Here is a 72,089-nt window from a genome sequence, read left to right on the forward strand (position 1 = left end):
AAACTTAAATACGCTATCCACCCAATGGGTCCAACCCAGTGTAATCCATTTCATCAGATGACCCGACCCAACTAATGGTAAAGTGAACCCATCTTCTACCCGTTACTCAAATGAGTGGTTTTGGTTGGATTATAAGTGGGTGGATCAGACTAGGATATAGTCTATAGCCAACTCACTAAAAGAGATCTTATTTAACCAATTTTATGAGACTTGAACCAATCTGAAAGTCTGAATGGTACCGTAGAATCATTAGGAACAAGGAGTCAAAAAAAATCTTATTTTGATGCAAAGCGCAGCATTAATAGAACATTCAAAGCATTTCATACGCGTATAATTGTTTTAACTTTTATTTCTTCTCAAATTTTACTTGAATGAGTCAAACACTTGAACCTACGGGTGCAAGTTGGGCACCCGATCTGAAAAATTTAAACAGCATCGGGCCCGGGTTTTCGGGCTGGGATAATTGAAATTTTATAAAAATTTTCAAACCCAAGCCCACCCTAGTTGAATATGGCATTCAATCAATTCATGTAACAGATATCATGGTTTTCAAAACTGGATCAGGCTGGATGGTCAGACTGGAAAAATTGGGAACCGGTCTGTTATATCCTAGAACCGTTATTTTGCCAAAAACTGTTGATTTGGTCAGTAAACCGCTGACCCAGGCAGTTAAATCATTTGAACTGTTCAAGGGTTTGACCATTTTTTTATCAGAATGGGCTGTCCGTTCGATTCAAACAGTGGGAACCTTAAACCCAGATACTGAACCCCTGACTGATTCATTGTCCGGTTCGATTTTAAAAACCTTAACAGATATCCAACAAAGAAAGTTTGTGCTAAAGCAACACTAGTGATATATCCAACAAAACCTTCTAACCTTTAAATGAAATACAAAGATCTAGTGTCCTGTGGGTAGGAGATCCGAACTGGTAACTGAGTGTTGCATTGCAGCAAATGTGCTCTCATCCAATTCCAACCTGGTCTAGGAACACGCTGCTGGGCATTTTCCCAATCATCCCAGCAAATTGTTAATGAGTACAACAATCCAAGGAAGGGGAGGGAATGGCCATTACCTCAAATGGGAAATGAGATTCCGATTCCATCCAATTAAACAATTGAAATCAAAATAGCCCATTCAGATTCCAATAAAAGGGGGCCTTAATGATACACATCACATTAATAACCCCCTCTTCAAAGTCAGTGTAACAGGAATCATATATATATATATATTAACAATTGAGTCACTCCTCAGTTGTTAATTAATGACCAAGTCGTTGAGCCTTATGTGCGACTTATCACCATAGGAACTGCAGGCTCTATATGGTGTGGTCAGTGAGACTTGTGTGCATCCTGCTCATCACTGACCAAAACCAAAAGTGTATGGATTGTTTTGGGAGTCAATAAAATCGCTCAGAACTGGCTTAACAGAAAAGCAGTCCGAACTGTGGGTTCCACCAGGGACATTACCTAACCCAAATACACAACTAGTGAAAACAATTAATATTGCACAATTCAAATCCATGAGATTTGTCGTCTGACTCCTTTTCACACATCTTACGTAAGACCCACCATGCTATATAATGTTTGGTCCTGTGGCACCAATCCGAGATCATGAGTCTCCGGTCTCGATCAAAAGTTATTAGTTTGAAGGAGAAACAGACTTGTTGCTAACGGTATTGGTTTGAACTGTGCAAGTGTGGATCGAGTGATCCCCCACCCCCCAGTTTGGGTAGGTGAGATGTGAATGCAAGTAAGTTCATGTCTCAAAATATTGCTAACTTCATCACCCCTCTTGACATTCACTTTCAAAATTAAATTATTTATCCCAGTTTTACTTTTCTGGCAGCCACCATGTTAGAATATGCCGACCATAAAGTCTAATATGAACGTAGGATGATTACCATGTACAGATTTTATTTCCTACGCGACTTGACTTAGAGGGAAGTGACTGGGTTTAGTACGGATTTGTCTTCACCCTAACATGATTTTCGCCTGAATTCAGTTTAGAAAAGTACGTTGCAGTTTAATTGTAAACTTACAAAAATGCTCTGGGCTGAACTGTACATGCTCTGTACGGGCTCAATTCGACACTGGATCGACTCAACCTAATTTTAGGATTATACTTATTATAATGCTTAAATCTCCCTTATACTTTGACCTAGCACAAACTCGGTCCGACATGAAATTACAGTTATGACTTTATTATTGATGAAGGGAAATTTGGCCCGACCTCGCGTTCGCCCGACGCGTGGCAAAGGCAAGCAGCTCGGAACAGTAGAGCACCCAAAGCGAACATCGGAAGCAAGTCAAAACTCACTACCGGACCCCAACTCCAGATCGCTGTGTTTAGTCCGAGCTCCTTGTTAAAAGCGAACTCCCTGTTAAAGGTCCGAGCTCCCTAAAACCCGAGCTCCCTAAGTCCTAGCCCGGTACCAGGAGCCCGAGCTCCCTAAAACCCGAGCTCCCTAAAGAACCCGAGCTAAAGGACCCGAGCTCCCTAAAGAACCCGAGCTAAAGGACCCGAACTCCCTAAAAAACTTGAGCCTCCCAAGTCCAAGCTCCCTACTAGGAGCCCGAGCTCCCTGATAAGAGCGAGCTCCCTCCTGAGAACCCGAGCTCCCTGCGAGGAGCGCGAACTGTACTGGGCCCCAAGCCTCAGGAAGCTGACCCATGGCAGCTCGAAGCATTCCAAACCGAACTCAAGACACCTCGCTCGCCACTCCAACACTTCCAAAACACCAGGCCCGCCAGACGTACCCGATGCCAAGGACGTCCCCATCCAAGGGCGGCGTACCTGACTGATTTGGGATCTGACTCCTGACAGCCGCATCTCAAACGGCTTCCTGCCACCGCCACCTGCGACCGTCGTCACCAGCCACAGAGACGGCTCCGACAGAAGGAACAGTGGCGGTTCTGCCCGACCAGAGGAAGTGACACCCGATCTGGCAGGAGTTCAGAAGTAATCATGTCCGACCTGACGGAGGCCTGGAAGTGAGTACACGAGGTGGTTATAAAAGGATTCTACCCCCCCCCCCCCCCAAGGAGGAGGTATGCTAACTCTCGCGCTATCTGGTTATTCTTGCCTCTAAAGGATTCTAACTTGAGCTTCGGAGCCCTTACGCTGGGTTCTCCCCGGAGCTTCTCTTCTCCCATTTCAGGTTCCTGTTACTCACTCCAGAGGCAAAATCGCCAACAGCTAAGACCGGCCAGATTGTGCATCATCAATTATCAATGCCATCTTTAGATTGAATGGATGGATTTAGCTGATAGGGAAGTTTAAGTTCAACCTCCATGTACGCCTTTATTGCTCAGTTGATGTTGATGAAATGAACAATGAGACCCATTTAATAAAGTGAATTACCTTTTGGGTGATTCAGTAAATTCGTCCTAATAAAGTTCTTTCATGGAAAGAAATAATTCGATTAGAAAAGAAAAAAAAACAAACCAACAAACATGTAATATCACGTGCAAATTTTTAAAACCCAATTATACCTTTTTAATGTCAGAACTTTGGTATCTTTAATAGAACCTAAGTGGGTTTGCAACTCTACAGGTACCAAGGGAAAACACTCCTCTGCCCTTAGTTTGGAAACAAATTAGTTGGAATGCTCTAAAATATGGTTATATTAAAAATGCTTCTCGTAATAGTGATGGAAAATGTTCAGTGGTCTGTATAGCCCGGGACTATCTTGATAATTAAGGTTCTAGCGGTCAAAGCATATAAACTTGGCACCTATTCCATCAGCCAAGCTAAAGCTTAGGCTGTATGAGAAGCCCATGTCCAAGCTGCAAACTACAGGGAGTTTCTTATCATCATAGAGGGAGATTGCCTCTTGTCATCTCTTACCTCAAAAAGAAAGATGGATATTCCTTGAAAGTAGAAAGATACTATCTCAAGTTACTTGCGGAGGAGAGATCTTCATTATCAACATATTTTAGAATCAGGTGGCTGACTAGCTGGCTCGGGAGGCTCTTTCTTTTTCTTCTTCTTCTCTAGATTTTAGTATCTCATCTCTTCCCTCTTTTCTTCTTCTTATTTGTTTTGCTAACTTTTGGGGACGTATGTGTAGTACAAATTACTCCTCTTTGCAGTAATTTACATTTTACAACTAGCCGTTTCATCGTTTGCCAAACTAGTGGCAATTGATTTTGCCGTGATAGGGTTAAAGGCACCAAACTAGAGAAATAACCTCTCCTATTTTGCTTAGAAAAGATTTTTAACCAAACTGGTTAACAAAAGTGGAACTTAAGTTTAGGGGCAAAATAGACTTTTTGTCCATTTTGCGGCATCCTGTTAGGAAATCTCGAATTTCAGAAAGTTTAAAAATAACTTAAGTAGGGTTTTAAACTTGAGGGATACTTTTAAGTAACTATCAGATAGTTTAGAGATAGTTTAAGTAATTATCCCTTAATGAACAATGCCGAAAAAGGTATGATAATATAAGAACTTTGTCTAATCAAAACCTGCACTAATTTAATGGATTAATTATAACTTTTATAATACATAATATATCAAGTTTGTTTAGGTATCTTGCCTTTCTAGTATTAGGGGTGATCATTTCAGCCCAACCCGAAAATCTCAGGCTTGGGCCTGGGTTTTGTGTTCAGACCCGGTTCAGGCTAGGGCCCACATCAGGCCCCCAAATTTTAGGGCCGGGTTTGGGCTTAATACTTCAAGCCCAGCCCAGCCTGCATATATTTGAACTTACACATTTTGTGTATAATGTATATATATTTTTACAAGTTATTTTGTATTATATTATATATTTTATATATAAATATTATAATATGACATAATATAAATTATAGATATAATATTTTAACATAAAATATTATATCATTTAACATGCTATGTCATTTAACATAAAATATTATATCATTTAACATGCTATGTCATTTAACATAAAATATTATAGATACAATATTTTATATATATAAAAGACATTGGCCCAGAATCAGGTCCAGCTCAGCTTGAGCCTGTATAGACCTAGGCTAGAGCTTAAGTTTCAGGCCCAGAACCCCATGTCGGGCTGGGCCCGGGCCTAAGCTATTGATGATAAGTGCAAAGCCCAGCCCGGCCCATGATCACCCCTACCCAGTATTATAGTTGGACTATTGAATGGAAGTTTTTATAGAGATCAATTAGGGGAGATTTAAGTATTGTTACAAAACACAAGGTGGAAAAGGTAATTTCTCCCTAAGATGCAAGTAATTTGTCAAATTCATGGGATGTGCGACTATATGAAGTAAGCTTTACGTGGCTGAGATTTATCGTAGCATTTGCCATTATATACACGTTGTCTTTTTAACAATATTAAATACTTTCATTGGGTCAGTAGTCACTACTTAACGTCGGCAGTTTCGTGTTAAGATTTTTATATTTCAAATTAGCTAGTAAATTACAGATTTCTTTTGCGATAAAGACCTCATAAAGATCTATCTTGTTCAATTTAATTCTGAGCTTTTATATTTGTTTTAATTCTGCGTTTTTATAGATTTTTTTTTCTTATTTTTTCATTACAATTTCCATTTTATAGAAATTTCTCAATAAATATTTTGATATATTAACTTTTTGCAACACTCAACTTAGCAGAAAGGGGGGGGGGGGGGGGGGGGGGGGGGGTCATTATTGGAATATGAAAAATTGAAACTTCACCACTATCCCAAAGTGATTATAATCATTTAATCAAAGAAAAATGTTTAATTAAATTAAATTAAATTAATTAAATTAAATCAAAGAAAAATGATAGGCTACCCCAATCCAGCACAGATCACTATATTAGACCAGTCCGGACAACATATATATTTATTGATTTATATTTTCAAGTGCACTTTGTTTGACTTGATGAACAGATTAAGGCTGTTTAAAGCTGATCATGAGCCTATTTAAGCCTCTTCAAATTGCCGAGAACATCTCAATTCTCAAGCTTGAGTACTCACTCATCAGTCAGTCATCATCTCTCTCACCACATGAGCAGCAACGACATGGAGCTGCTCTTCCTCTCTTTGCTTCTCCTGGTTGTTCTCTTCCTTTCTCTTTCTCTTCGTTACCTGGTCTACAAACACACCTCCCATGCACCCGGCAAAAAGCTCCCGCCGGGCCGGATGGGCCTGCCGTTCGTCGGCGAAAGTATCGAATTCTTTTCTCTGGGGCGGAAAGGTATCCCTGAGAAATTCTTCTTCGACCGGATGGCCAAGTTCTCCAAGGAAATCTTCAAGACTTCGTTGCTTGGCGAGAACACCGCAGTAGTCTGCGGCCCCAACGGGAACAAGTTCTTGTTCTCCAACGAGAACAAGCTTGTCACCGCCTGGTGGCCACGCTCCGTCGACAAGATATTCCCTTCTTCCACCCAGACCTCCTCCAAAGAGGAAGCCAAAAAGATGCGAAAATTGCTTCCCCAGTTCCTCAAACCCGAAGCACTGCATAGGTACATCGGGATCATGGACACAATCGCACAGAGACACTTCAAGGCCAGCTGGGATGACCGGGACGAGGTGACTGTGTTCCCGCTGGCCAAGCGCTTCACCTTCTGGTTGGCTTGCCGACTTTTCTTGAGCATCGAAGATCCCGATCACGTCGCTAAGTTCGCCGACCCGTTCAACGCCTTGGCGTCTGGTATCATTTCCATACCCATCAATCTTCCCGGGACACCATTCAACAAAGGAATCAAAGCTTCCAACGAGATCAGGAAGGAGCTTCTGGCTATCATCAAGCAACGAAAGATCGATCTGGCCGAGAACAGGGCCTCGCCCACGCAAGATATACTGTCTCACATGCTCCTCTACACCGACGAGGACGGCCAATTCATGAACGAAAGAGACATCGCCGATAAGATCTTGGGTTTACTCATCGGCGGCCACGACACGGCCAGCGCTGCCATTACTTTCGTCATGAAGTATCTCGCAGAGCTTCCTGAAATCTACAATGAAGTCTACAAAGGTAAGATCTATTCAGAATTCACTGAACTCAGACTCCAGTTCTCCACCCGTAAAAAATTTATTTCTTTTAATGAACCTTCAATCGTACGTCCGCTTCTTTCTGCTACGACTTAAAATGGTAAAAGCTCTGATGACGGATTCGGAGATCTCTTCAGTCAATTAATTATTTAGGCCTCGTTTGTTAACGGGTTTTAAATTTGGGTAAATTGCTGAAACCTCCTTTCAAGTTTTTTACTGTTGCTAGAAACTTTCAACAAGAGGCATACAAATGTCCCAAATACCCATACAGTTACTATTGAGGTTGGATTTTACAGAAAAAATCAATACAAACTTTATAAATAGTAAAAGAATAAGAGAATTTAAAGTTATATAGTTTTACCTTTGAATGGTTGATATAAAAGGTAAAGTTGGAAAAGAAATTGAAAGGTTTGAGGTACTGATTAATATGAAGAGAAAATTTAGAAAATAAGCATTTTGGTCTGCATGGATGTTTTGGACATTTTCTATCTCTTGTTAGAGCATTCTAATAGAGAGGGGGTCTACTTGCAATTGTATTAAAAAGTTCAAGGGAGATGATTGCAATTATCAAACTTCAGGGAGGTTGAAGTAATTTACCCTTTAAATTTTCATTTGCAATCTGATCTCATATAAAATTTGCATTTTTTTTTTGTTTCATTTATATCCATTGATAGTGCAAAACTTTGTATTTTACTAAACCTGTATTTGCACAGTACATATTTGTATTTGTATTCTTTCTAAACTGAGCCTTAGATGTATTTATATTGTGCGTATTTTGTATTTGTACTCTTTCCAAATCAAAAGGAGTACAAATACAAATATGTAGACATTGTATTTTGTATTATTTTGTATGTATTTACACTACGTATTCGTATTTGTACTCCTTCCAAACTGAGCCTAAAAACTGATTTAACTACCTTAATTTCTTTGCATATAAAGTTGAAATTATATCAATTTGCTTCCTATTTCCAAAAGAAATAACCTTCCTCTTCTTATCTCTTCCATATGACCATATCATTTTACATTCTATATTTCCCTTTGTTTTGGTAAATAGCCTTTTATTTTATCTATTAAAAGAAAATAGATCAATTAAGGTCAAATACTATGATTTATACTCTGTTAATTTGCACTCTTATCATTTATACCAATGCATGAAATTCGCTATGCAACCAAATAGAGCCTTAGGCTCAGTTTGGAAGGAGTACAAATATAAAATGTAGAGTGCAAAACGTTGCACTTTATAATATTTTTAATGTATTTGTATTACATATATTTGTATTTACACACTTTCCAAACTGAGCCTTAGGATATTTGAATTGTTAGTTGATACTTTCTCACCTTTTGATTGCAGAAAATTAAAGAGCTTGCCATAATTAGTTAAGTACACAAACAAATTGGGCTTCAGGAAATGTTCAAGTTTTTTTTTTTTTTCCTAAGGCTATGACTGATTTGATGGAAATAAGAGAAAAATAGAAAGTTAAAAGAAAATCCTTTAACAAACTTCTAAATTTCCTTATTTAGTTCCAGTGCAAATTTATTTGCACTAGTACAAATAAATGCATGGGAGTGCAAATGTAAAAGATGCAAATTCTTGTTTAATTTTGTTTTGGATTTTACTTTATTCTATTTCGTGTCTTAATTTACTTCATTTGTACTGCCATTAAATAAAGTAGGCTAAAATTTGAAACAAAAATAGGTCAGAATTTATACTCAAATCATTTGCACTGCCATAATTTTACATCAGTGCAAATTTATTTGCATTGCAACCAAACACAGTCTTAAGAGTTTTTTCTCAAATTGTTGTTTCTCCTTTATTTATTGAAAATAGACAAGCCTTTACTGAACTGGGAATTGAATTTGATTGATAGATTCTGTCATTAAATCAATGGATTAGTTAAAGTAATCGCAAGGAGGCCCTTTACGCAGCATTTCCCATCCCCATGAAAGTTAAATGGAATGGTTAATGATTTGAAAAATGAGTTCATGAGTTGTAAAGTCTAAATCAGTTTGTTCTTTATTGGGTCGCAGAGCAAATGGAGATCTCAAAGTCTAAACCCCCCGGCGAGAGGTTGAATTGGGATGACTTGCAGAAGATGAGGTACTCATGGAATGTGGCAAGTGAAGTGATGAGACTTGCACCACCCCTTCAGGGAGCTTTCAGAGAGGCCCTTATGGATTTCACCTTTCAAGGTTTCTCCGTTCCAAAGGGATGGAAGGTAAATAAACTAATAAGCTTGCATTCTGATTTATTATTTCTGAATGAATTACTCTATGGCTGTCAATGGTCGGGTCTGGTTTGGAATAGGGTGCACCAGTTTCGAACCTCGTTCCATAATATTAGGCCCAGAACTGGAACCAGTTATTAATCGGGATAATTGGGTCGATTATACTGTATTGATAAAACATGTAATTTTAACCAAAATTATCTTATATACTGTCTATAAAATTTATGACTTAAATATAAAAGGAGTGTTCTTTTTTCAGATTTTGAGAGGGTGGAAAGTTGTTTCCCATTGACCAAGAATTTCATGTTTTTTTTTCAGATTTATGTGGGGATTAGGGAAAATTTATTTTCGTAAATAACTTTCCCACCTAGGGGGAAAATTGCTAACACTTAAATGGGACAAAAATGTCATTTTTAATAATAGATTTTTATGATTAAAATGGTCATTACCTTATTTACATGAGAAATAAAAGAACATGGATAAATACACTTACCCGGGTAAGTGTTTCTTAAGAAAAATTTACCTAGGTAATTGCAGATGGGCTACTCCTGTTGTGTAGACCCATGACACAAAAAATGAAAATTGAATAAAAAAGGGGTTTTAATTGATTGAAAACGACAGATCTAATCTTGATCCAATTATTAATCGAGACAAGATCATAAAACCAAAACCGGTATAATTGATTAAATCAGCTCTCTTAGCTAGTAGTGATGATCGTAATGAATTTGGTTGCAGTTATACTGGGCTGCCAATTCCACACACAGGAATCCAGAGTACTTCCCGGAGCCTGAGAAGTTTGACCCATCGAGGTTCGATGGAAGTGGACCAGCTCCTTATACATATGTTCCATTCGGAGGAGGACCCAGAATGTGCCCAGGGAAAGAGTATGCTCGATTAGAAATACTTGTGTTCATGCACAATGTGGTGAAGAGGTTCAAGTGGGACAAAATTCTGCCTAACGAGAAGATCATCGTCGACCCAATGCCAATGCCTGCCCAAGGACTTCCCATCCGCCTTCACGCTCACAAAGCTTAAGTTGGTGAAGAGGATGCCGATCGAGCTTTGTATTTCTTTGTTTTCTTTCTGAAATGTTTGTACTTGTTGCCTATCCTTAATAGGGCAAAGTCTGTATTGTCTAGTTTTTGTTTTCTTTTCTTGTGGGGAATACTGATGAGTGTACAATAAATAAAATGAAATAAAAGATCACATGCAAGTAGTCTAACTCCCTGTTTGTATTTTAATCAAACAGTCAAAGAGAAAACATCCCAAGCTGGTATCTCCGGTTACAACTTATTAAATTCTTTGGTGCGTTGGGCAAGGGGGACTTTGCCTGCAAACACTCTCAAAGAAAGTTAATCTTCAGACACTCTCAAAGTCAAAGAGCAAATAGTAATCTTCAGACACTCTCAAAGCAAGTGAATCCAGCTGCAAATTTGGAACATGTGTGGGAGATATTTCCAATGTTTTGCTAGATGATGTGTGAACAAAGTATTTAATTGTAGGAGATATGACCCTTGCTCACTTAATACGCAATGGGATTTGCTACAAGCAAAAACTCTGCACACCTTGTAAAAGTATATATGTGCGTCCAACTACTACACATTCAGGAAAATCTCCCCATGAATTTAACATACATACATGAGATATTCCCAATATGCAGATGGACGCTATGTGAGTGAAGTTTTTGCTTGCAGGAGGTCTAGGCTCACTTAGTGCCTGTTTGCAACCAATGCCATTTCCCCATGGCCATTATGTTAGAAAATGATGTTGCAATGGTCTATCATTTTCTGAGAAAATGGCATTATTTGTTGTTTGGTTCCATTGCTACCACTTGAGGCATTTTTCAATGCCACATCAACAAATTGTTGCTAGCAATGGTATGAAATGAGAAAACGTGAAAAAACGCTTTCTTAGACCACCACCCAGATCGATGGAGCTGCCCATTACCACCAGCCCCTCCCCCTTGTGCCTGTAGCAAAAGTGAAGTTATTATGATCATGAACAGGCTGGTGGAAGATCGTGTAATCAGCTTGCCACCACCACCACCCAGAGTTGACCCTGAGAAAGAAAGGCACAAGGGGGTGAGGGGGGGGGTGCAACTACGACCAGTCACTGAACCATGATTTAATGGACTGTTTTACCCTCTGACAACTTTTCGTGCAAAAAGTAAAGTTAGATGAATTTGTCAAGAGGAAGCCGATTCAAGTAGAGACCAACCCCCTCCCTGCACATCCCTAAGGGGGTAGTATAAATGTGGTAGGAACGCCAGGGGGTAACCATCCAGACATGCTGATCCAGTGGTTCGAGCAAAGCCCAGATTTGCAACAGTTCCTCAGTGAGCAGGGAGCTAGTGCCACGATGCGATGACTTGCCATCAAGGGAGGCCACTCAAACCTCATTGCATGGACAAGTCCCACATAGAGTTTGCCCTGAACGACATGCTAGCCATAGACCCCCACCAAAACTGGCTTCTGTACATCATGGCCAAAATAGGGGGATATGAGATGTAGTGCTCGTTGATTGATCAGGGAAGCTCCATAAATTTGACTTCCCTCCAGACCCTGTAGCTCATGAACATACAAAAGTAGATCGTTAAAGGGTTGCCCATGGAAGTCACGAACTTTAATGGGAATGCGTCTGTCATAGAGGGGTCAATTGAGTTGCCGGTGGCTTTTGGGCCATTCTACATCAACCAAGAGTTCCAAGTGATTTATGGAAGAATGGCATATCACGCCTTGTTGGGGCAACTTGTGATACATGGCTTGGCACCGGTCCCATCCACATATCACCGATGCATAAATGCCAAGCATAGAGGCCGCATTGTCAAGATCCCAGCCACTTGCGTCCCATTCGACAGAATAGAGACCCACCTTTAGGGCGCAATATATTACATGAAGCTTGCTAAGGAAGGAGAGACTAGAGTGGCCAAGGTGGAAACTGTCCGATTGCCGAACCCAGCAAGTGAGCCTCCAACAGCCCCAGAAAGAAAGAAATGGTCCAGGTGTGTATGGGTGACAGATGAGAACGGGGAAAGCTACTACACAATCGTAGAGTATAAAGACGTCGACATACCGGCCACAAAGAAATCCATCCAAGAGGTATGAATTATTTTATTATTGCATTATGATATAGCTTTCAAAAATTGGTCAATCATTGTAATCTACATGTTTTCACAAAAAGAAAAGAAAATTGCACATACTATAAATCTTATCTCAATCAAAATTACTACACCACTGTGGAATTTCCGTGCAAGGATATTGCGATGATCTCATCACAAGAAGACTCTGAATAGACAAAAGAAAACTCAACAACCTTGAAGTACAATATAAAATACTTAAACATACAAATAGCAATAAGAAAAATACTGAAACTATGTTAGTAACAGGAACACAACAAAGACATTGTGGAATATTATGATGAAAACTACGCAACCCCGAGTCACATGCAAGACTCCAATGGCGCTGTGGAAGAACCCCTAAAAGAAATTAATATGGCCACTGAAGGAGTAGAGAAAAGGTCGTTGTATGTGTCGGCCATATTAGAACCTGAACAAATAAAGAAGTTGTTGTATCTCTTAGGAGGTATAAAGACTTTCTTTTCTCCAATCGCAAAACTAGAATACATGTCAAATACAAATAAACTTTCTTTTTCTCTCATATCGACAAAATTCTAGGATGTGTTTGCCTGGTCGTACGATCAAATGCTTGGATTGGACTTAGCACTAGTCAAGCACTCGCTCTGCATCGATCCTAAGTTCAAACCTAAGAAACAACCACAGAGAGTTTTCAAGCCAGAGATAGCCTTGAAGATCAAAAGGGAGGTTGGACGACTCCTGAAGTGGGTTTCATCAAACCAATTGCTTACATACAATGGTTAGCCAATGTGGTCCCAATCAAAAAGAAAGATGGTCAACTAAGGTTAGTACCCAGATCCTAATAGATTAGCTCATGAATATCAGTAAAGGACTAGTGCACTAACTTTTTCCACCCCTACCTTAGGTGTTGCGTCGACTTTAGGGACCTAAGTGGGGCCTGCCCCAAAGATGAATTCCCATTGCTGAACATGGATATTCTTATTGATGCCAGGAACCAGTTGTTCTCCTCCTTAGATGCATACAATGGTTACAATCAAATATACATGGACCTTGTAGATGCACTGGTGTGTCTGGAAGCGCGTCGTTAAACACCCCAGAACACCAGTTTAAACGTTTATAATTTTTACCGTTTCTCAAACAACTACTAACGTAGTAAATTTGTGAGAACGGGTCGTATCCACAGGGAAGCAAATGAAAAATTAATATATAATTAGATCCAGACAAGATAATGCAATCGGGAATGACAGAAAATACGAAAATAAAATCTATTATTGTTGAAATTAAATGTTCAGAATTTAATGAAGTATGGGAATCAATAAAAGAAATAAAAGAAATAAACAAAGTTGATCTAGAATTCGGATCCGGTGGTGGTAGCTGCAGATTGGCCAGAAAACTTGGAGAAACCCCTTCTGACAAGAATCAGGCGTTTGTCCTTTCTACAACCCTCGAACCACTCGAGACACCTTAGCCTTGAACCAAACGAATTCAAATCTGCAAAGTAGAGAAACGAACAAGAAATAAATAGAAAAGATTGTAGAAATAAAAATAACAAAAAAGAAAATAAAGAAAAGAAAAGAATGGTTGATAAGATCCAGTGGCGGTAGTGGTAGAATGGTTAAACAGCTTGCAGGAACCCCTATTGACAAGAACTGGGCGTCCTCCCTTTCTACAACCCTTGAACTCCTCAATAAACCTTAGCCTTATTAATTGGGTGAATTGACCAACCCCTTCTACAGGGCCTCTGGGGTCCTTTTTATAGAGAAGGGTGGACACAATTGGGAATAGAGAGAAAGAGGGGGGCGGCAACTGGGTTTTAGCAAAAATATGGGTGCCCTAGGGTTTAGAATGAAGGGTTAGTATGGTTCTAGGGTGATCCTAAGGCTGAGAATAAAAGGAGAAGGCACCCAATATTATGTGAAGCTGGGATTTAATGGCTAAAGGCTGAATGGTGAAGATTATAAGCTAGGTGGCTCCTAGGTTTAGAGTGCTAAAAAGAGAGTGCCCTAGAATAATGGTGGAGATTAGAAGTGACGGAAGGTGACGATTTAGCAGCTAAGGGCGGATAAGGTTTGTTAAGAGTGAAAAAAATGGGTTAAAAGGCGCCCTAGGGTTTGCTAAGGCGTGGGGAGCATGCTAATACAGTAGGAGGGGCGCCAAACTGGGTTTAGCAGTTAGGAGGCGCCCTCCTGCTTCCAGTTTTTTACAAAAACATCCCCTCTCTCAACTGAACTTCACACTAGCTTCCCAAAATCTACATTTCAACCATGAAAACTTCCCAGTTTTCCCCAAAATTTGCATAGAGACCCTCAGAGGTCACAATAACGAATTTAGCTGGGAAAAGGGCATACTTTGACTATTTTAAGGCTAAAAATACCCCTGAAATGATGCCCTTAAGGCATTAAAATGTAGAGTTATCACATCCCCAACTTAACCATTGATAGTCCTTTAGCAATGCAGCCTTAAAATTACACTGATCATAGAGATCCTTCCCATCTCAAGATCATCCCTAATAGAATTAGTCTAGCACCCTGATTCTAGAATTCTCAAACTCTATATAGATCAGTATTGGGCTTAAGGGGTAAAACTGTCTTACTTTGAATATTACAGAAACTTGGCTTAAAAATTTTATTTACCCTTCCATTTGCAGACTGTCTTGATAAGCTGAGATTGATTTTTAAAATCAGACATGTATTCTTATTATCACTTTTGAAAGCGGATTTCTACCCCTGAACTTAATATGCATACTTATTTTTTGTTACCTTCCACCATTTTTATGTGAATCTCAATACTTGCCTTAGGTGAAGAGACCCGGTTACTAAGTGTTAGGTGATTGTCTTTGGCATTTCCTTTTCCGTTTGACGCGAATCTCAACACTTGACTTAGGTGAAGAGACCCAATTACTAAGTCTAGGGTGTCCATTGACCTTTTATTCTCTTTTTCTTTTTTATTTTTTTTTGTAATACTGTGTTCAGGGTATTCCACTATTTCTAACAATTTGAAGAATTTTTGTCTAATTTCTCCATCTTTCTCTTCTTATCTTGGCAAGGGCAAACTTGGGAGTATTTTCCAATTTCTAAACGGTTTCGACAATATTCAAATAAGACCAATTTTAAATCCTATCACTTGCTACCAATTTCTACAAAATTCAATATTCTTTTATCAGTTTCTTCAACTTTTTCTATTTGCTAATCTCTTTTAATGGAAAAAAATTTAAAATTTTCAATGAAATTTTAATTTTACATATTTAAAGGCTTAGCTTCTCTTTTTTTCTTTTAAATTTTCTCTCTCTTTCCTCACCCCCAACTTAAATGCCAATGTCCCTAATGGCATGACTAGGCTGATGCAAAAAGGACTTGGGCCAAAGGGAACAATCAATAAGGTTTTCTTGAGGGGTTCAAGGTCTGCCACCTGATCTCGAATCAAGAAAAGAACAAGAACTCAAATCCTAAAAGCGGAAAAACTAAATATTATGTTGGGTTGCCTCCCAACCAGCGCTAAGTTTAACATCTTCAGCTGGACACATTAACGCACTGTTCCCATCTATACTCTCTGACTCACTTTCATCTTTCCACAGACAGGGTTCGGATTTGGCTAACCAAGGGGTAGACAGGTCATCTAAAAAGTCATCCACTACATCTACCATGAATCCATCTCTCCCTAGGTCTAGATACTTAAAAGCACTAAAAAACATTTAACTAGACCTTCTGCTCCCCAAATGAAATGTCAATTTCTCCCGATTTACAATTAGTGTTTGCATTGGCTGTTGCTAGAAACAGACATCTTAAGATTATCAGGATGTGGTTCAGTTCCTCAATTGGGGTCATGTTTGGGATGATAAAATCCACTAGGAAGTGACAACCCTCTACCTTGACAATGACGTCCTCAATAACACTTCGAGGAGTCTTGATTGACCACTCAGCGAGTTACAGAATTATCGGGGTAGGTTCTAACTCACTGATCCTAAACCTATCATGAATGGACAGAAGCATATTTATACTGACCCCGAGATAAAATAAGGTTTGATCGAAGGTGAATCTAGAGATGACATAGCTTATGAGAGGGGCACTAAGGTCTTTCATTTTTCGGGGAAAGTGGTTTAGGAGAGCTACACTAACATCTGCCGAGAGCATTATTCTTTATGGAGTCGATCGTGGCTCTATCATTTGAGTACATAGCTCTTTTAAAAACTTGGCATAGGCTGGGCTATGTTGGACCACGTTAAGGAGAGGGAAGTTAATATGGTCTTCCCTGCTCTCCTCGTTGTGGGTCTCTTTCTTCTTTCACAATGGCCCGACTATGAGTGCAGTTGGAAAGGGGACTACAAGTTTGTTCACTATGGGCTCTTCTTCTAAAGTTTCATTTCCTTATTCTTTTCCCCCAAATTTAGGGTCTTCTTGCTCCTTTTCACTGACTATCTTTTTCTCACATGGGTCCTCTAAAATCCTTCCACTCCTTAAGGTTGTAATAGCCTTGGTACTTTTAGGTTGAGGGTTCTTAGGAAGTGGTTGAATTTGTTGTGGAGGAAAACCTGGGGGCTGATTCCTAGGACTCACAACCGGTTGACTCGGTAATTGCTCTACTCCTCTCCTCTTCTTGGCTTCAGTTAGCTGTCCTATTCGGCTCTCTAATCTCGATGGACTGTTGCTCATTTAGGAACAGCTGTTGAAGCTACATGAATTGATCATCTACTGTACGGGTTTGAGGAGGTTGAGGGTTTGAGAGAGGGGGTGTTTCTATGAAAAACTGAGCATAGGAGGGCGCCTCCTATATGCCAAACCCAGATAGGTGCCCCTCCTACTGAATTAGCATACTCCCCTCTCCTTAGGAAACCCTAGGGCGCCTCCCCACTCATTCTTTTCACCTCTAACCAACCCTAACTGCCCTAGGCTATCAAATCTCCACCCTTCACTCTCTCCTAACATCTAATCTCAACCATCCAAGCCTTAGCAACCTCTCATACCCTTAGATCTCTCCCTAAGTAGCAACCTAACCATACACCTCACGCCTTAAACCTCAACCAATCACCTTAGGGCACCACATCACACCAACCAATCACATTTCTCCAACTCTAGCTGCCCAAATCTGCTCCCTCCATTCTAGGCGCCCAAACCTCCCTCCATTCTCAAACTCTAGGGTGCCTATATTTTTGTATAAACCCAAGAGCTGCCCATCTCTTCCTCTCTAATCCCAGTTTTGTCCACCATTCTCTATAAAAAGGACCCCAAGGGCCCTTGAGAAGGGGTTAGTCAATTCACACAGTTCACAAGACTAAGGTTTCTTGATGAGTTCAAGGGTTGTAGAAGGGAAGAACGCCCAGATCTTTTCAGGAGGGGTTCCTACAAGTAGTCCAACCAACCTGCAACTACTGCCACTGGATTTGATTAACCATCCCTTTCATTTTCTTTATTTTATTTTATGTTATTTTTATTCTAGTAATCTTTTAGATTTAATTTCGGTTGGATTCTGCTCTCAGGTAAGATGGAAGGCTGTTCTTGAGAAGTTCAAGGGTAGAGGAAGAGGAGAACGCCCAGGCAAGAGGAGAGGTTCCTACTTGTAGTTTGCCTAGCCACTACTGCCACCTCTGGATCCGGATCCCAACCAGTTTCCCATAGTTTTAGAATTACTTTTTACGCGTGTTTTTATTTTCTGTTCTTTAATTTTTAGTTTTTATTTTATTTCTACAATTTATTTTTATCAAATTTAAATTTTGTCTTCCTTTCTGAATCTGAAATACGGCTAGGTAAGATGGAAGGCCCAGCTCGAGGAGTTCGAGGGTCAAAGGATAGATCTGGAGACTGCTACCTCTGACCGAGTTGTAGGTTTTTTATTTAGTTTTTTTATTTTTGTTATTTATTTATTTTTCTGCAATTTTTAAATTCAACATTGTTAGAATTTTATTTTAATGGATTCTAGTTCAGTTAATTAAATTTTGTATTTTTGCAATCTCAAATCTGGTTATTTTGTCTGGATTGAAGTACGTAACAATTTTTCCCTCGCTTCCCTGTGGATATGACCCCTTTCTCACCACTAATTGTGTTTTGTAGTTACTTTGAGAATCGTAAAATTTATAAATATTAAAACTAGTGTTCTGAAGTGGTTAACGACACGCTTCCGAACACACCAATACTTCATAGACAAACCCCCACTCTTTGGAAGACTAGTAAAGTGGATGATGCAGTTGAGCGAATACAACATCGAGTATACCCAGCCCAAGGGAATTAGATGTCAGGCGGTCGTAGATCTCCTAGCTGCCTTCCCCATTAATGATGACTTCCCCATCTTTGAAGAAATTCTTGGAGAACTTCCCCTCATCGTAGTAGTAGATGATGCAAAATGGACCCTAATGTTTGATGGTAGTAGTACAAACTCCTCCACAAGAGTCGGAGTCACATTGACTTTGCTTGCTAGAGAAACTTCAGCCTACTCATTCAAACTACAATTCCCCTGCTCGCACAACATTGTAGAATATGAGGCACTAGTGCTAGGCCTAACAATAGAAAGGGATTCTGGGGCAAAGAAGGTAAAAGTAGTAGGGGACTCCAAACTAGTTATTGGACAAATGGAAATCAGCACAACGGTGAAAGAGTTGACAATCCTGCCATATAGAACACTGATCTGAAGGTTGACCAGAGATCTGGAAGTAACCTATGAGCACTAGAATAGGGCAAAAAATAGGTATGTCGTTGCACTAGCCACCCTGGGATCTAAGATACAAACAAGTGAGAGCCCAATCACCATAGCAACTCAGATGTAGTGTGAGCCATTAACAAAAAGATTGGGTTACTAGGTTAAGACAAAGTATAATGTCAAAAAAGAAGATTGGAGATGTAGTATAATACAGAAAATAAGTAACCCAACGGCAGCGATGCAAGATGGCAGGATTCTTTTGAGGTTCCAATTGTTAAATGGGGTGTTATATCACAGAATGGCAGATAGAGTAAGGGTAAGGTGCCTAGGACCCAAGGAAACATCAATGGTCCTGAATGAAACTCGCAAAGCCTATTGCGGAGATGTAATGTCAACACTTTACTGGAGGTTGCAAAGGTTGGGATATTATTGGCCAGAGAAGAAAGCAGACTCGACCAAGATACAAAACAACTATGAGAATGTATACTGAAGGCAGATAAAAATCAATGCCTCATAGTGGGTGATGTGGATTGAAGAGACATGTACATAGATTACATCCAGAATGGTATTACACCAGTCAACCCAGTTTTGCAAAGGAAACTTCTAACCGAAGCCAAAAGGTGTTACTTGCAAAATGGAGTGCTATACAGGAAGTCCTACACAAGGAAGCCTCTGCACTGCCTGGCTAGTGAGGAAATAGAAGAAGCATTGGATGCAGCTCATAGCTCTGGACCAGCCCCATACCAAGGATAAATGGCCTTGCATAACCATATTATGCACTTATGTTTCTACTGGCCAACCATGTAGGAGGATACCCAAAAACATGTACGTAAGTGCCACACATGCCAAGTACATGGCTAATAGATACACCGACCAGCCAATGACCTTCACACCATGGCCTTTCCACACTTGGGAGCGGGGTAGACCTAATAGGCAAAATACATCTGCCCTCTAGAGGTTATTGCTTCATCATTGTGGCCATAGATTACTTTACAAAATGGGCGGAGGCCATACCATTTAGAAGGAGTTGCGTAGAGAATATTGTAGATTTCTTAAGGTAACACATAATCCACTAGTTTGGGGTCCTGATGAGGATACTTATGGATAATGGGTTATCTATCAAGAACCAGGAAGTCCAGGACTTATTGAAATAGTACGGGGCATGACTAGGAACATCAACGACCTACTATCTACAAGGGAATGGGCAAGCAGAGGCAACTAATAAGACTTTGCTGAAGATGCTAAGCAAGAGGGTAGCCGAAAACTAAAAGGACTAGACCGATAAGTTGTCTAAAATGCTCTCGGCTTATTGCATAAAAATTAGGAAAAAGCATACAGACAACTCCATACTCTTTAGTCTACGGCCAAGAAGCAGTCTTATTGGCAGAAATACAAACCTTATCTGCCATAGTAGCTTACGCAATGGGAAAACGTTTTCAGATGGACGAGATGAACTAAATGCTTAGTGATAAATTAGAATGTATAAATGAAACCCAAGAAAAATCACTACAAAAACAAATTAAATACAAACAACTCATGGCTTCCAACTTCAACAAACTGTTAAAGCCTTGGAAATTCAAAGAAGGCGATAAGGTACCAAAGACACACCATGTAAGACAAGGAAAATCAGCTCGGAAGTTTGCTCCTAACTGGGTCAGACCAGCGAGGTGAATGGGGGAATGAGGGAGTTCCAAATAGAATTTTGGCTTGATGAAGGGTTGAACAGGGGAGTTTTGAGATGAAATTTGGTGGGTAGGCACTTTTGGATGTTCCAAATCTGATGTGAGCGATGGGTCTTTGATCAGGGGTGTGGGTTGACAGATTTGGTTCAGGTCAAATCTCAGCTTATGGTTTATCAATTAACGAAAAGGCCCAAAATGGAATCTTGCTTGTTTAACGGTCAAACAGAGGAATTTGGTCATGAAATTTGATGTGATGGGCAATCTTGTGTTTCTGGAGGAAGTGGTAAGGTCTGATCGATTAGACAAAGATTGGGTGATGGAGATTCACGGTTGGTAAGCTTTAATCAATGAGATTTTCCAAAATAGAATCTTAGCTTGATGGAAGGTCTAATAGGGGGTTTTTGAGTTGAAATTTGGTATAGTGACATGGATTTAGATTACGATGCTGTTGGAAGGGTTTGATTGTGTTAGAGACATATAGATCACAGGTTTTAGGCTCGAGATGTGGCGTAACATGAAGTATATTTAAATAGAACCTCTTATAGACGAATGACTAAACTAAGGAATTTAGGGTAGAAATTTGGTGTGATTGGTTTTTTAAAGATTTTGTTTCATGTAATGGAGTTTGACCGGGGATCAAATATGGTGATGTGGCACAACTGTGACCATTGGAAGGGAATTGTAGATTTAGTAGTAGATTTGAGGGTCTTTGGGCTAAAGTTTAGTTTCTTAGGGTTTTGGCACATTCTAAAGAGATTGGTGTAGTTTGATCGAGCATCCAAAATACAAGAGATGGGTTAAAGAAGGGACCGAGCAAAAATCGAGTGCTGAGAGGTACCCCTCTTTGCTAGAGGTAGCAAGCTACTGAACAACAAAGAAAAAGAAGCACATAGGGATTTTTGTGAGGGTCAAGATGTTAGAGGAGGGAATTTTGCTGCTGGAATTTTGGTCAACAATGGAAGTACATTTTAAACATTAGTGATTGGTTTCTTCATATTCTCTGGTGAAAACATTTGGATTACTGAAGTGCCCATAATAAATACAAGAATGTGGAAGGCTTTAAAAGATTAGGTTAAAGACTGAGGCTCCATTTGGAAGGAGTACAAATACAAATACGTAGCGTGCAAATCTTTTATTTTGTATTATTTTGTATGTGTTTGTACTGTACATATTTATATTTGTACTCCTTACAAACTAAGGCTAAAGGAAAAAATAAAGAAGGCTTTCATTTACATTTTAAAGGGAGATATATAAGAATGTGGATGAATTTAACAGCTTAGGTCAAAGATAGTATAGGAGGAAATTAAAAGAAACCTCTTAAAATTTGTCCTTTACATTATATTTGTTAGATTTAACGTTTGAATGGTCAACAAGTATATGTAAGTTGTTTTTAAAACTATCGGTTATATTAAGTGGTTTCCTTAAAACTCAAGGTAAATAAGTAATTATATACCTTTGCCCAGCAATCTTTCTCAGCTAAACATATGAAGATTATATATGGTGGATATCTGTATTTACAACCTCACACATTCACAGAAGGAAAATACAGACATGAATGAAAGGAAAAAACAGTGGAAGCATTCTCATGGATTTATTTGAAGAAGCAGAACTGTGAAAGTTAAGAATTAATTTTGGATGTTCTTGGATGGTTTCAAAACCCGCCTCCGGTATTCTCCAAGTGCCCACACTGGATAGATGTTTCTGTATGCTGCATAGTGTAACATACAGTTCTTCATGAAGACTCCAGTGATTTCCTGTAGTATATGACCGATGAATTAAACATCATAAGAAACAAGGAAATTAGTAAAACAATATTAGATAGAAAATTACTTTCATAGGTTTCACTATACTTTGAATTGATCATTTGTCTAAGTGAATTTTCTTACCTGTTGGGGAAAATCACCATTTTCCATTTGTGAATTAATCAGTAATTTTGCTGCACGGTGCAAGGGTGTTGGATCTCTCTCAGCCTGGTTACAGGGAAAAAAAAAACTAATCTCAATATCATTTTCTCAAAAAGGATCACTTCTGTATGGTTAAAACAATACTGGTATTAGTAGGTAGATATTTGATCTACAACTGCAAACTAACCTGTCCAGCATGAATAAGACCCATCATTGCCCATGCTGTATGCACTAAATTTGATCTACTACCTTCTAGAGGAGTGTATTCCTGTTTCACAAGACACACCCAGAAACATATGAGACAAAACATCAAGATTTTGGGTCTACCATTTTGAGATTTTCATACTACTCTTCACTAAATTTGAAGGTACTTCCCCCACATTTCTGTTTAATTTTGTTTTTGAATGTTTGGAAATACATTGCCTACTAAAATATCTCTTCTAAATGGATAAACCTATAACAAAAATAAACAAGAGATCTTTACAAATATACCTTATTTGGGCATGAAAGATAACTCTCTCCCCAACCACCAGATTCTTGCTGTGTTGTTAACAGAAAATTGACAGCTTTACAAACTGCTGGACTATTGTAATAGGTCTTTCCTGCTGCTGCTAGACCCCCTAGTGCAAACCATGTGCCATAGGTAAAGCAAACTCCCCAATTTCCATACCTGTTGCATATATTCTTGTCAGTCAATAGAATACCTCCTGTTTTTTTCTTAATATTGGGTAGAATATGGTCTGAAATAAAACCAATATTTAACCATATATAACATTTCTGTGGTTCTTGCAAACATAGAATGAAAGTGTACCATGAACCATCAGGCATTTGTGTTTGCTCGAGAAAATGTACTGCTTTTGAGATGAAACTTTCTATTTCTTTCTTTCTATAGCCTGGATATAACTTCATAAATAGTACCAAGGCTTGGATTGCCGACCCAGTGCATTCAACATACCTGGAATCACATTCTTTTTAGCCTTGAGGAAATTCTACACAGTATAAAAGAACAAGTTGAAGAACAAAAAAAAAAAAAAAAAAAAAAAAATTCAGAACACATACTCATGCTCAATAACAATGTCAGCAAAGAATTCTGTAGGATTAAGCAGCTGAGAAAAAAAGAAAAATCTCAATTAGTACATATTAAGGACAGTTTACAATCATAAAACTAGGTGGCAAATCTGTTTCAAGTTAATCTACTTGTTAATTAGTATGGTCTAGACAAGGAGAAATAATTCTATATATATATATATATATATGTCATGACTATTTCAACATATTTATTCCTTTGTCAGATTAGATTTATCTCTTTTCAAGGACACAAATGATTTATGGATCCAAATTACTGTTCAATCTGTAAAATAAAATGCATTCAGGGGAAGACATAGATGCATCTTTGATAGAGCTCAATTATGTAGTCTGTGTACTCTACAATCATCTGAGATAATGAGAAACAAACCCATCAGTAGTTCTTTTATGGATTTGAGTTTTTTTAAGTGGAAACAATTTTCCCTTGCATAATACATGCCAATATTTACAGGAGCCTACCTCCAACCACTTTTCTGCTCCAGCTGGTTCCCAAGCTGCCAAACCACCATTTTTGCTCTGAAAACCAACATGAGAAAGATAGTTTATTAACAACAGCGATATATTGCATTCAATGGATTAAAACAGGGGCGTTTGACTCTTTTAAGTTTTGAAAAATATAGACTAGAAATTCTCTTTAGTAACTAAGATATCTTATTGAATGAGAAAATATGAGCTGCTCTTGTAGACACCCCTACTAGTTTTTCTTTGTATGCCAATGTGAAAATCAGGCATGTATAGTGATTAATATATGTTGATTTTTACTAAAATAGATATAACTGTGGCTTGGTTCATACTTGTAGGGAAAGTAGGAGGTTCACAGAATCAAAGAGGTACTCTGGTGGCATTTTTTCACCAACAATTTCTGGAGGCAATAGTGAAAACATGAGGCAAGCCTGTAAAACAGAGGACACAGTTACAACAAACCTTTAGACAATGCTTAACTATTTGGAGATAATGTTAGATCTGAGCTAGTTACCTTTAGGCCTTCTGCAGTGCAATCTGAGACTTGCCACCCATGATCTTGATCTGAGAATGTCCATGATCCCTTCGAAATGTGACGAAACATGCTTTTAAAGTCACCAGATGGGTTGTCACGAACCTTCAAATTTAAGTAGCACCCACCAATTAGGTTGAAGAAAAGTAGAATACATGGTTACAAGTAGGAATGGTTTTGGACACCAGAATTAAACCTGTGATTTTTTAATGAAGTCATGTCCTTTCTTAAGACAAGGTCCAATTTCGTCGAGAGGAAGGTCACTCGCCCGTATTGCTTGAACTGCAAAACCAGTGTCCCACTCTTGACTACCAAAGCTCTGCAATTAGATGACATGAGAAAATTGAGTACTTGTTCACGATTTAAAGTTCTACAGATTCCAAAACAGAATGTTGAAGTTCTGAGTTTACAAGTTTGTGAAATTCTCTCTGAAATCCTGTTTTACCAGAGAATTAATAAAGCATCTCAAGTACTTCATAGTTGAAGTTGAAGCAACTTAATTTAAGAGTAGACAACACATTTCTAACAGATTTGAATTACTAGAATCAGATCTAAATTGTTTGATAACTAAGGAGTTTGCCCATCTTTAAACTGAAAAAGAACTGAGGCTCAATTAAGCCTGATGTGTGCATACCTGCATTTTCATTCCATCTTCAGCAACCCATATGTAATCTGGGATCCTGGCAAGATGGTGCTTGAAAGCATCTCCATTAGGATCTTCCACCCAACAAGCAAGCATGCATAACACCTACTTCAATTCAAATTAGTAAATACTATTAGATACCAGAAAGATTGAACAGATTTCAGATATATGCAACATTTATTATAAGGTCTGTGGCAATACCTTCTCTACACAACCAATGGTAATGTATCGACTGTTCTCATCTTCATAGTGGATGTGCTCCATTGTTGTCTTCAGCGCCCTCTCTCTGATCAATTTGTTAAAGGGCCAACGCGTGAGAAGAGGCTCAGTAAGAATGTAAAGACTATCCCACAGCAAATCTTGTAAGAAGGGATGAGGGTAGTAGAGATCCTCCTGTAATAACAAGTTGATAAGTTTAATTAATGTAACATAAACATGTTAATTGACATATTGATGAAGGATATATAATATTAATAAGAGAAACAATCAAATAGAACCAACCTTGGCACATATGTGGCGGGTCTTGCTCCATTTTATTTCATGGTAGGGTTGAGTGTGAAGCTCTTCCCTCAATTGTAGAATGAGAGGAGTGATGGGACCCACAAACCTCTTTCCATATAAATAGGACATTGGCATATAAACCATGCGACAGTAGCACCACATCTTTGCTGCATTCAATTTGCATATAAATACCCAACAACATGTTAAGAGAGAGAGAGAGAGAGGAAAATACAGCATTTCTAATCAAAATAAAAAGGCCCCGTTTGTTTGCCGTGCAAATCTGAACCAGATATAAATTCTGCAGCTGTTTCAGTTTTACATCCTTTTGTGACCATCTTTGTGATAGAAGTCATCACTGACTTCTCTAGCTAACCAACTTCCCAAACCACCATCTTATACCGATTTTAACACTGATTTCGCTTGTGGTTATAGGAGGGCCCACGTGGTCCATTTGAACCACTCGGGATTTCTTATCCACTCTCTATCCGTCGTGAATTGGAGCCACACATCTCTATTATGAATTGAGAGATGTGTGGCTGCAATTCACAGCGGGTAGAAAGTGGATAGAAAAAGGGAGTAAGAAATCTGGGCTCCATTTGAGCATCATAAGTTTTGTAAACTGCCCCTTATAAGTGGTTAAACTCAACCATAAATAGGGGCTCTAGTCTATTGTTAGTTCCTATGATGTGTGTTTTGCCTTGTAGTATATTGTTTGTGAAGTAATTATAGTGTCTTTGCTTGCTTTTGTTTGAATAGTTATTTTGCTCTTCTTGTATGGGGGCCCGCTTGTTTGCTGTGCTTTACACTTTGCATCATCTTATTTGCATTCACTAGCAACGTAAATTTTGCATCCCAAAAACTGATGCCCTCCTACCTTATTAATCCTCTTTCATATAAAGTGGGAACCTCATCGTCTTTCTTCCTACCTCATTCCCAAAGAAATAACCCTCCAACCCCTGTTCTTGTTGATATAAGGTGGGGATTACATCGTATGTCGTAGGGAAAACCTACGATACTGCATGACATAGTATCGAAAGAACTTTGACCAATCAAAGCAATCCCATGAATTTTATAGAGTACAACCTGATTATTAGTCACTTTTGGAGTCATGTTTTTCCAGTTTCATAGTCGAACCCTACACCATATTACTAAGTCAAGTCTAAAGCAAAAGTAAACCAAAATTTGCATTTGCGTGACTTACTAGGTCATGTATTTACACCAGTGTAAATAAAATTCACACTGCAAACAAAGAGGAAAGTATTGGTAGTGGTAGTGCAAACCTGGATGCATGGGAAGAAAGGATGGAAGAATCCAAAACTCTGGAGGCATTGGGTTGCTGCCTTCCCATTCATAGACTCCAAGTATCTACATGAATGCATATCACAAGGATAATGAATTGAACGAGTTAGATCACTTTGATATATATTTGAAAACACCATAGGGCTCGTTTGGTGTGCCTTTCTGCGCAATCTTTCGGCTGTTTACAAGTCAGGAAGATCGATTTTCGATCTATTCCCATTTGGCTTGTGAAAGATCTAGCCACCAAAAGACGGAGCGCCAAAAAGACACGAGACGCCCATTTTAGACTGATTTCAGGAAGCTTCAAATGAAGCTTTCCGCATCTTTTGCGTTTTAATCTCACGTGGAAAGATGTGAAAAGATGCATGGAAAGATGCGTATTTTTCAAACGTGCTTTGGGCTACTCAAAACTTTATGCAAAAGCTCAATACGTCTCTTGAATGTCAAAGCTCTCAGAAGATCTTTCCAAAAAGGCACGCTAAACAGCCTATAATTAAGCAATGTAGAGAGATCAAATGTATTATTAATTCTTAAAATGGTAGGTCCTACCGAAAGCCAAGTCTTTCCCCAAGAGGGCATGGCTGTAACTCCGCCATGGTCAAGAATCCATTTGCGAGCTCTAGGAACAGCCCCATCTCGGCCACCCTCAGGCCCTTCTCCCAGAATCCTCATACAGATGTAGCTCAGTGCAGTACAGAACATGATACTGTGGCCCTCTATGTGTAGCCCCCAACCTCCATCCTCATTCTGCCATATTTATTATTTGATCATCAGTTTCAAACTTCCAAAGTTCTGATTTGAATAATGCTCAGGAGATTGAATGGTCATGTCCTTAATTACCTGGTGATTGTATATGTATCGAAGAATCTCTTTGCGATGTTCTGCTGGAAAGACTGTGTTAAGATGTCCCGTAATGTATAAACACATCACCTGCAGTTATTAATATTCATCACCCCATTTGGCTATTTCAATCTTCAAGCTTCAAAAAATATCAAAAAGAAAAAAAAAACCTAAAACCGAATTAATTATTATACTTAACATCTATAATTATCTATGGTAATCACAACTTGGAGCTCACGACTATAATCTCTGAAAGACATGATACGTACCGAAAAACTTAAAATCAATCCAACTTAAATCATGGTAACCGATCAGGTGGGTTTTCAAACAAACTTTGGTAATTCAAAACTGGAATTATTTTGGCCACTGATTTTTAAGTCAACGTTTTGACTGTCCAGTTTGAATGAACGTTCTATTTCAATTTAAAATAAAAAATAAAAATAAAAAAAAAACAGTCAAAAACCATTGTTTGAATCAAATGGTTCAACGATTCACCGCCCAAGTCAATGGGTCACTGGCCAAATCAACTTCTGGTTAAAACTGGGTTAATGATAAAACGGTACCAGTGACAATTTGACAAATTGACATGATAGAACCGGGTCGTCTCAGCCACTCATTGATGTGTGGTCCTACCTAACCCATTGACAATTTGACATGACATGACATCTAATCAAACTTACCAACGGTGGAAGGAAAAATAGTGGGCCCGCGTTCTCCGCCGGCCAATGGCCGTCACTTGCTTGTATTGCGGAGTGGAACCGGACGGCTCTCCTAAGTGCAGCAGTGGCAGCCTCGTAGGATATCTCCTCATTGTCTCCTATCGTTACTGGGGGTATAGTCTGAACAAACTTATTCTCCTTCAAGAGCTGTACAAATAAAATAATTAAGCACGTGGATCAGTACAGTACCACTTCACCAACAATAAAGAAACATAGTGAAATCTCCACCGTCTGATCAAATTATCAAGGATCTGAGATAATATTAGCAATTTTTGGTTCCTGGGGAAATAAGTGAAAAAGTCGTGGAGAAGTCCTTTCGCATATAAAAATTACAAATAAGCCTCTTTGAAAAAGCACTCCCAAAGAATAGCGACTTGCCTACCAAGCACAAGTTAATAGCAGTCACATCACATCGCCCGTGCCGGTTCGGCTCGTCTACGCAATACTAAGCAAACAAGATTGAAAAATTCAACTTCATACCAAAATTGAAGGGTTGAGTTTTGACTTTTTAAATGATAGATGAATTCTTTTGACTTAGAAAAATCCAACCGTCGTGAGAGGTAGAATCATTTTGGTTGTGTTTGGAAACGATGTAGATATGTAGTGTAAAATTGATAAATTTATTCTTTTATCAAATAGACTTTTAATTATAATAAATACAAACATAAATTTCAATGAAATATATGCTTTTTTTTTTTTTTATCAAAAGCTCATTTGAATGCAAATTTACTTGTTTTTTATTGATGTACTTTTATATTGTTCTTATTATCAATGTAAATATGCATTTGAATGCAAACATAAATATGCTGGATTAGAAACATAATAAAGTGGATTCTTCCACAATTGAACTAAAATTGTAAAGGATTTTAAAAGGAAAAACTTTTTTATTTTTTCTTTACAAATCTGTAATAAATCTAAACCTTCTTAGGCCGTTTTTTTTTTTTTTTTCCAAAGCCCTATTTCTCCTCCCTATTTCATTTTCTTGTTTAACTGCCCCCCACCCCGAAAAAAAAAAAAAAAAAAAAATCCCTAACTCCATTGGGCCGAGGGGAGCCATGGCCCCCTAAGCCTTAAAAATCCCTGCATTCAATGTTTTAAAAATGAATCTAGAACTAGAACCATTTCGGCAATTGGTTTCTGGGTCAGCAGTTTGACCGTCCAATTTAAATAGATTGCTCATTCTAATTTAAAAGTGAAAAAATGAAAACTTAATTAAAATAAAAAAATCACCAAAAAATCATTATCTCGATTGAACATCGGTTAAAAAATCATGACCATATTATTTTTTGCCCCACCTCCTAATCCATATTTATTAACTTTTGTCTCTGGGTGGAGTCTCATCTATCGCTTTTCTTTTGATCAATCAAATGTCTTTTCTTTCATGCGTTTATTTGCTCTAACTTTTGTGGTCCACAAGTCCAAAATAAAAAATAAAAAACAAAAGAAAAGTGTTGAATGAACCAACTAGCTATCATGTAGACAACCTATTTTTGTTGTTTTAGTGGTAGGCTCAATGTCAGAATTATAGAACGGTCTAAATGATTTACCTCTGTGGGAAAGTCCAAGTTCAACAATTAAACATGTGTCAATTGTTCAACCTTCTTATCGTCTTTCTTTAAATAACTAGCTAATTAACCTAATTTCTTATTTGATTTAAGAGATTAAAACAAATTCAATTTATAATTAATGAGATGCACATCTTCAATTGAAACCAATCAATCATAAAAAATGGTATCCAATTAAGTGGTATTCATCAAAATTCATGCAGATTTAATTGGTCAATGCTTTTCTAATATCAATTATCAAATCCTTCTACTTTTATAAATTTAATGGGTATTTTGAACATTTTTATCCCTCTTGTTAAAAGATTTTAACTTGCAATTATTTTTGAAAATTAAAGGATGGTGATCACAATCACCAAGTTTTAGGGGATGTTTTAACAATTTACCCTTTTTTCAAAGAATAGAGTAACTATTCTAGGTTTTTTTGTTAAGAATGTAGTTAATCAAAGTCTGGATCTAATTAGCACAGAATTGTAAGCACATTCGATGAGTGCTTAATAATTTTCCATCTTTTCAAGGGTAGGGTTGGGGTATATTAAGGGACATGTGCCAAATAATTTTCTAAGTCGTACTCATTAAACATGCTCACAATTCTGTGCTAATTGTCTTTTCATTTCCCTACTTTTTTTCCTTTAATCCAAACATAGCCTTAATTAGAGAAAAGGTAAAGAAAAAGGTTTGGTAGATGCTGCATGCATGGCTTACCTGCAAGCGTAGTAAGACATCACCGCTGGGCTTCACATGGTGTCGGTTCTTCCTGAACTCCTCACGAGCCTTCTCAACCTCGGCGAGTTCTTCCGGCGTGTCGTAATCGCCGTCAAACTCCCAAATCTGCCGTCCGATGAAGTTGTTGGTGCTGTATAGATAGGGATCACCACCCTGGGCAATCTTAAGCCTCCACATACTGGTTGAATGAATGAAACTTAGTAGCAGCTCACAAGCTTCTCTCTTCCTTAGCTTGACCCCTACAAACTCTCTGAGATAAACATTGCTAAGACAATTAATCTTCAACCATTAATTTTAATTCAAGTAAACAAGCTAATAATCAACACAAACAATCAGGGGCGGAGCCAGGGGGTGGCGGAGGGGAGCCATGGCCCCCCTTATGCCTTAAAAATTCCCTTTAATTTATTTTAGTTTTACTTGTATTTTAACCCCTCTATCTATGTTTTCTAGGTTTTGATCTCCTCAATAAAAAATCCTAACTCGCCCCCCGCAAAATAAAATACAAAAATAGGTTGCTGTGTGAATCATGTGCATAATTGGATGGGCGACTAACCATTTAAAATCTTTTTTCTTCTTTCTGGGCTACTTTTGACATTCACAAATGTTAGAGAATACCAACCTATTCGGTGGATATCTTCTGTAACTCTTTTAGCTATGTTTCTCAATCCAGTTTAAAAGTTTCCATATTATCATTCATTTTTCTTATCATCATATTATCAGTCGGTTTCCAGATTTTGTCGTCAGAGCTTGCAGACGTGAACAACCAGCAACCAAGCCCACTCATGACGAACAGAAAGCTAGCTCTGAACCCTCTGAAAAAATGGGAACCGTTTTTGCTTGCTAGCAAGCTATTTCCAATATTAGAACTTCTAACAGAAAATTTTAGCTCTGAATTCTTCAAATACCCATTAGAGATAGAGATAGAGAGCAGAAAAATTCCGAGAAATTGAGAATATATAAGATGGATCAGGAAGGAAAAAGGTGAGATGAAATCACAAAACTAGAAATCTCTACGTACCAATTTCTTTGTTTCTTTTTGGAGAGAAACAGATTTCAGCGGAGACTTATTAGTCTATTGGAATTTCCAGAAAATTCGACGGATGCAGAAACTTTACAAACAGTTGAGAAGTAGGCAGGTAAAAAGCTCAGAAGTGAGCACTGCCGGAAAAAGAATATTGAAGAACAAGGATAGGTTTGGCTCTACGGCCAAATCCAGCAACCTCGAAAGGTGTTTGCGTGTTGTGTGTTCGTGTCTGTGAAAGTCTCATGAATCAAAGACACAATCCACCCAATTATATAGAGGGAGAATATCAAACACATCCTAATTAATTAAACCGTTTAAATAATCAAGCCTTCAGTGAGGACTGAAGACTGGGGAGGCAGGATTGAATTGGATTTCACTAAACAACTCACATATAATATTTTACGGTTGACGAAATTCCATAATTCAATTCAGCGAAATTATTTTGTACAAATACCCTTTTAGTTAGAGTTCCTTTATTTAACTTCCAAAAAGATTTTATTTCAGCTATTTAATTCTTTTAACGGTAAAATATAAAAACCTTCCCCTTGACAATCATAAAAGTCTCTCATGTAGTTTCATTTTAACAAATACTTCCTCTGAATTTTTGAGAAACTTAACAAAGACCTCCCTTTCATTATTGTTCCGGACGGAAAACGTTAGATTAATGCATCAGTTTTTTTTTTCAAATATCTATTCTACCCTTTTATAAATTATTTTATATAAAAAATTACTGAAATAATCCCATTTTAATTCAACAAAAAATTCTGACCCTAAGCTGAACCGTCATTCTCATTACAAAGTTAATGGGGTAATGGATGATTGAAATGTTTATTTTATTAAATAAATCTATTCATTATTTAATTTAAATAGATTAATTGATTTCATGTGAATTTGAGTTGTACGTGTCATTTAGTACAGAACTAAACAGGTTAATCATATTAAATATACATGAAATGACAAAATTATTAGAAATAGTAAAACTTCAATTTGAATTCAAACCTTCTAAAACATTTCACTTTGATACTTCCTGATCAAACGCGGGTTCAAAACACAAGCTAAAATGATCAAGGTATTAGATTTATTATAAATGGAGACTTTTTATATATGAAAACAAAATTATGGAACTTGAGCAAAATACCGGAAATGGATCCCTTGGGTATTAATTTGTCAACACATTGTATTCGTTTAGATGATCAGTTTTGGCATATACTTCGAAAAAGGATACCCGAATCAAAAGCTATGGTTGCTTAAAGTTTTAGTTTCTTTTCTGGTCTCTTTTTCTCGATCATGAACCTCTAAAAACCTTTTAGCAACTTGTTTTACATCAAGTTTAGATAATATGTATTTATTTTCTTCTTAATTTGATATAACAAAAAATTTATATGACAGCTGACCATTATCATCAACCTTACATTAATTCCTTTAGAATACATTTAATGGCAGTTCAATTTAAGGCTATGTTTGGTTTGATAAAAATAAGTAAGAGAAAATTGAGAGAAATTTCTTAACAAATTTGTGAAATTCCTTTTGAACACACCCTCAACTCTGTATTTCTTTTCTATTTCTATCAAGCCAAACACAACTTAAAAGAAGATACTACTAGATATTACTAACAACTTGATAGGATGGTCATCAAATGTCCGGGGATGGAGGGGAGCCATGGCCTCCCTATGCCTTGTAAATTCCAACCCCATTGGTATCCAAATTATATTTTTCCCTCAATTCATGTTTATTACCTTTTGGCCCCCACCCTGTACTATGTTTATTAGCATCTTCCCAAGAAAAAATCCCGACTCTGCCCCTGCTAGCATTAGGTAGGACTAATAATTGAGGGTGAGAAAATGGGTAAGTTCTACTTGGAACCAAATGGAACTGATCTTGAACTGGCCTTGAACCGACCCTATCCAATCTGTCTAGTTCCAAATTATTGGAACTGACCCCCACTCAAGTCGGTTCTAGAGTCAAGGGGATTTATCCTACCCGAGCTGACCTGGTGAACCGACCTTGGTTGGCCTTAATGGAATTGGCCTTGGAGCTGAACTTGCCTTGAAATATGCTCCAAAAGTATTTAAGAATGTGAATATTTATTTGAACCCAATCACTCATGGTCTCACTTTGCCATTGAGTTACTTAAGTGATTTGATTTGTATACTAAATAATGCAAATAGTAACATTTATAAAATTTAAATTATAATAACAAATTCTGGGCCATATATTAATATATTATGATAATCTACATATTAAATTACTTAATTTAATTAGTAAAGATAATATAAGTTTTAAACTATATATTATTATTATTAAAAATTAAGTTTTTAAAAGACGTTTTTTTTTTTCTTTTTCTTTTCTTTTTTTTTTGTGAAGAGGGAAAGTAAAAAAAGAATAAGTTACATGGGTAAATATTGGAACTGACTCCAAAACTGCCAAGGCCAGAACCGACTCTGGAACCGACATTCACAGGGTAGGTGCAGTTCCAAAAACCTAAAACCGTCCTCTCTAAGGTAGATTTCAGGTTCTAGCATGGAATTGAACCGAAATGACCCATGCTCACCCCTACTAATAACTGTTAAATCATTTGGTTATTTTAACAGAAAAAGAATTGGCAGATGCTAGCGCAATTGACTTCATTGTTCTGGGTCATTTCAATCACCACATGACAAGTAAAATCTGCCAATCACCTTAACCTCTTCCCTCTCTTTTGGCATGATGAGGTGAGGGAAACCCTGCAAACACTCTAAAACACGGGCATCCAGACATATGGGGAACATCTCCCTATAATTCTAAGAAACATGTAGGTGAGATATTCTCAGTGTGGCTGGATGCCGTGTATGCAGATCTTTTGCTTGCAGGAGATGAGGGCTCTGCAATGGAGCTAAGAGAAATGAATGTTGATTGGGGCACACCACTTATTAATAAATGGAGCATGCAACTAACTGAGAATCTAAAAATACATGAGCAGCCCTTGGTAAGTAGTGAGCACCTGTAAGTGCCCATTGGTTGAGTTGAAGATTCAGCTAGGCTCGTTCAGAATAAGAAAAAGGTTAAGGTTTAATTTATATATGCTTGTGTGTGTTTGTGTAACATATATATTAAATTTATTATATATCAATTTATCTATTGGTTTTATATTTAAATATAATTAATTATATAATTTTTATATATCAAACTCAATATATAATATAATATAGTTATATTCAAATTTTAATCAGAAGAAGTTAATTAAATCTATATCCAATCTGATTATTAATCGGATATCAATCTAATTGTATAAACATATCATCTAAATCTGAGATATTGGATCGAATTTTGAACTTTCAAAATGGGTTAACAACCTTACCACAATTGATTTGCACTCTTCGGATTTTTCCCTAAATGGGCATATCTAGGAAAGCCATAAATGGGCATCAAATAAAGGTATATATACACATATCATCTGAATTTCAGATAATTGTATCGAATTTTGAACATTCAAAATCCCTTTAACAACCTTACCACAATTGATTTGGAGTCTCTGGATTTTTCACCAAATGGACATATCTATACTATCTATAAAAGTACAAATAGATGTGGTTGATTTATGGAATTTTCACTAGACTAAAATATATCATCTCTAACGTTTAAATAAGAGAATGAGCAATTACAAATATGTAATTTTGTTTTCTCATTTGATGCTTATCAAGAAATGACTCTTCTTTCTCATTTAATGCTTATTACGAAAAGACAAAAAACTCCATTCTTCTTGTTCATAATTGTAAAACAAGTCATCAATGGCAAAAATATTATTTAATTAACATTCCCATGTAATGTTTGTTAGGGAAAATACAAAAAAAAAATCCTCTTTTTGTTGAATAATTGGAAAACAAACCACGGTAATTACTGAAACCTTCCTTGAAGTTTTTGACTGTTTCCCAAACCTCCCCTAAAGTTTGGTAATTGCAATCACCTCCTCTAAACTTCTTGACATAATTGCAAGTAGTCTCCCTTTGTAAAATCCTTTAACAAGAGGCATGAAAATGTCCAAAATACCCATGTAATTATTATTGAGGTTGGTTTGTTCATAAAAAAACAATGTAAATGTTATACAAATAAAAAAGAGTTTAAAGTAGAAATTTTAGCTTCGAGCAATTGGTATGAAAGGCAATTTTGGAAAATACATCAATTTCGAAAAAGAGATTAGAAGGGATTGGGGTAGTGATTGATATAAAGAAAAAAATTTGAAAAATAAACATTTTGGTCAAAAGTAACTATATGGGTATTTTGGACATTTTGTGCTTTTTGTTAGAAGATTAACAGAGGGTTTACTTGCAACTGTGTCAAAAAGTTCATGGGAGGTGATTGAGTTTACCAAACTTTAGGGGAGGGGGTTCAACAATGATAAAAAATTTTACGGGAGGTTTTAGCAATTTACTCTTTCATTTATTTAAATTAAAAAAAAAAATCTGAAAGTACGTCTTATGTTCTCAATAGCCAATGTTGGGCCACATTAACCACCGTGAAGAAATTTTCAAATTGCAAATTGATGAGCAATTTATTCTTTAAATTCTTTTCTTGTTTTTTTAAATATTTTTAACCTATTTTCATTGATTCAGTTCTTGATCATTAAGGTAGTAGATGGTTTTCTCTTCTTTATTCTCACCATATGGTGGGTTAATTTTTTATTTCCGTTATCTTAAAGCCCACATAATTGGAAGACAAGATATCCACAAGAGTAAGTGATACTTTTTGGTAGTAGTTCATTATAATGTTTTTGACCATTGAAATAGTTGAAATTGGATTTATCATATAGAAGTTAATTCTTGCAAAGGTAAGGAGAATTCAAATAAAATTCTGACGAAGATGACCGATGAAAATTATTAATTTTATTAATGAACCATAATAAGTAAGAATAATAAGAATTAATAAAATTCTTATTACTTTGCAAAAAAAAATTATTTGAACAATATCTTTATATTAATGAACCATAAAAATGTGATAAATAAAAATAATTTTTATAAACATAAAAATACAAAAATATTGTAAAAAATTTTAGAAATACATTATATATCATCATTACACAAATACTAGTATAGGAAAGCCATAAAATGGGCAGGCTGTGTATCCTGAATAATACACCGCCATTCCTCAAGATAATATCCATATTCAAAGGGTTATACTCACACCAATCTTGTCAATGTCACATCTCGACAAGCAAAAGAGAGCCCTCTATCAAAATTCAAAACGTCGTTATAACCTCCGGATAAAGCTCATATATAACGATTTTGGTTTTGATTTTGACAGCGTGAATTTTACAATGGCCAATGGAGAGTAGTTTCAAACAACTTTGCAAGTAAAGGCAGGCGAAAAGGCGATAAGAACAATATGAATCACACAATTCTGCATTAGAATATAGAGACCAAACTTGCCTAGTGGGATAGTCAAAGTCTTCCTTCAACGCATTCAGACATGGGGTGATGGGGTGAAGAGGTGAGGAGAAGCACAGAGACTACTTTATTTGACCCACATAGGTTTCAGACTTTCGGTAGTGCATACATTAATTATTATTAACCTTGAAAGTTGGAGTCTTTAGGCCTAAGTCCATACGGAAATATTGTTTATTTCGTCGTTCTATGTCATCAGATATCTCGTTCAAGATGGACTAAACTAATGTTGGTCAGTGACCGCTGCCTGCGCACATTGAATCTAATTGAAACTGGATCAGCATAATTGGCTGAAAACAGTTCTTCAAAGAGAGGGAAGGTGTTGGGCAAATGGGTTAGTGAAAGAGTATGTATTCAAACTTCAAATAGGGCCCTTGTGTGTATTGTGTGCCTCTTCTTATTATCATGCAAGTATTCAATGTCAACGGTAGGTAGGTAGAGAGGCTGGTTGTAAGCCAAATCACCAATGAAATTGATTATTCATCTTAGGTCCTACGTTTACGTTTTGGATTTCTAGTGACCTTTTATTGAATTCATTTACTTACTTATCTTAGTAGCAACAGATGAAAAGAAAATAGACATGGGGAGAATTTCAGTACTGAGTTGGACTCTTTCTGGCAATGTCTTTTAGGCAATGTTTAATTTGATGGAAAATTAAGATAACAGAAAACTGAGGGAATTTCTTAAAGGACTTTTGTGAAACTAGTCAATTACTAAAGAGATTTCACACAACTTTCTGTTGCTTTCGTATTTCTGTCACTGATGTTAGGTGGATTACTATATCCTTCAATATTTTATTGATTAATAAACAAATTAATATGCTATCAAGTTCAACCACTTCACTTCATCTCTTATCAAAGAGTCTCTTGATTTTTCCCACGTTACTCTAGGTGGAGGAGCAGCCGTCTTAAAATTTTATAAATCATTATCAGGAGAAAGGAAGAAATTAAGGGTCTGTTTGCTTCTCCTCCCAAAATGGTGATCCACATGGTCCATAGAATGTTTGTTATTTATTTATTTATTGTTTTTTTGTGGGGAGCCTCAAATTTTGGAAACAAAAAACATTGGATTGGATGGACAAAAATTTGTAACCCTATTGATGAAGGGGGTTTGGGAGTGGGATCCATGTTTGATATTATTAAGGCTTTCAGGTTAAAAGTTTGGTTTAAAATTATTAACAAAGAGGGCATGTGGGCAACTTTTATGAAATCAAAATATATTAACTCCACACCTCTAACTTTGCTCACTACTCCTTCCTCTAGTAGTAGATTTTGGAAAGATATGTTGGAGATCAAAGATATTGCTATTAATTCTTGTCAATGGATAATAGGGAAAGGTGAAATTTCCTTTCCGTATGATAACTGGTTGGGTTTTGGGCCTTTGATTTGTCAAATTGATGAAAGTGAAGTTGAAGTTCTGGATTTTACTTTAAAGGGAAATTGTCTAAAACTCACCATGAGTTTTTAACATTTCTCTTAAACTCACCACAACTTTTTAAAATGTCTAAAACTCACAATGTCAGTAAGTTTTTATTTTCCAAAACTCACATTCCGTTAGTACACTGTTAATGCTTCTTAACAGAGGTGTTCATGTCAGCATAAACTAACAATTTTCAATACCAAATTACCCTTGAATGGTGAGTTAGAGGGAAAATGGTCTTTTTCAGCTTTCAATTTTCTTGTTTTTTTTTGCATTTTTAGTTTTTTGTTATAATTTCCAATGTTTTTTATAATTTCTGTTTTTTTTTACATTTTCCTATTTTCTACAATCTACAAAGTTTCTTGTATTTTTGTTATTTATTTACAATTTCTGTGGTTTTCTATAATTTTTGGTGTTTTTCTACAATTTTTATTTTCTGATTTTGTTTTTTAATTTCTATAGTTTCTATAATTTGAAAACGATAATTTTGTTTGCAATTTCTATAATTTTTATATTTTTTGTAATTTCTATATTTTTATGTAATTTATATTTGAAAGTATTTTTTTGAGCTCTTCCTTTTTTCTATGAAGGTTAAAATGGTAATATATTAACACCCGTTAGTCTGTTTAACGTCAAGTTAGTGACATGGTGAGATTTAGACATTTTGAAAAGTTGTGGTGAGTTTAAAAGAAATGATGAAAACTCATGGTGAATTTTAGACAATTTCCCTACTTTAAATAAGGTTTTGAACCAAGAGGGATTATGGTATTTTCATAATGTTGGAACTATTCCTCATGCCATTCAACAGAGAGCTATGGACTCAAGTAGTTGTTTAAGTAATGAAGATGATAGGTTAATTTGGAAATTTAATCAAAGTGGCTCTTTCACTACAAAATCTGCTTGGAATATCATTAGGAACATGGACAGCACATCTACTGGTTTAAATATGTTTGGAAGGTTAATTAATTTCGCAAATAAAATAACCATTTTTATGTGGAGATTTATGCATGGTATTGTTCCAGTTGATGAGATCATATCACGAAGAGGTGTTAATTTGGCTTCCAAGTGTTGTTGTTGTGGTAATCATGGGGTAGAATCATTTAATCATTTATTTTCCACAGCAGAGATACTCAAGTGAATCAAGTTATTTGCAACATTTCATTTATAATCCTTTGGACCATATGGAAAGAAAGATGTAAACATATATATGAAGGTAAGGGTTTTTCATCCTTATTACTTATAGAAACTATTAAGAAATGGTTGAGGGACATCAATGCTCGTACCAATGATCCTTCAAATATGGATAACGGCCCTCTTTCACTTCAAGTGCTAAACATTCTTCTGCAAGCATCAAAATGAAACAGATTCAGATAGGTTTGCTGGAAATTTCCAAGTAATTTTGCTCACAAGATGAATGTGGATGGGGATTGTCAAGGCAATCCTGGTGAAGGAGGAGGTGGGGGTTTACTTAGAAACTCTTTTGGAACTAAGCCTTTGTTTGCAAAGAGGCTATAAAGAGATTGAGGTTGAAAGTGATAATAGGATAATTATTGACATTCTAATGGGTAAATCAAATTATCTTTGGAATTTTGTTTACATCTTGCACAGGATTAAGAACTTACTGAAGAGAATGAAAATTAGGTGGACCCATATCATACGAGAGGGAAATCACTGTGTTGATGTCATAGCTAACAAAGGAATTGATGAAAGATACACGCTTAAGGTGATCAATGGTAATTTCCAAATTCTTAGAAATTCGGCTAATCATATTCACGAAAATAATTTGGGTTTGCCAATCCTTAGAATTAATTAGGTTTTGTTAGGCTTTTTTGCTTTGTTTTTCTTTGGTGGTGCTTGGATTATATATGGGGCAAGGTAGGATAAGTCCTCCCCAATTATTACAAATTTTCCTTTTGAAAATGGTTAATAAAATTTAAGGTGGTCACCCCTCCACCTGGAGTAACTCTTCGTCACAAACTCAACCTAGCCCATTACAAGACAGTAACCCAAGAAAAAAGAAAGTGTACAAATAATGATCTTTTCCTTGTTGTTGACAAATCAAGGTGATCCTCAATATTCTAGCAAGAACCATTAACCCTTCCACATAAACTATTATGATTTATCTTTTATTATTTCACATGACTATGAAACGCCCAATATAACAATTCCATTTGAATTTTTCTCATCTATTTTTTTTCAACACCCATGAAACTCTCGGTATATGAGTTCCAATTCTTCTTCTTCTTCTTCCTCTCTCTCTCTCTCTCTCTCTCTTCTTTGGTTTTGTTTGGTTTTGTTTTTTATAAAGAGCCCCAATTCTTTGATCTAATTTTCTTAATGGATTTCATATGTAGCATGCAATGATTAAAGTATCGGTTTTGGGTATCGTATTGGACAACATGGATATAGATACACTTTGGAAATGTATGGATACGGACAAAAATTATGAAAACACTTTGATACACTAGAAAAATGCATGTGAATTCCATAAGTATATTAATACAACTAAATTTAATGTCAAAATAAACGCAAATAGTGTATAAATACATAGGACATATATATTTTAATGCTATATACAAAGAAATACATTACAATTATTATATTAGGAAACATAGAAATCATACGACTTTATTGATAGTACATTAATCAAGAGCTCAACACATATATTATATTGATTTAACTTTTACAAATTAATACATACACAACCATTATTATTTTATTTTCTATTAAAGTCCAAGGCAAAAAAAAAAAAAACATATGCAACTATTATATTTGAATTATTTTAAATTTCCCTTTTTTAATTTTTAACATTAACAAAAAGGTCAACTAAAATTTAAATTCTCAAATGTTTGGTAAATAATAATTTTATTTTTTCAAACAATAAATATGTTATTATAAAATGTAAATTAAACTATCAATTAATAATTTACGAAAATATATAATCTTAAAATATATCAAATCTATTAAAACTTCCAACATACATATCATATGTAAATTCATAAATTTTAATTATTGAAATAATTATTCCATTATTAATATTTTTATTTCTTTCATTTATCAATTTTTTATATAAATGTAGATTAGTGGATTTGATAGATTCAATTTATTCTACATTCTTAATAATTTGTAAAGAATATTTTTATTTTTTAAATAATAAATACATTATTTATTTAATAGAAAATAAAGTATTAATTAATAAATTATAAAATTTTTAAGATACATATCATGTGCAAATTTATAAATTTTATTTACTAAAATAATTATTTTATTATTAATATTTTTATTTGTATAAATTCCTTGAGATTTAATTTTTTTTTTTACAATGATGATGTGTGACTCGGCAGCTCCCTATTGGAGGGCAACTTGGATGTTGACATGGCGAGTTCATCGGCTTGACCTACAAAAAGACAATATCAGTGTACCCGAACTTCTTTATCCGGGGTGGGCACTCCAATTCTTAAGTTAGTGAACTGGAGATTTTTGAGAGCGCTAAAGAGTGAAAGAGCAAGAGTGTTTGAGAGCTGATTCACGCGTACCTTCTCTTAGGGAGGGGATGCCTTTATATAGGAGTAAGAAACCGAGAGCTTCCTGTAATGCATCTGAGATTCCCAAGAAAACACACCTGCCATGTTCGGAGGACAGGGATAAAGTCTATTTGAACAACTCTGATGCGAACAATGCAAAAAGATAGATGTAACGGTCGAGCATCATGATCTCGAAGAAGTCAGAAACAATAATCTACTTAAGGAAGAGGTTGGCGAGCACGTCTCCCAAGTAGCCAACTAGACATCAGTCAAGTTGGCAAGTCCTTAAGGAGGTTTCTGCTTACACCAAGGCCACTTCGACCGGAACTAACAAGGTACCACAGGTCAGCAAGTCCTCGATGAGGTCACTCCTCACACCGATCTCCCTTGGATCGGTAACAACAAGGTACTACAGGTTGGCCCTAGGCGAGGTGATGCTAGCAGCCCTGTCAAGGTGCCCAAATTGTGTATGAGGTGCCTTAGACTGATTTTGGGGTGTGTCCCCTTGACTCGGTGAGATACGCATCTATCTACAAGGCCTTGAAGTGTCAAACGGTGAAGAAGAATGCCACGTGTTGCTAGGTTAGTGGAGGGTCAAATTTGCCCACATCAATTGCCCCCCCCCCCCCACTCAAGTTGAGGTTAGTTCAGCAAAGGGTGTAGCTTGTTTGAATATGAGGCATGTGGTGACTGAAGGGATGGGAGATCCACCATATGGATGGCCGAACCCTACAGTAAGGTTGGGCGAGATTTCAAAAATTTCTTTACTCCCATCCGGGAATCCTATTCCCAATTTAGAAAACTGCATTTTCAAGGTTCGTTCTTGTAACCAAACCAGACCAAATCTGAAACCAAGATTAGGGAGGGATATACCTGATATGGGATCCACGAAAAAATCTCCTCCCAACTTAGGTGTTCACGCCCAAAGAGTGTACCAAATCCTCCCTCCACTGAAGATGACACATCTTAGGATGAGGCAGGATTAGCAGGTAGTTTTTCACCAAGAACTTGTGATTCTTCAGCAAGAATCGAATGGGGTAGTGAGCACAGTTTCAAAATTGTTTCTTCTAGCAAGAAACAATATCAAGATCAAATCTTGATCAGATCCAAGAACTAGATATCAAAAAGGGTAGAGCGGCAAGAGTAGAAAGAAAAATAACTGAAGGCAATATAAGTCTAACTGAGTTGTCTTCTCTCTGTGTTGTGTCTGGTGTCTTTTTCATGTCTGCCCTGCTCTCTATTTATAACCTTAAAGAGACAACCTCCTAATCTGATTAGGAGTCTTCTGATCCAAATCTTTATTTGGATCTAAACTCTTTAAGTGATAAGGATAATCCCTTATCTTATTTGTAGTTAAAGATCAGCTTATTCCTAATCAAATTAGGAGTTTCCTTATCCAAATTTTTATTTGGATATGGACTCTTTAAGTGGATAAGACTTATCCTCTTATCCTTATCTGCTGATCCAAACCCTGATCCGCCCCTATTTAATTAATCCAAATAACTTAGTTTGAAATGGGCTTTTAGGCCCATTAAGCATTCATGCTCACTTCCTTTTAATGTTGGCTAGCTTGGTTCTCTTTGTATGGCGTGAGACCCTTTCATTGATCTACACATCAGCCACATGGGTTTAGCCTAGCCTATGTTACAAGGCCTGGCCGAATTCACTGCTGAGCACAGTGAACCCCTGAGTCCATCACCATGGGCTCTTAATGGGCCCAACATTTTCACTAAATGGTCATTGGGTCCAGCCATCTTATGAAGGCCCAAGGACTGTGGGCAAATGCAAGATTATCCCATCAGGTATAACCCTTAATGGTCTTACACGTAACCTCTCAGCCCTTAATGATCAAACATTGCCCGAAAAGAGATGACCTCTCCCTCGACTGCAATGTACAGTGTTGCACTCTCTACTTAGATGGATCCTGAGAATTAAAACATTTTGCAAACATTTTGAAACCATAATATATATAAGTATATCTCTATATAAATATATTATGCAAAAAAAATCAAACACATTTGAAATCCACTACCGGCAATTTAGGTTTCCATTAGAGTGCATTTTCCCGATCATTCACTTTGTCCGACAAATGGGCTGATCTTGTCACTATGATCACCCACTTAGATGAATTCTTGGATTGTCCCAACATACCCAGGTTTTGATCCCCTCTAAGGATCTCACTGATTGACATATCAAAGACAGCCCAATCCGACACTTACTGCAGTATCATAATCAAGTCTAGGGGTCAGGTGTAACATTCCAGTTTTGCCCATCTATCTTAAAGGTCCAGGGCAATATTGGAATTTTGGTCTAGTTCAAGGTTTCAAGAAAACCCACACTGCATGTACCTCAGGTCTCATCCTGGCAGTTGAGACAAGCCACCCCAAACAACTTGGCAGCACATCAATTCCAACCTTGACAAGATAAATCTCTCCAAAACATCAAACGACTGTGAAGATTCTAAACTAACACGAGTCTCATATGTGTCTACCTTAAGGGTATTACACAGAAACACGCCACAATAACATGAATCAAATATGTACTTTATTCATTTACAATAAATGTCATAATGTACACCATGCTGATTGGAGCTAAGGGCATACGCTATCTAACAACTCCCACTTGCACTTATGTCCAATCGGGTACAAGCCAGAGTCCCATACTTTCCACGTATTTCTCAAACACTTTATGTGTTAGTGGCTTAGTCAATGGGTCTGCTACATTTTCTGCTGATGCTACCTTCTGAATCAGGACGTCCCCTCTTCCAACTATCTCCCGTAGTGCATGGTACTTTCTCTTGATGTGCTTTGACTTCGAGTGGGCTCGTGGCTCCTTAGCCTGAGCAATGGCTCCATTGTTGTCACACAACAATTGAATGGGTGATATGCTAGATGGAACTACTCCTAATTCCTAAATGAATTTCTTCATCCATACAGCTTCCTTGGCAGCTTCACTTGCGGCAATGTACTCGGCCACGGTTATGGAATTTGTGGTGGACCCTTAATTGTTGTTTTTCCAGCTAACTGCATAGGACTCCATTGTAAAGATGTAACCAGATGTAGACATTCTATCATCTGGGTCTGACTGGAAATCGACATCAGTTTACCCAAGGATCTGTAGTGAACTACCATCGAATACCAAAAAAAACTCTTTTGTTCTCTGAAGGTATTTGGGTATGTTTTACACAGCGGTCCAATGCTCTTGTCTTGGGTTAGATTGGTGTCTATTTACCACACTCATGGCCTGAGTAATGTTTGGCTAAGTGCACAACATGGCATATATGATGCTCCCTACGACAGAGGCATAGGCAACTTTTTTCATGCCCTCAATCTCCTCAAGTGTCTTCGGAGACATACCCTTGGAGAGAGTGACTCCATGCCTGAAATAAACATTTCCTTTCTTGGAGTTCTCTATACTATATCTCTTGACTATCTTGTCAATGTAAGTAGATTGGAATAATCATATTATCTTTTTCAATCTATCTCTATAAAGTCGAAGCCCCAAGATATAAGAGGCTTCTCTAAGATCTTTTATGGAGAATTGCTGTGAAAGTCATACTTTCACCGTAGTCAACATTCCTACATCATTCCCAATGAGTAGAATGTCGTCTACATACAGAACCAAGAACATAACCTTATCCTCACTGGTATTCCTATAAACACAGGGCTCATCCGGATTCTGCTCAAAGTCAAACTGTTTGAGAGTAGAGTGAAACTGGATGTTCCAGCTCCTAGAAGCTTGCTTAAGTCCATATATGGATCGGTTGAGTTTACATACCATGTGTTCCTGACCTACAGCTATGAAACCTTGCGGTTGCTGCATGTAGATATCTTTAGTAAGATCTTCATTCATGAATGTGGTTTTGACATCCATTTTCCAAATCTCGTAGTCATGGTATGCTACTATAGCTTGTAGGATCTTAATGGATTGAAGCATGGCCACGAGTGAAAAGGTTTCCTCATAATCGATTCTCTCTTTTTGAATGTACCCTTTTCCCACAAGACGAGCTTTGTAGGTCTCATCCTTACCATCAGGGTCCTTCTTCCTCTTGTAGATCCATTTGCAACCAATTGCTTTTACCCCAGGGGCGGATCTACCAGAGTCCATACTTCATTGGCCTCCATTGAGTCAATCTCAGCTCTCGTGGCATCTATCCACTTCACGGAATCTATGTCTAATATATCTTCTGTATAAGTCACGGGATCCTCCTCACTTGTCGTGGCTTCCACCATGTAACTTTCTTGGTCATAGCCATAATGAATTGGAGGCCTAGATGCCCGGGTAGATCTCCTAGGTTGGTTATTAACTGGAGCTTGTGGGACATTTTCCACTACCCCCGAGCTCTCCTCATCAAGAACAACTTCCTAATGATGATTGTTCAGGATGTAATCTTCCTCCAAGAAATGGACATTTCGACTACAGAACACCTTCTGTTCTCTTGGGTCATAAAATAAATACCCTACAGAGCCTTTTGGGTAACCTATAAATATGCAACGACTACTCTTAGATTCCGATTTATCGGCACTTGTTCTTTTAACATGTGTCGGACAACCCCAAATCTTCAAGTGTCTTACACTTAGTTTCTTACTGGTCCAAAGCTCATAGGGAGTCTTCGGAATGGATTTGGTTGGAACCCGATTCAGCACGTATATCACAGTCTCCAATGCGTAACCCCAAAAGGATGTGGGTAATTCCGAGTGTACGAGAAGTGATCAGACCATATCCAATAATGCCCAGATTCTCCTCTCCTGACACACCGTTTAACTGTGGCGTAGCAAGAGGAGCTAGTTGTGATACTATCCCATTTTCCTTTAATTAGTCCCTGAATTCCTCAGAGAGATATTCACCTCCTCGATCTGATCGAAGGGCCTTAATGTGTCTACCCAACTATTTCTCAACCTCTTGCTTGAACTCTTTAAACTTTTCAAAGGATTCAAACTTGTGTCTCATTAGATACACGTAACCATACCGAGAGTGATCATTGGTAAATGTTATGAAATAAACGTATTGGTTACGTATCCTAACATTCAAGGGACCACATATATCAGTATGTATAAGGTCAAGCGTGCCTGTTGATCTTTCAGGCTTACCGTTAAATGACTGTTTCATCATCTTACCCTGAAGGCAATGTTCACAGGTTGGGAGATCTTCTATAGTTAGAAAATCCAAAGGACCATCCTTTACCAACCTTGTGATACGATCTATGTTAATGTGGCCAAGTCAATAATGCCACAGGCATGTGGGATTAACTATATCACGGGTTCTTTTCTTGGGGTTATTATCCAACGTAGTTTCAGTTATATTTGTTTCCAGAGAAGGATAGAGAACATAGAAACCATTCTCAAGTTCTCCATATGTGAGGAATTTGTTATTTCATTTGATAGTAATCACATTATTAAAAAGAACAGAATAACCATCCGCACACAATTTTGAAACAGAAATCAAATTTCGTCTCAAATTGGGTACATAAAGAAAATCTTTTAATGTAATTTTCCTTCTCTGAAATACAACTCTACACTTCCTATGGTTGTAGATGCAACATTTGCAGAAGTCCTCAAGTAAAGAATCACTTCTCCGTCACTCAGTCTTTTGCTTGTCCTGAACCCCTGCAATGTATTACATGCATGAGTAGAAGCCCCAGAGTCAATACACCAGGAAGCAGAAGTAACCAACATATTGGTCTCTATGACAAATGATTCAAAATTACCTTGTTTCTTGGTCTCTAGGTACTAAGGACAATTCATCTTCCAGTGGTCGGTCTGTTTGCAGAAGTGACAGGCATTTGATGCCTTGTCCTTCTGCTTTTAGGCTTGCTAATTTTCTTCTGAGGTTTCTTCTTTGCTTTCCTCTTCTTCTTTCCTGATTTTCCACCTTCAACAAGCATGGAAATGAGCTCATCCTTCTTTATCAATTATTCAACCTTCTATAACATATTGCTGAGTTCCTTAAGGCTAACATTTAGCTTGTTCATATTGTAATTCATTATGAACTGATTGAAGGAAGGAGGCAAAGAGTTCAAGATGGCATCAACTTTGGTGACATGATCTAGCTGTTAGACAGTGTATGCCCTTAGCTCCAATCAGAATGATGTACATTATGACATTTATTGTAAATGAATAAAGTACATATTTGATTCATGTTATTATGGTGTGTTTCTGTGTAATACCTTTAAACTAGAAACATACGAGACTCGTGTTAGTTTAGAATCTTCACAACCATTGGATAGATCTGGGGAGATTTATCCTGCCAAAACTGACACTAATGTGCCGCCAAGTTGGTTGGGGTAGCTTGTCTCAGCTGCCAAGGTGAGACCTGAGGTACATGTAGTGTGGGCTTTCTTGAAACCTTGAACTGGACCAAAATTCCAGTATTGCCGACATGTTTTGAGATCAGCTTGAGAGGGCCTTAAGCTAAAAGAGGTTTAACTTCCTCGTAGAGTTTGGCTTGACTAGGTTGTCAAAGTAGATGGTTATTTTGTAGTTGCTTTTTTACTCAATGTAGCTTTTATCATTCGATTTCAAATAGACGTGTATAGGTCGGAATTACACTCACCCTAAGAGTTGATCGGTCGTGTTGTGGTGCAGGTGTACTTGAAGCATCTTGGACCCAAGCACGAAGCATGACTACCTCTAGGCCATTACGAAGAAGTGGCTCTCCTAGGCCAGCGTTCGCAGGTCAATGCCACACTTGTGCTACACCTACTACTGGAACTGCTGGTTGTCTACTCCTACCAAAGCCATGTGGGTATCACCATGAGGGGGTGGCTCTACTATCTGCATGTCGTCTACTCTCAGGGAACCATGAGGTTTTGCCCTATGAGGCTGACTCTACAGTCAGGCAGTTGCCAACTCTCACAAGATCCATGGAGGGTTGATCAGTAGTGAGGCTCTGCAATTAGGGTTGGGAGACTATCTAGGCCAGATTGTTGAAGCTTGCCCAGGCTGGTCGTTCAAATTCTGCCCCCCTTGTGATAGCATCGTTGATACATGGGTTGTTGTCGAGGTTGGACGATAGGTCGGTACCATGGCTGCAGTGCATTAGCCCTCAGAAACGTTGATCGTCTACTCCTATGATAGCCTCAAGGAGCTCAACCTACGGGGGTGACTCTACCAACTATAGATCACCAACTCACATGGGAGCCTTGAAAGGCTCGACTTGTTCGGGCTTGTTACAACTTAGCGCAAATTTAAAATGAGAGGTGAGAACCTGTCTATTAAATAGCGGTTCCCATAGACGACACCAATTGCTTGTGTGATCTAGCAATTCCCTATTGGAGGGCAGCTCAGATGTTGAGCTGGCAAGTTCGTTGGGTTGACCTGTAAAAAAACAGTATCAGAGTACCCGGGCTACTTTACCTAGGGAGGGAATTCCGATCATTAAGTCATCGAACTGGAGATTTTGGAGAGAGCTAAAGAGAAAAAAAGATAGGGTGTCTGAGAGTTGAATCATGTGTACCTTCTCTTAGGGAGGGGGTGCCTTTATATATGCGTAAGAAACTAGGAGCTTAATGCGTCTGAGATTCCCAGGAAACCACACCTGTCATGTTCGATGGAGAGGGATAAAGTTTGTTCAATCAACTCTGATGCGGACGATAAGGAAAGTTGGGTGTAACAATCAAGCGTCATGATCTCAGAGAAGTCGGAAACAATAATCTGCTTAAGGAAGAGGTCAGTGAGCACGTCTCGCAGGTTGCCACCTAGACCTCAATTAGATCGGCAAGTCCTCGAGGAGGTCGCTGCTCACGCCGATGTCACTTCAACCGGAACTGACAAGGTACACAAGTCAGCAATTCTTCGAGGAGGTCACTCCTCACATCGAGATTCCTTGGACCAGTAACGAGGAGGTGCAACAGGTTGGCCTTGGGAGAGGTGTTGTTAGCCGCCCTGCCGAGGTGCCCTAGACTGAATCCAGGGTGCATCCCCTTAACTCGGCAAGATACGCATCTATCCGCGTGGTGCTGAAGTGTCAAGCAGCGAAGATGGATTCCACATGTCGCTAGGTCAGCAGAGGTTTAAATTTGCCCTCATCAGACATAAATGTGGATTTAATAGATTATTTGTTCCATTTGTTTATAAAATATCAATTTTAAATTTACTCTTTTTAATTTATAGTTAGAGTGGTTAAATATAAGATATGTTTTTTATTTGAATTGATTATAGACATTAAAGTGAATAAAAATTAATGTATTTCATTTATTATTATAAAATTAGTATTGACTTAAAAGTTAAGGACGCATTTAAAGCGTGGCATAGTGGGCCGATACTCACAACTTGAATAATACACTTCCAATGTGACGTATCCTGTATCACTACTATCCGATACCGATTCAATAGGCCCGATAGGGCATATTTCATACTAATACCTTAATCCTTGGAAACATTTACCACATGGATGCAATAATCCCTAAAAATATAAGGATGGGTTCAATTATTTAAACTTGCCTGAGCAAGAAAAAAAAGAACAGATTGAGACAGAGCTGCAAATATATGTATGGAATCAATCGAATAGAATTTGATATACATTTACATAAGATGCATTTGTATTATATGAATATCATTAATAATTAAACTGAAAATGATCAAAACATATGTTTTGTATTATTAGCAAAATGAATTGAATGAAGTTGACTTCAATCATATTTGAATTCATCACAACATCAGAATAGATCCATATTCGATAATTTCCTTATGTGTTCGATCAACTCTGATGCAGACGATATAGAAAGACAGGTGTAACAGTTGAGTGTCATGATCCAAGAGAAGTCGGAAATAATAATTTGCTTAAGGAAGAGGTTGGCGAGCACATTTCGTTGGTTGCCACCTGGACCTTAGTTAGTTTGGAAAGTCCTCGAGGATGTCGCTGCTCACACTGCGGTCACTTTGATCGGTACTGACGAGGTATCACCGGTTGGCAAGTCCTCGAGGAGGTCGCTCCTCACACCAAAGACCCTTAAACCAGTAATGAAGAGGTACTACAGGTCAGCCCTCGGCGAGGTGCTGCTAGCCACCCTGGTGAGATGCCCGAGTTGTGTATGAGGTGCCCTTGACTCTGCGAGGTATACATCTATCTACATGACATTGAGGTGTCAAGTGGCAAAAACGGATGGCAAATGTCGCTAGGTCAAAAGAGGGCCAAATCTGTCCACATCCGACAAAAATATGGATTTAATAGATTATTTGTCCTATTAGTTTATAAAATATCAATTTTAAATTTATTCTTTTTAATTTATAATTAGGGTGGTTGAATATAATAAATGTTATTTGTTTGAGTTGGTTATAAACAATAAGTGAATAAAAGTTAATGTATATCATTTATTATTACCAATACACAACTGGAATGATGCACTTCCAATCGTGACATATTCATGTCACTACTACCGATATCGATGCAATACACCCAGAAGTACGTTCTGTCAAGTGCATCTATATACGTGCTCTTCTTCATCCTGATGTAATTGATTTTGACATGTGTTAAATGAATGAATATATATATGCTTGTGGATTTCTATATCTATTTCTATATTTTTTATTGTTTCCGTGATGTAATAGTTTGGCGTTCCTTGTCTTTTCTTAATGATCAAATTTTGATTTTCCAATATTTATTTCTATATTTTTTATTTCTTTTTTCATAAACCTGTGGGACCTATATCTTAAGGTCGTGATTGTTTTCGGTAAGTTACTTACCCTGGTAAATATATTTAACCGGGTAATAGTGCATTTGTTCATGTTCTTTTATTTTCCATGTAAATAAGGCAATGCCCATTTTAGTCATAAAAATCCAATATTAAAAGGGGCATTTTTCTTCCATTCAAGTGTTGGCTTCTTTCTGACTAAGTGGTATCTAGGAAAACAAACTTTTCCTGTTCCCCACATAAATCTGAAAAAGGAACAAGAATTTCTTAATCAATAGAAATCAAAATCCCATTAACCAACTTTTCCCCTCTCAAGTCTGAAAAAAAAAAACACCCCGAACGAGAGTTTTACTCCACCTTTATGATCATACTTGCAGTAGGAAAAATGCTTTCTTATGTCCCCTCTTGCTTTCTTTGCATAAAGGTTAATTTCTTTTATGTTTTAGTTTGATTTGATCAGAACCAATTGTTATAGACAAGATTTATGGATTAGGGTCGTTGTTTATCTTGCATTTTTCTTCATTTGGAATTTTTGATTGATCATTTCTTTTTTTTAATCTCAATTTTTAATGAAATTCATTTTTAGTGTTCAATCTTTTTTTTTTTTTAATTCGTGTCCCACGAGTTTTGCCCAAGGTTCAACTTGTCCATATATGGGTATCGTCTTAATAAAATTCTTTAATGCGGTTCTCCCTGATTGAAACTAATGAGGGGCATTTTGGTAAATCCACTTGATGATGGACACGTAGACGCTGCCAGTGGCACAACGTCCCACTCAACAAGGCAGCTTGCCGCCTCGACATGCAGCAGTGAATATCAAGTACGAAGCCGGGCTAAAGCAAGCTCGACCCACAACATCCGACACAACAAAACAGTTCGTTGGAGTATTACGTGGCAGTCAGCATCAAATACACGGCTGAGTTAGGGCGAGCTCGAACCTCCGTCAGCCCCCAGCTCGCCTGAAACAGCCCTGCAAACAACGCCCGCGTAAGTGCTATAATCGTAGAACAGAGAATGGTCCACCAAGTTGACCGCCCCCAGACCAGCAGGCGACTTGTAACTGCCACATGGATCTAGCAAACAACTGACTAGTACACCCCCAGGATTTAGGAAACAGCTCCGTACAAGGCTCAAAGACATTACTAGACAACACCTGAACCTCGAGTAGCTATAAAAAGACTTCAAGACCACTCCAAAAGGTATGCGCACATAAACTCTCACTCTCTCATATCCTCTCTCACAAAGGACCGTTCACTAACTTAAGCATCAAAATGTCCCCCTGGGTAAAAATATTCCTAGACACTCTAACCTCTCTTCCTTTCTAGCTCTCAACTCAGCCTCAAAGCTTGGCATTGTAGCTTAACTCGCACCCTAGGCTGAACTCGATCCGAGCCACCTGATCAGACCTTAGGGAGTGAATAGATTTTGTGCCTCATCTATTGGTGGGACCATTTTTGGCTTCATCAAAAACCATTAAAAATTAACAAAGAGGATCCTCCCCCAAGTATTTCCTTCTATGCTATTCAAGTAAATGCCTCAACCTAAATTAGCTCCTATGTGTTCTTCTTTAGACCCAAAGTCGATAGTTTTCGATTGGATACTCAAAAAACATATATGGTTTTTCTACTTCATGCTTCTTTTAAGGAAAACAAGCTTGTCAAATTTTATTAGTAGTAATGTTAACATTAAGGTCAATGGCATCTAATTTAAATGATTGTAAGAAGAAAAGCAACATTTTGTTAATTTCCCTTTAAAGAGGAGAGACATATCATGTGCAAATTTATAAATTTTATTTATTAAGGTCAATGGCTTCTTAAACCTATCAGGAAGAAACTCAGGATGAAGCTTCCAGCAAGTGTCCTTTGTATGCCTCGATTTCTTGCAAGATTCACATATCTGTTCATTTTTCTCAGTAGGACCCATTGGCTTTATTCCAGCATGTGCAAAGTGTTTTGTAGGTGGACCCTACAACTGAACCTACCGCCTACTCTCCTCACTTCTTATCATAGCGTATGCCTGGGAAAGAGTAACCTCATCTCTGGCTAGTATATTTTGCCCATTGATGTCAAACTTAAGGTTGAGTCCATTGAGAAATTCAAACACCCTATTTCTCTTCACCAACTTCCTATGCATGTCAGCATCATTCTTACTCTCCCATACAACTGTCTCCATAACATCAATTTCTTGCCATAGGGATTTCAGTATAGAGTAGTAAATTGCTACACTCTTCTCCTCCTATCTTAGGTTCTTCACATCACTTTTCAACTTATAGACTCTGGCTACATTCAACTTCTCCTCTAATCCCGGGTGTGTCCCCTGAATCTGTGCCTTTGGTACCACCTTTGGAGAATAGGTTGTGGAGGAATTTTAGGAGAATGAGGTAGAGGAGGAGGAGGAATAGGAATATTAGAGGTAGGTCCAATGGGAGAAGTAGACATCTCATGATAGGACTCAAGAGGAATGGGAAGAGGAACAACTGGAGACATAGCAAAGGGCTCTTCAGATTTCTCCCCCTCAGGAGAAATGCTAATGAAAGGAGTCAACTCAGAAATTTGACATCCCGAGATACAAAGCAGGTGCCATTAAATGGATCAAAGCAACAATATCCCTTTTGTGTGAAAGCATATCCCAGAAAAACACATTTACGAGCCTTAGGTTCAAACTTCTGCCTTTGATGACTGTGAATATGCACATAGCAAGTTCACCCAAAAACACAGAGAGGAAGAGAAAAAATATCCTCATCCGGGAAGAGAAGGCTAAAGGGGGTTTTGGAATTAAGTACCCGAGAGGGCATACAGTTGATAAAAAAAAAATAGCAGTAAGAACATCTCCCCAAAATTTTATAGGAACATGAAATGCAAACAAGAGGGATCTAACAACTTCAACCACATGTCTGTTCTTCCTTTCCACCACCCCATTTTGTTGTGGAGTGTAGGAAGAAGAACTTTAATGAATGACCCCAAAAGTTTCAAGATAGGCGGAGAGGGTTTTCTCAAAATACTCCTTAGCATTATCAGAATGAAATATTTTGATCCGAGTGTTAAACTGGGTGAGGATGAGTTCATGAAATTTTTGCACAATAGCTAGTACTTCATCCCTGGATTTCATGAGGTAAATCCAAGTGTAACAGAGTAGTCATCAATAAAAAGGACAAAGTACGTATAACCCCTTATAGTTGGCAAATGATATGGCCCCCACCCATCAGAGTGAACAATATGAAAATGAGAAAAAGATCTTTTATTGCTTACTGAATAAGAATGTCTACAATGCTTTGCCAGTTCACACGACTCAATGAAGACTCAATAAAGACACTCCTTTAAACATATTTGGAAACAAATGACTCAAAATAGAAAATGACAAATGACCAAACCAGAACTAACGTAACAAGACTTTGTTAACAGAATTTGACAAAACTGACTGTAAGGCAACTCCATTAGGTGGTCCAAAAGCTCAATCCGGTGTGTCCAACAAGTATATTCCGTTCACCTCATGGCCACTCCCAATCATCCTTTGAGATTTCAGGTCCTGAAAAACATAATGAGTGGGAAAAAAGGTTATGTTATAGTTCATGGATTTAGTTAAGCTGCTAACAAATAAAAGGTTTGTATTAAGTTTAGGGACATGAACGACAGAGGATAAATAAAAGGTGTTAGAGGTCTTTATATCTCCTTTACCAAAGATGGGAGCAAGAGACCCATCGGCAAGGGATATTTTCTTTCTACCAGAGAGAATGTGGTATGAGCAGAAGAGATTAGACAAGCTGGTCATATGGTCTGATACACCGGAATCAATAATCCAAGGGATTTTATGATTACTTGAAACTGAAGCATGATTTGCAAAAGCATGAATACCTGAGTGAGCAAATGTAAAAGAAGATGATGTGTTGTTGTTGAAAGAGTGAGATGAAGAAACAGTAGCTTCCATGTGATTTAGTAGCCACCCATACTTTTCAAAGTTCGCCTTCATTGCTGCCAACTGCTCAATGGTTGATTTTTCTTCACTCTCCTTATTTCCCCCTTCAGGTACTATAGCAACATTAGCTGTCTTAGGCTTTCCTACCCGGTTGCCCTTCTTAGAGCTATTGTTATTCTTAAACCTATCAGGAAGAAACTCAGGATGAAGCTTCTAGCAAGTGTCCTTTGTATGCCTCGATTTCTTGCAAGATTCACAGATCTGTTCATTTTTCTCAGTAGGACCCATTGGCTTTATTCCAACATGTGCAAAGTGTTTTGTAGGTGGACCCTACAACTGAACCTACCGCCTACTCTCCTCACTTCTTATCATAGCGTATGCCTGGGAAAGAGTAACCTCATCTCTGGCCAGTATATTTTGCCCAATGATGTCAAACTTAGGGTTGAGTCCATTGAGAAATTCAAACACCCTATTTCTCTTCACCAACTTCCTATGCATGTCAGCATCATTCTTACTCTCCCATACAACTATCTCCATAACATCAATTTCTTGCCATAGGGATTTCAGTATAGAGTAGTAAATTGCTACACTCTTCTCCTCCTATCTTAGGTTCTTCACATCACTTTTCAACTTATAGACTCTGGCTACATTCAACTTCTGTGAATAAGTCTCAGTAACACTGCCTCATATCTCCTAAGCCGAAGACATCCAGTGATAATGCTAACTTATATGAGGTTGCATAGAATTGACCAACTATCATATGACAGTATAGTTCTCTTGTATCCATCTCTCAAATTCAGGGTTTGTCTCTTCGGGTTTCACTTTACTACCTGTGAGATACCTGAGTTTTCCTCTACTACCGACATAAATTCTTATAGACTATGCCCAAGCAAGACAATTTGTCCTGTCTAGCTTGATTGTGGTCACACCAGTCAAAACGGAATCTATCGGCACTTATTTGAACTCACTTCCATATGGCTCCATTAACCAAACGAAAATTAAAGAACCAGAAATTGTCTATATAAACTTACTTGAAGTCAAACAAGAACCCAAATGCTTAAAAACTAGGGTTTTATTCCATCCAGCTATTGGGGAGGATGAGAGAAGATGCAGCGGCTCCTACCAGAGCTTCTCAATCTCTTCCAAACCTGAACCGCCCTCCTTTAGGAGTCAAAAGACACCTCCCAAGCACAGAGCACCACACCCAAAGCTTCACCTTTACATGTACCTTCGAAAATCTCTAATCGGCTAGGGTTTTGGGCAGCAACTGAATAGCACCACTTCTTGGCAATATCCATCTAGATTTAAACTCTCCAAACCCTCTACCAACTAGGCCAGAGATCCTCTGAACTATAGAGAACCTATCTCTCCATACACTCTTAATCTAAGGGTGTATGGGAAAAGAGGAAGAAGAAAAAAGGAAGAAATAGACCTGCTCTGATACCAAGATGTAAATCAGCCCTCAAATATAAGAAACCGGGAGTTTCCTGTAATGCGTCCAAAATTCCTAAGAAACCGCATCTGCCATGTTCGGAGAAGGGGGATAAAGTCCATTTGATCAATTCTGACGTGAATGATATGGAAAGGTGGGTGTGACAGTCGACGAGCACGTCTCCCAAGTTGCCACCTGTACCTCAGCTAGGTCGGCAAGTCCTCGAGGAGGTTGCTACTTTGACCAGTACTGACGAGGTACCACAGGTTGGCAAGTCCTTGAGGAGGTCGCTCCTCACACCGATGTCCCTTGGACTGGTAACGACGAGGTACTACAAGTTGCCCTAGGTAAGGTGTTACTAGCAGCCCTGCTAAGGTGCCCGAATTGTGTATGAGGTGCCCTGGACTGATTCTAGGGTGCGTCCACTTGACTCGGCGAGACACACATCTATCCGCATGGTGCTGAAGTGTCAAATCTGACCTCATCAATTGCCCCCCAACACTCGAGCCGAGGTTAGTTCGGAAAAGGGTGTAGCTTGTTTGATGATGGGGGCCGTGGTGACTTGCTCTAGACGTCAGTCAAGTCAATTCGCACTAGTTGGCTGACCTATCGGGCTACTTGTTGTCGACGTGTTTCAAGGTCGGCTTGAGGGGGACTTAAGCTGAAAGCGATTTAACTTCCCCGTAGAGTTCGGCTTAACCAAGTTAACAAAGTAGATGGTCATTCTGTAGTTGCTTTTCTACTCAATGCAGCTTTTATCATTCGATTTCAGATGGACGTGTATTGGTTGGAATTACACTCACCCTATGAGCTAATCGATTGTGCTATGGTGCAGGTACACCTGAAGTATCTACGAGCAAAACACGAAGCGCAGTTGCCTCTATGCTATCGCGAGGGAGTGACTCTCCCAGGCCTGTGTTCGTTGGTCATTGCCACACATGTGTTGCACCTTCTCCTAGTACTGTTGGCGTCTATTCCTACCAGAGCCATGTGGGGCTCACCTAGACGGGGTGGCTCTATTGTTTACGGGTCGTCTGCTCTCAGGGAACCATGAAAAGTTTGACCTGTGAGGCTAGCTCCATAGTCAGGCAGCTACCAACTCTCACGGGAGCCATGGAAGGCTCGATCAACAGTGGGGCTTTGCAATTAGGATTGGGAGACTATTTGGGCTAAATCGCTAAAGCTTGCCTTGGTTGGTCGTTCATATTTTGCCCCCTTGTGATCGAATCATCGATACGTGCATTGCTGACAACATTGAACGGTAGGTCGGTGCCACGGCTACACTACGTCAGCCCTCAGAAATGTTAGTTGTCTACTCCTATGATAGCCACAAGGAGCTCATCCTACAAGGGCGACCGCACAGTCCGTTGGCAGCCAACTCCCGCGGGAGCCGCGAAGGTTCAACCAAGAGAAGTGGCCATGCGGACAGAGTTGATGAGTCTTGTTTGGGATGATTACTGATGAGTGCAAATTTAAAATGAGAGTTGACAACTTGACTTTTAAGTAGTGGTTCCCATAGACGACACCAATTGATGATGTGCAATCTGGCAGCTCCTTGTTGGAGGGCAGCTCAGATGCCGAGCTGGTGAATTTGTCGGGTTGACCTGCAAAAAGACAATATCAGAGTACCCGAGCCGATTTACCTAGGGTGGGCACTCCGATGCTTAAGTTATCGAATTGGTGATTTTGAAGAGAGCTAAAGAGCGGAAAAGCTAGTGTTTGAGACTTGAGTTGTGCATACCTTCTCTAAGGGAGGGGATGGCTTTATATAGGCGTAAGAGGCCGGGACCTTGTTATAACGCATCCGAGATTCCTAGGAAACCGCACCTGCCATGTTTGAAGGAGAGGGATAAAGTTTGTTCGATCAACTTCAATGCGGACGATGAGGAAAGATGGGTGTAACAATCGAGCATCATGATCCTATGGAAGTCAGAAGCAATAATCTGCTTAGGGAAGAGGTCAGTGAGCACGTCTCGCAAGTTACCACCTAGACCTCAATTAGGTCGGCAAGTCCTCGAGGATGTTGTTGCTTACGCTGATGTCACTTCGACCGGTACTGACGAGGTACATAGGTCAGCAAGTCTTCAAGGAGGTTACTCCTCACATCGAGATTCCTTGGACCAGTAACGACGAGGTACAACAGGTTGGCCTTGGGAGAGGTGTTGCTAGCCGCCCTGCCGAGGTGCCTAGACTGAATCCAGGGTGTGTCCCCTTAACTCGGCAAGATACGCATCTATCCGCGTGGTGCTGAAGTGTCAAGCAGCGAAGATGGATTCCACATGTCGCTAGGTCAGCAAAGGTTCAAATTTGCCCTCATCAAACATAAATGTGGATTTAATAGATCATTTGTTCTATTTGTTTATAAAATATCAATTTTAAATTTATTCTTTTTAATTTATAGTTAGAGTGGTTAAATATAATATATGTTTTTTATTTGAATTGATTATAGACATTAAAGTGAATAAAAATTAATGTATTTCATTTATTATTATAAAATTAGTATTATAATTTTATAATACTAATGATACTCACAACTTGAATGATACACTTCCAAAGTGACGTATCCTGTATCACTACTATCCGATACCGATTCAACAGGCCCCGTAGGGCATATTTCATACTAATACCTTAATCCATGGAAACATTTACCGCATGGATTCAATAATCCCTAAAAGTATAAGGATGGGTTCAATTATTTAAACTTGCCTGAGCAAGAAAAAAAAGAACAGATTGAGACAGAGCTGCAAATATATGTATGGACTCAATCGAATAGAATTTGATATACATTTACATAAGATGCATTTGTATTATATGAATATCATTAATAATTAAACTGAAAATGATCAAAACATATGTTCTGTATTATTAGCAAAATGAATTGAATGAAGTTGACTTCAGTCAAATTTGAATTCATCACAACATCAGAATAGATCCATATTCAATAATTTCCTTATGTGTTCGATCAACTCTGACGCGGACGATACAGAAAGACAGGTGTAACAGTTGAGTGTCATGATCCAAGAGAAGTCGGAAATAATAATTTGCTTAAGGAAGAGGTTGGCGAGCACATTTCGTTGGTTGCCACCTGGACCTTAGTTAGTTTGGAAAGTCCTCGAGGATGTCGCTGCTCACACTACGGTCACTTCGATCGGTACTGACGAGGTATCACCGGTTGGCAAGTCCTCGAGGAGGTCGCTCCTCACACCAAAGACCCTTAAACCAGTAATGAAGAGGCACTACAGGTCAGCCCTCGGCGAGGTGCTGCTAGCCACCCTGGTGAGGTGCCCGAGTTGTGTATGAGGTGCCCTTGACTATGCAAGGTATACATATATCTACATGGCATTGAGGTGTCAAGTGGCAAAAATGGATGGCAAATGTCGCTAGGTCAAAAGAGGGCCAAATCTGTCCTCATCCGACATAAATATGGATTTAATAGATTATTTGTCCTATTAGTTTATAAAATATCAATTTTAAATTTATTCTTTTTAATTTATAATTAGGGTGGTTGAATATAATAAATGTTATTTGTTTGAGTTGGTTATAAACAATAAGTGAATAAAAGTTAATGTATATCATTTATTATTACCAATACACAACTGGAATGATGCACTTCCTGTCGTGACATATTCATGTCACTACTACCGATATCGATGCAATACACCCAGTACGTTTTGTACTAAATCAATCTAATAGAATCAGATATACATTAACAAAAGATGCGTTTGCATTATATGAATATTATTAATAATTAAATTGAAAATGATCAGAACATATATTATGATGTATTAGAAAAATGAATTTAATGAAGTTGACTTCAATCATTTGGTAAATCCACTTGATGATGGACACGTAGACGCTGTTAGTGGCACAACGTCCCACTCAACAAGGCAGCTTGCCGCCTCGACATGCAGCAGTGAATATCAAGTACGAAGCCGGGCTAAAACAAGCTCGACCCACAACGTCCGACACAACAAAACAGTTCGTTGGAGTATTACGTGGCAGTCAGCATTAAATACACGGCTGAGTTAGGGCGAACTCGAACCTCCGTCAGCCCCCAGCTCGCCTGAAACAGCCCTGCGAACAACGCCCGCATAAGCGCTATCATCGTAGAACAGAGAATGGTCCACCAAGTTGACTGCCCCCAGACCAGCAGGCGACTTGTAACCGCCACATGGATCTAGCAAACAACTGACTAGTACACCCCTAGGATTTAGGAAACAGCTCCGTACAAGCTCAAAGACATTACTAGACAACACCTGAACCTCGAGTAGCTATAAAAAGACTTCAAGACCACTCCAAAAGGTATGCGCACATAAACTCTCACTCTCTCATATCCTCTCTCACAAAGGACCGTTCACTAACTTAAGCATCAGAATGTCCCCCTGGGTAAAAATATACCTAGACACTCTAACCTCTCTTCCTTTCTAGCTCTCAACTCAGCCTCAAAGCTTGGCATTGTAGCTTAACTCGCACCCCAGGCTGAACTCGATCCAAGCCACCTGATCAGACCTTAGGGAGTGAATAGATTTTGTGCCTCATCTATTGGTGGGACCATTTTTGGCTTCATCCGAAACCATTAAAAATTAACAAAGAGGATCCTCCCCCAAGTATTTCCTTCTATGCTATTCAAGTAAATGCCTCAACCTAAATTAGCTCCTATGTGTTCTTCTTTACACCCAAAGTCGATAGTTTTGGATTGGATACTCAAAAACGTATATGGTTTTTCTACTTCATGCTTCTTTTAAGGAAAACAAGCTTGTCATTAATATGCATATGTTACAATCGCTTTGACTATTTTCTAATTTTTTTAAAAATATAATTATTGTTGTTATTGATTTTTATTTTTATATAATAAAAATAGAAAACAGGGAAATATTGTCTCAAATTTTATAAGTAGTAAGGTTAACATTAAGGTCAATGGCTTCTAATTTAAATGATTGTAAGAAGAGAAGCAACATTTTGTTAATTTCCCTTGAAAGAGGTGAGACATATCATGTGCAAATTTATAAATTTTATTTATTAAAGTAATTATTTTATTATTAATATTTTTAATTGTATAAATTTCTTGAGATCAAATTTAATTTGAGATTGATGATTCGCGATCTGGCAGCTCCCTACTAGAGGGAAGCTCGAATGCATAGCTAGCAAGTTCGTCCGGTTAACCTAAAAAAAGAAACTACCAAAGTACCCTGACTGTTTTACCCGAGGTGTCTAAGAATTAATTCGCGCATACCTTCTCTTATGGAGGGGATACCTTTATATAGGTGTAAAAACTAGGAGCTTCCTGTAACGCATTCGAGATTCCCGGGAAGCTGCACCTGCCATATTTGGGGGAGAGGGATAAGGTCTGTTCGATCAACTCCGATGTGGATGATACGGAAAATCGGGTTAACGAACAAGAGTTATGATCTCAAAGAAGTCGAAAACAATAATCTACATAAGCAAGTGGTCGGTGAGCATGTCTCGTTGGTCGCCACATGGACCTCAGTCAGGTCGACAAGTCCTAGACTAGCTCGTTGCTCACGCCAAGGTCACTTCAACTGGTCCTGAGGATGTACCATAAGTCGTTAAGTCCTCGAGGAGGTCGCTCATCACACCGAGGTCTCTTGGACCGGTAATGATGAGGTACTACAAGTCGACTCTAGGCAATGTGTTTTTAGCTGCCCTGGCGAGGTGCCCAAGCTATGTATGAGGTGCCCTGGACAAATTCCAGAGTGCGTCCCCTTGACTTTGTGAGATACACATCTATCTGCGTAGCGCTGAGGTGTCAATCAGTGAACACGAATGCTACATGTCGCTAGTTCAGTAGAGGGACAAATCTTCCCTCATCAATTGCCCCCCACACTCAAGTCGAGGTTAGTTTAGCAAAGGGTGTAGCTTGTTTAAAGATGAGGTCTGAAGTGGCCTACTCTGGACATCAATCGAGTCAATCCATGCTAGTTGGCTGACCTGTCGTGCTACTTGTTGCCGACGTGTTCGAGGTCGAATTGAGGGGGTCTTATGCTGAAAGCGGTTTAGCTTCCCTGTAGAATTTGGCATGACAAAGTTGCCAAAGCGGATTGTAATTCTATAGTTGCTTTTCTGCTCAATGTTGCTTCTATCATTCGATTTTAGATAGACGTTTATTTGTCTGAAATGCACACACACTGCGAGTTGACAGTCGTGCTGTGGTGTGGGTGCATCTGAAGCATCTGTGAGCCAAGCACGAAGTGTGGTTGCCTCTATGCCATTGCGAGGGAGTGACTCTCCTAGGCTTTCATTCGCGAGTCAATACCGCACATTTGCTGCATCTGCTAGCCGTCAACTCTTGTTAGAGCCATGTGGGGCTCATCTTGAGGGGGTGTCTCTACTATCTATAGGTCGCCTACAGGCTGGGTATCACATCAAGGTTTGGGAAAGATATAGATGGGTCAAAAGAAGGCTAACCTGTTACCTCAATAATGATGGGAGGAGCAAGAGGCTCTTCTGTAGGAGTGGAAACAACCTGCCCATGTCTGAATCTGTGCCTTTGGTACCACCTTTGGAGAACAGTATGAGGAGGAATTGTAGGAGAATGAGGTGGAGGAGGAGGAGGAATAGGAATATTGGAGGTAGGTCCAATGGGAGAAGTAGACATCTCATGATAGGACTCAAGAGGAATGGGAAGAGGAACAACTGGAGACATAGCAAAGGGCTCTTCAGATTTCTCCCCCTCAGGAGAAATGCTAATGAAAGGAGTCAACTCAGAAATTTGACATCCCGAGATAAAAAGCAGGTGCCACTAAATGGATCAAAGCAACAATATCCCTTCTGTGTGAAAGCATATCCCAGAAAAACACATTTACGAGCCTTAGGTTCAAACTTGTGCCTTTGATGACTGTGAATATGCACATAGCAAGTGCACCCAAAAACACAGAGAGGAAGAGAAAAAATATCCTCATCCGGGAAGAGAAGGCTAAAGGGGGTTTTGAAATTAAGTACCCGAGAGGGCATACAGTTGATAAAAAAAAAGTAGCAGTAAGAACAACATCTCCCCAAAATTTTGTAGGAACATGAAATGCAAACAAGAGGGATCTAACAACTTCAACCACATGTCTGTTCTTCCTTTCCACCACCCCATTTTGTTGTGGAGTGTAGGAAGAAGAACTTTAATGAATGACCCCAAAAGTTTCTAGATAGGCGGAAAGGGTTTTCTCAAAATACTCCTTAGCATTATCAGAATGAAATATTTTGATCCGAGTGTTAAACTGGGTGAGGATGAGTTCATGAAATTTTTGCACAATAGCTAGTACTTCATCCCTGGATTTCATGAGGTAAATCCAAGTGTAACAGAGTAGTCATCAATAAAAAGGACAAAGTACCTGTAACCCTTCATAGTTGGCAAATGATATGGTCCCCACCCATCAGAGTGAACAATATGAAAAGGAGAAAGAGATCTTTTATTGCTTACTGAATAAGAATGTCTACAATGCTTTGCCAGTTCACACGACTCACAATGAAGACTCAATAAAGACACTCCTTTAACCATATTTGGAAACAAATGACTCAAAGCAGAAAATGATAAATGACCAAACCAGAACTAACGTAACAAGACTTTGTTAACAGAATTTGACAAAACTGACTATAAGGCAACTCCATTAGGTGGTCCAAAAGCTCGATCCGGTGTGTCCAACAAGTATATTCCGTTCACCTCATGGCCACTCCCAATCATCCTTTGAGATTTCAGGTCCTGAAAAACATAATGAGTGGGAAAAAAGGTTATGTTATAGTTCATGGATTTAGTTAAGCTGCTAACAAATAAAAGGTTTGTATTAAGTTTAGGGACATGAACGATAGAGGATAAATAAAAGGTGTTAGAGGTCTTTATATCTCCTTTACCAAAGATGGGAGCAAGAGACCCATCAGCAAGGGATATTTTCTTTTTACCAGAGAGAAGGTGGTATGAGCAGAAGAGATTAGACAAACTGGTCATATGGTCTGATACACCGGAATCAATAATCCAAGGGATTTTATGATTACCTGAAACTGAAGCATGATTTGCAAAAGCATTAATACCTGAGTGAGCAAATGTAAAAGAAGATGATGTGTTGTTGTTGAAAGAGTGAGATGAAGAAACAGTAGCTTCCATGTGATTTAGTAGCCACCCATACTTTTCAAAATTCGCCTTCATTGTTGCCAACTGCTCAATGGTTGATTTTTCTTCACTCTCCTTATTTCCCCCTTCAGGTACTATAGCAACATTAGCTGTCTTAGGCTTTCCTACCCGACTACCCTTCTTAGAGCTATTGTTATTCTTAAACCTATCAGGAAGAAACTCAGGATGAAGCTTCTAGCAAGTGTCCTTCGTATGCCTTGATTTCTTGTAAGATTCACATATCTGTTCATTTTTCTCAGTAGGACCCATTGGCTTTATTCCAGCATGTGCAAAGTATTTTGTAGGTGGACCCTGCAAGTGAACCTACCGCCTACTCTCCTCACTTCTTATCATAGCGTATGCCTGGGAAAGAGTAACCTCATCTCTGGCCAGTATATTTTGCCCAATGATGTCAAACTTAGGGTTGAGTCCATTAAGAAATTCAAACACCCTATTTCTCTTCACCAACTTCTTATGCATGTCAGCATCATTCTTACTCTCCCATACAACTGTCTCCATAACATCAATTTCTTGCCATAGGGATTTCAGTATAGAGTAGTAAATTGCTACACTCTTCTCCTCCTATCTTAGGTTATTCACATCACTTTTCAATTTATAGACTCTGGCTACATTCAACTTCTATGAATAGGTTTCAGTAACACTGCCTCATATCTCCTAAGCCGAAGACATCCAGAGATAATGCTAACTTATATGAGGTTGCATAGAATTGACCAACTATCATATGACAGTATAGTTCTCTTGTATCCATCTCTCAAATTCAGGGTTTGTCTCTTCGGGTTTCACTTTACTACCTGTGAGATACCTGAGTTTTCCTCTACTACAGACATAAATTCTTATAGACTATGCCCAAGCAAGATAATTTGTCCCGTCTTGCTTGATTGTGATCACACCAGTCAAAACGGAATCTACCGGCACTTACTTGAACTCACTTCCATATGGCTCCATTAACCAAACGAAAATTAAAGAACCAGAAATTGTCTATATAAACTTATTTGAAGTCAAACAAGAACCCAGATGCTTAAAAACTAGGGTTTTATTCCATCCAGCTATTGGGGAGGATGAGAGAAGATGCAGCGGCTCCTACCAGAGCTTCTCAATCTCTTCCAAACTTGAACCGCCCTCCTTTAGGAGTCAAAAGACACCTCCCAAGCACAGAGCGCCACACCCAAAGCTTCACCTTTACATGTACCTTCGAAAATCTCTAATCGGCTAGGGTTTTGGGCAGCAACTGAATAGCACCACTTCTTGGCAATATCCATCTAGATTTAAACTCTCCAAACCCTCTACCATCTAGATTTATTCTATTTGTTTATAAAATATCAATTTTAAATTTATTCTTTTTAATTTATAGTTAGAGTGGTTAAATATAATATATGTTTTTTATTTGAATTGATTATAGACATTAAAGTGAATAAAAATTAATGTATTTCATTTATTATTATAAAATTAGTATTGACATAAAAGTTATGGACGCATTTAAAGTGTGGCACAGTGGATGGATACTCATAAAAATGTGACATATCTCTATCCGATACCGATTTGATACACCTGGTAGGGCGTTTCGTACTAATACCTTAATCGTTGCAACATTTACCACATGGATGCAATAATCCATAAGATGCGTTTGGATTATATGAATATCATTAATAACAATAATCCATAAGATGCGTTTGGATTCTATGAATATCATTAATAATTAAATTGAAAATGATCAAAACATATTGTGTATTATTAGCAAAATGAATTGAGTGAAGTTGACTTCAATCATATTTGAATTCATCGGAACATCAGAATAGATCCATATTCAATGAAATTACAAACTGATAATATTTTAATTTGTTTTATTTGAAACATTGCAGCATTGCAGCAACATAACTGATCTGACCAATTCTTACACATCAAATGTGCGAGCACATGCAAATTTCGTTAATCTATGAGCAACTTGTTTTGCATGTTCTGTCAAGAGCATCTATATACGTGGTCTTCTTCATCCATGGTGTTATTGTTTTCAACATGTGTTAAATTAATGAATACATGTTTGTGGACTTCTATGTATCTATAAGAAAAAGAGATAGTTTGAAGTTCCTTTTTTTTTCAATGATCAAATTTTGATTTTCCAATATTTATTTCTATAGTTTTTTTTGGTAAGTTATTAATCCGGGTAAATGTATTTACTGGGGTAAGTGCATTTACTCATGTTCTTTTTTTTTTCTATGTAAATAAGGCAATACTCATTTTAGTCATAAAAATTCATTATTAAAAGTGATATTTTTGTCCCATTCAAGTGTTGGTAATTAACTTTCCGCCTAAGTGGGAAAATTATTTACCCACCCAGAAAATGGTAAATGATACTCACGAAAATTTGATAAAAGAACATGGGTTTCTTGGTCAATAGAAATAAATCCCATTAACCAATTTTCCTCTCTCAAATCCGAAAAAAAAAACCCCCTAAGAAGCGAATTTTACACACTTTGCCATGTTACAGAATCCACCAATGAAAAGTGAACACGTCTCCCATTATTCACAGGTTGACGTCAGCCGTGATTATGGTGCTGGTTCATATCATATTCACTGTAGGATAGAATGTTTTCTACAAATTAGCTGCCTTTGATGGCATGAGTTTGAGGGTGCTGGTTGTTTACATATATGTTGTCGCAACAGCTTTCTTATCTCCTCTTTGCTTTCTTTGCATAAAGGTTAATTTCTTTTATGTTTTAGTTTGATTTGATCAAAACCAATTGTTATAGAGAAGATTTATGGATTAGGGTCGTTGTTTTTCTTGCATTTTTCTCAATTTAGAATTTTTTATTGATCATTTCATTTTTAATCTCAATTTTTAATTAAATTCATTTCTAGTGCTCGTTCATTTTTCTTTCTTTTTAATTCGAGTCCTACCAGTTTTGCCCAAGGTTCAACTTGTCCATATATGGGTATCGTCTTAAAATTATTTAATGCGATTCTCCCTGTTTGAAACCACTAAAAATTATCAAAGAGGATCCTCCCCCAAATTCGATAATTTTCGATTGGATACTCAAAAACATATATGGTTTTCTTGCTTTTCTACGTCATGCTTTTTTTTGAAGGTAAATAAGCTTGTCATTAATATATTTCTATGGCAGTTCTATTGATTAATTTTTAATTTTCTGAAAATATATAATTAGTGTTGTCATCGATTTTTATTTTTATATAATAAAAATTAAAAACAGGGGAGCATTGTCGCAAATTTTATACGTAGCAAGGTTAGCATTAAGGTCACTGACTTCTGATCTAAATTTTCATAGAAAGAGGTGATACATATCATATGCAAATCTATAAATTTTGTTTACTAAAATAATTATTTTATTATTAATATTTTTATTTGTATAAATTTCTTGAGATTAAATTTATTTTGACATTGATGATTTGCTATCTGGCAGCTCCCTATTGGAGGGGAACTCAGATGTCAAGCTGGTAAGTTCGCCAGGTTGACCTACAAAAAGATAGTATCAGAGTACCCTAGCTGTTTTACCCGAGGTAGACACTCAAATGCTTAACTCAGTGAATTAGAGATTTTGGAGAGAGGTAAAGAGCGAAAGAGCTACAGTGTTTGAGAACTGAATTGCACGTACCATCTCTCAAGGAGGAGATACCTTTATATAGGCGTAAGAAATTGGGAGTTTCTTGTAACGCGTCTGAGATTCCCAAGAAACAATACCCGCCATGTTCGGTGGAGAGGGATAAAGTCTGTTCGATCAACTCCAATGTGGATGATATGGAAAGATGGGTGTAACGATCAATAGTCATGATCCCGGAGAAGTCAAAAACAATAATCTGCTTAAGGAAGAGGTCAGCGAGTACGTCTCGCATGTCACCACCTGGACCTCAGTGAGGCAGGAAAGTCCTTGAGGAGGTCGCTCCTCACTCCAAGGTCCCTTGAACTAGTAACGGTAAGGTACTACAAGTCAGCCCTGAGCGAGGTGCTGCCAGCCGCCCTGCTGAGGTGCACGAGCTTTGTATTAGCTGCCCTCGACTGATTCTGGGGTGTGTCCCCTTGACTCGGTGAGATACACATCTACCTGCGTGACGCTGAGGTGTCAAGCGACGAAGATGGATGCCACATGTCACTAGGTTAGCAGAGGGACAAATTTGCCCTCATCAATAGCTCCCCACATTCGAGCCAAGGTTAGTTCGATAAAGGTGTAGCTTGTTTGAAGATGAGGCCCATGGTGACTTTCTCTGGACGTCAATTGAGTCAATCTACACTAGTTGACTGACCTACTGGGTTACTTGTTGCCGATGTGTTTTGAGGTTGGCTTGAGGGGGCCTTAAGCAAAAAGTGGTTTAACTCGCTTGTAGAGTTCGGCTTGACCAGGTCATCAAAGCGGATGGTCATTTTGTAGTTTCTTTTCTACTCAATGTAGCTTCTATCATTTGATTTCAGTTAGAAGTGTATAGGTCAGAATTACACTCACCCTTGCGAACTGATCAGCAGTCGTACTATAGTGTGGGTGCCCCTGAAGCATATGGGAGTCGGGCATAAAGCGCGGTTGCCTCTATGCTGTCGTGAGGGAGTGACTCTCCCGGGCCTGCGTTCGTAGGTCAATACTGCAAATGTGTTGCACATGCTCCTAGAACTTCTAGCAATCTACTCCTACTAGAGCCATGTGGGGCTCAACCTGAGGGGGTGTTTCTACTATATACGGGTTGCCTACTCTCAAGAGAACCATAAAAGGTTTGACTTGTGAGGCCGGCTCCACAGTCAGATAGCTCCTAACTCTCACGAGCTCCATGGAGGGCTTAATCAGCAATTAGGCTTTGCAGTTAGGGTTGGGAGACTATTTGGGCCACATCGCTGAAGCTTTTTAGGTTGGTCGTTCAGATTCTGCCCCCTTGTGATAGTATTGTCGATATGTGCGTTGTTGTTGGGGTTGGACGGTAGGTCGGTGCCATGGATACACTGCGTTAACCTTTAGAAACGATGGTCGTCTATGGCTATGATAGCCACAAGGAGTTCATCCTACAGGGGTGGCTCTACCAACATGCATGGGATCCTTGAAAGGCTCGACCTGCAAGGGCAACTGCACAGTCCGTTAGCAGCCAACTCCAACGGGAGCCGCGAAGGCTCAACTTGGAGAAGAGGCCATGCGAACAGAACCGACGAGGCTTGTCTGGGCTGATTACTGCTGAGTGCAAATTTAAAATGAGAGTTGAGAACCTAACTTTTAAGTATCGGTTCCCACAGGCGAAACCAATTGATGATGGGCGATCTGGTAGCTCCATGTTGGAGGGTAGCTCGGATGCCGAGCTGGTGAGTTTGTCGAGTTGACTTGCAAAAAGATAGTATTAGAGTACCCAAGCTGGTTTACCTGGGGTGGGCACTCCAAGGCTTAAGTCATCAAACTGGTGATTTTGGAGAGAGCTAAAGAGTGTAAAAGCTAGACTGTCTGATAGGTGAATCACGCATATCTTTCTCAGGGAGGGGATGCCTTTATATAGGCGTAAGAAACCGGGAGCTTCCTATAACACATCCGAGATTCCCAAGAAACCACACATGCCATGTTCAAAGGAGAGTAATAAAGTCTGTTCGATCAACTCCAATGTGGACGATATGGAAAGACAGGTGTAATAGTCGAGTTTCATGATCCCGGAGAAGTTAGAAACATAATCTGCTTAAGGAAGAGGTCAGTGAGCACGTCTCACAAGTTGGCACTTAGACCATAGTCAGGTCGGTAAGTCCTCGAGGAGGTCGCTCCTCACACCGATGCCCCTTGGACTGGTAACGGCGAGGTACTACAGGTCGGCCCTGGGCAAGGTGCTGCTAGTCACCCTACTGAGGTACCCTGGATTGATTCCGTGGTGCGTCCCCTTGACTCGGTGAGATACGCATCTATCTGTATGGCACTAAAGTGTCAAGCGGTGAATACGGATGCCCTGTGTCGCGAGGTCAGTAAAGAGCCAAATCTACCCTCATCAGACAGGCCCTTGAATCAATGTTTAAGTAACCCAAAATCAATCTAGGCCAGGGGTTTGATGGCCCATTGCATGGACCAATTCAGCCCATACTTGAAATTCCCTTTATGTTAGATTGAAGTAAGACTAGCCCATTTCAGCATGGACTGCTATATAGGGCAAACTGCTTTTTGCAGTTTAGCCCATATACCAAGACAATTATTAGATAATTTTCTCCATTGACGGATTGATTATGTGTTAATATAAATGGATCTAAGTTTTATAATTTTTTAAATTGATATAGATCAATTATGCATGTGTATGATATGTGTTGAATGGATGTGATACGTTCATGGGCCATAAGTGTTGGGCCCATGTATTGACTTATGTGGCTGTCCATGAACATCATGGCTAAATGCACATCATTTCCATGATGCCTACGGATCATTGAATGATCTCCTTTTTCTAATGGGCCCCCTCAATAGCTTCCTCTCCAAGAGGAACCTCGCAGGAACCCTAGACCATTAAGGGCCCATTTGAATCTAACTTTATGAAAGTCAGATGGAACCACTATGGTAAGACCTAAATCTGACCTAAGGCCTGATATACACATTTCCTTATGATTAATATAAGTGCAATGAGATAGGGAAAATCATAAGATAATATCCCTAAAGGCATTCCATGATTAGCATGAAAATAGGCTGAATTAATGGGTGGAGATGCACCATAAAATTGGGTTATCCATTTCACTGAGATGATCAGTGTGATTTCTTCATAAGATGATAGGGTCATCATAGACTAGTGGAAGG

General features: G+C 38.3%; 2 protein-coding genes across 2 annotated transcripts; one reads left to right on the forward strand and one right to left on the reverse strand.

The window, feature by feature from the left end:
* Window positions 1-5,895: 5,895 nt before the first annotated feature.
* On the forward strand, window positions 5,896-10,404 carry LOC104593846 (beta-amyrin 28-monooxygenase-like). The gene is made up of 3 exons (XM_010253877.3): window positions 5,896-6,940; window positions 8,986-9,173; window positions 9,918-10,404. The coding sequence occupies exons 1-3, from the start codon at window positions 5,971-5,973 to the stop codon at window positions 10,215-10,217; spliced, it is 1,458 nt and encodes a 485-aa protein (XP_010252179.1). The 5' UTR covers window positions 5,896-5,970; the 3' UTR covers window positions 10,218-10,404.
* Window positions 10,405-22,053: 11,649 nt separating this feature from the next.
* LOC104594002 (beta-amyrin synthase-like) lies at window positions 22,054-32,125 on the reverse strand. The gene is made up of 19 exons (XM_088888663.1): window positions 31,878-32,125; window positions 30,839-31,109; window positions 28,533-28,718; window positions 27,853-27,942; window positions 27,562-27,759; window positions 26,994-27,078; window positions 25,714-25,880; window positions 25,414-25,605; window positions 25,204-25,317; window positions 24,766-24,888; window positions 24,552-24,674; window positions 24,370-24,468; window positions 24,035-24,091; window positions 23,549-23,595; window positions 23,301-23,444; window positions 22,982-23,159; window positions 22,677-22,757; window positions 22,472-22,555; window positions 22,054-22,339 (listed from the first exon to the last, which is right to left on the reverse strand). Exons 2-19 carry the CDS (start codon window positions 31,034-31,036, stop codon window positions 22,211-22,213), a joined length of 2,295 nt encoding a protein of 764 aa, XP_088744789.1. The 5' UTR covers window positions 31,037-31,109; window positions 31,878-32,125; the 3' UTR covers window positions 22,054-22,210.
* Window positions 32,126-72,089: the final 39,964 nt, after the last annotated feature.

This window comes from Nelumbo nucifera, chromosome 5 (genome assembly GCF_055504915.1).
Source record: "Nelumbo nucifera cultivar China Antique chromosome 5, China Antique-T2T, whole genome shotgun sequence".
Lineage (NCBI taxonomy): Eukaryota > Viridiplantae > Streptophyta > Magnoliopsida > Proteales > Nelumbonaceae > Nelumbo > Nelumbo nucifera.

What these genes read in the sequence shown, in the direction of transcription:
- LOC104593846 (XM_010253877.3), top strand. Translation starts at nt 5,971, where the DNA reads ATGAGCAGCAACGACATGGAGCTGCTCTTCCTCTCTTTGCTTCTCCTG. An exon ending in CTACAATGAAGTCTACAAAG is followed by an intron (nt 6,941 to 8,985) that starts GTAAGATCTATT and finishes ATTGGGTCGCAG; the next exon opens with AGCAAATGGAGATCTCAAAG. An exon ending in CCGTTCCAAAGGGATGGAAG is followed by an intron (nt 9,174 to 9,917) that starts GTAAATAAACTA and finishes ATTTGGTTGCAG; the next exon opens with TTATACTGGGCTGCCAATTC.
- LOC104594002 (XM_088888663.1), bottom strand. Translation starts at nt 31,036, where the DNA reads ATGTGGAGGCTTAAGATTGCCCAGGGTGGTGATCCCTATCTATACAGC. An exon ending in CCCGCCACATATGTGCCAAG is followed by an intron (nt 25,606 to 25,713) that starts GTTGGTTCTATT and finishes TTGTTATTACAG; the next exon opens with GAGGATCTCTACTACCCTCA. An exon ending in GACATTGTTATTGAGCATGA is followed by an intron (nt 23,445 to 23,548) that starts GTATGTGTTCTG and finishes ATGTGATTCCAG; the next exon opens with GTATGTTGAATGCACTGGGT.